We start from the raw sequence: 64,366 nt of genomic DNA on the forward strand, positions 1-64,366 counted from the left end.
GCGCATGGAAGCCAGCCTGAACTTTACACTCAAATCAGTATAGCTATGGATATTCGTTTTAGACCGCAAATTGGTTATCATCTAAGTGAAACTGAAATTCGTGACAGTGACTTGAATGATTCAGATATGTGATTCCATGTTGGACGATGCACATGCAAGCAAAGATGAAGAACAACCAGTTATCTCTCAAAGCGAAGCCGCATTCATGTTCGAGCGGTTAGAGCATCGACCAGAGGTCAATACGTATAACACAACATGTGTTCAACAGCCATGTACGTAAATTGTCCATGTACGTAAATTGTATCATTTTGAATATACTAGAGCTAGTGTAACGTACTTTTGTCATTGACTTAACAAGTTTGTTCTTCCATCTCGACTGACAACTTCACATTGAATTGTTCGACAAGAAAGTGGATACTGGTATTTCTACATTTCGGCTACAGGTATCCACACCACCAAAAAGCGTCCCTGCTGCTCCTCAGGTTCCACTAACAGTAGGGATCATAGTTGCAGCGCATGCGCAACACTAGCTGAGTCAGTTGCATTTGTGGGTGTGGTCAATATTCAATTATGTTCGGATAATCGAGGTTCTACTGTATAAGTTTCACGATCTCAGGGAAAATTACAAGGAATTTTGTTATAATGATATTCATACACAAGTGTCATCGCATTGGAATGTTTATCACGTGCGTGGGTGGAAAACATCTGCAATTACTAGTGGGGGTGGAGCTTCGGTCGTGTAAAACCCTGAAAAACTATTTGTTGTAAGCTACCTAGTAGTTAATTAAAGGCCTTAACTAAGACTATTAGATAGTAGAGAACTTGTTTCCTGCTGCGCAAGACAGAGTGCAACCAAACAAGAATGTTAGGAGGAGATCTCGGGGACAATTCAGGTAAATCTTACCATGTTGTTTGTGTAGACCATGATTACCTATGAATCTGCTTTTGCGCACAGGATTTCATCAGTATATGATATGTACATCAGGATTCCAAGAAAAGATAGGATCTAACTAAGCTGGAACAAAATTAATGATAATTAAGGAAATTTCATGTTAATTGGTCACATGATCTTTTTTTTCATTAAGGAAACTTAAATTATTATGACAAAACAAAAATAATGTGCAATTACTATGTTTAATATTGAATACTTTTTGATATAATTATGTGACGTTGGCTGTTCTTGATTCTGGACGTGCCTTAATACACCTGAGATAATAATCGACGGTACAATTCAATAATAATACATTCTAAGTTGTATTATAGTACAAGGTATAATAATTATGGTCAGTTGATCATTAATCCAACTGCAGCCGGTATTTTATCGAGCAATGTATTTAAGCGATTTATTGCAATGATGTATTACATGATCAATGCCACTCTGCACATGAATATATATCCAGCAATAGGTAGGCCATTCATCAAGGGATGTAATCATTATTTATCTAGCGATAGTTACAAATTTATCCAGCAATACATGTAGACTAATTCTATCCAGGGATATATAATTCTATACATCCAGCAACGGTTATTCGTCGAGCAATGATCGCCCCAAGACTGCATGCGCCTTTCTCTTTCCTGTTATGGAGCTCCGAGATCACGCCTCAAGTTCAAAGCCGGAAGTACAGACACACATATAATCAAGAGTAGTCGGCTGAGATATACGTTGAGATATACGTGTAAGTCTAGTTGACAAGAACTACATCACGTAGGCCCTGGCAAATTATGCTCCTGCCGCACTGCCCCAAAGTCAGCCTATTATGCGAACCCATTATGCCCCACATTGACGTCCTTTTTTCAGCAGTAGTAGTAGCCAAAAAATTATATCTTTTGTTGTATTGTACATTGTAACATAACTGAAGATTCAACATAATCTTCTAGACGTGAAAGAGTCATTTAAAAGAGAAAAAACACGTTCAGCAACAGTAGAGGACCGTTGTATTTGTACCAAATTGACCAAATTCAAAATTTTAACCCTATTATGGACCTAACCCCAAATTATGCCGGCATAATTTGCCACGGCCTAACTAGTACATGGGAAAGTCCCCCAGGTCAAGTGCAGAATATGAGATACAGTGCAGAATATGAGCATTATGGTGCATATTGCACATAGCAACAGCATAGCAACGGGATATAATGTTTATTAGAATTGGCCGAGAGCTAGGCCCGTACAATGCATGTGAGTCTTTGTACCATTATCTGTGCATGCATTATCTTTGTGTGTTTCTGTTTGTGACCTCCCGTCAAGCAGCCCATCTTGACTGTGTTTGCGTGGTATCAAGCTCTGCCATACTGCTCACCCATAATCATCCAGGGGCTCAGCATGATTGGGCACTTAGAGTGAGGCTGAGGCTCAGAGCGCTAGTGGCCGTGGGGGGCTCCAAATCGCTAGCGTTTTAGGGCCCAGAGGTCACAAAATCGGGAGGAGCCAGCACTTAGCGGCTGGGATTATGTATAACATCTTGCACTCTCACTTTATAGTATGCAAAATAATACAATATTAAGAGGTGTCTGCACACGTCTGAAACTATAATTATGATGTAGGAACATAATAATTATTTATAGCAGTATATACATGTTCATTTGTACAAAAAGGGTTCATTTGTTCCACATTCAATGGGGATTTGCATAAACATATGGATCTTCTCCTTTCAATATCTGCTCAGCAGAATGACGTCCAGATATTACCTTTAGTAAACGAACTCTTCTCAATTTGGATGTTACCTATGAACAGTTTGGGAACATTTTACGACTGCTTCCTTGCGAAAACATTACATGACATGATACAGTGCGTATGATGACTGTGTTACTGGTTCCCTCCAAGAAACCTCACATTATTATCACGTGACTCGACCCTCGACCACCTACAGCTAATTTGAAGTCTGCTAAGCGGGTAAGGATTACTACTAACACCACATAATAATTATTATGAAATAACACAGCTTTTTAGTCACGACATCAAGGCTAAATCACAGGCAAACGGAAACTCAAAGAGTAAGTATATTGATTGTTGTTAAAAACGATTGATGCCACGGCAGAGCCTTGCAGCAGCTACCAATAGCTAGCGTTCTATAGTGCAGAACTAACTACTAAGTAGAGTAGCAACACTCGGTGAACAAGTTTGCTGCGTACTTTTCAGAAAAGGCTGCAATGACATTCTAAGTACGCAAACCAGGCATAACTCGAGAACAAAGCATTATTTTGCAAATCCACAAATTAAAATCCAAGAAAACATGACTAGAAGCCTATAGAAACTCTTACTTGCACTTGATTGATCCTTGAGCAGCTGTAGCAGTCTACACACACAAACACACTGCCGTATACCACGCTTGCGCATGCGCACCGAGGCATAATAAACATAGCCCTTCTATGAAGTCGTGGGAGGTCAAAGCTTGCGGTGTGTCTAAAATACTGCAAACGTTTAGGAACGTGCAGATTATCTACCGTATTACTGGAATGTTTTGCAAACATCAAACATTTGCGCACTTTGCGATGGTTGATCAATTCGCAACGCAAAACCTATACACATGATCCTTGCCAGCAAAGGGTCAAATTTTCTGTTGATTTAGCTCATTCGCAAAGATTTTTCACCAGCAAAATATTCTAGTAATACGGTATAGCTTGAAGCCATTCTATATAGCACTTAGATACATAATCACCAAGTCAAGCAATGCCCTTTGCTTCACCAGAGAAGTTGACATAGAGTAATTCAAGCTAAACTCAACAAAAAATAAACAGAGTAAAGACAACGGACTTAGAGCTAGTCAGTGGTGTAAACTTATTTCTCCAGAGTACCTCCCAGCCCCTGAGTGATCGCTAGTGGATAGGAGACAGTTAAATACAACCTCAACCGCGAAAATATTTGCGAGCACGAAATATAACGCAGAGTGTTTCAACCTACACAAGGATCATTCCCTTCCTATGTATGTACATAACATGTATGCAACTGGTTGTGAACATAACAATCTACCTTTAATTCATTCAATAGAACATCCTCATCACACTCCAACAGTACTTCCCCATTTACTCTCTCGGCCATGAATGCTTCTTGGTAAGCTTTCAGACCCATTAATTCCAGCAGTTTTAGTACCTGAGAGTAGATGTTAGATCAATGAACTACTAGATCAATGAACTAAAGGGTGCATGTATAGTGCAAGCTGCAGCCAAATTAAGGTTTCTGGTACATTTGCGTAGTAGTCTGCGTTTGTTTTGATTCTGTTGCACGCCAGCAAAGCAATCAGTGCAAGCAAAACAATCATTGTTTTGGTGCAGGTGCAATCAAGCTTGTTGACTTACACAAACCGCTACTTGCAATTAAGAGATTGCTACATGTACATGCTTGTGAGTGTAAACAATGGAACCATAAAACCGCAGCGTAGTACATGCGTAGGCGGAAACAGGCCTTTGCTAAATCAGCGATCTATCAAACGGAACAGAAACTTTATTTTGGCACATGTACCTGCATGTAGTCCAACGAGTTCAGAAACTGACGATTTTCTTCACATACACTCTCAGGTATCGAGGCTTGCGACTGCATAGGTGACCTGCCCACCGATTTGACGGGGGATAGATGTTCTACTGTAGCCAGTTTTTGAAGTGGTGCAGCAGGTCTACAGTGTTAATATCTATGCACGTGAATTGATCTGCTTCTAGTATACCGTAGAAACTGGATTATTAGCGCTTACTCGACTATAAGGGTATCTTTATTTGAAGCGCATGCTCAACTGCAGGCTTTTTATACTCAAATTGAAGCGTTTTTCCAATTATGCGAAGGTTATTAGTGAAATTTTAGAATTGATTCAGCTAATTTTATTTATATCTATGTAGTTAGCTTGTACAGTGCATGATAGCTATATAGCTGGTGATATCCATCTGTAAGGACTCCCTGGGCATGCTGTTACCTCGTTTGATCATGTTGAGACATGGATGAGGTCCTAGTTCCTGGTCAATATGAATGTTTAATATGAATTTAAATGATCTGTAAAATGAACTGTAACATAATAGTATGATATAGATCCAGTTGGGTTGCCTGCTTGCCCTTGCTTGCTCACTTTCTAGCCAGCTCTCATCACAGAGACATCCGGTTGCTGGGTGAGGCTCGAAATGACTGCATTATAGGCGCATTCTCGAATATAAGCGTAGAGAACTCACCCTAAAAGCGCATGCGCTAATAATCCAGTTTCTACGGTAGGCTCAAAACAATGTGTACCAGCCATAAAACATCAGGCACTCACATGACATCATAAATGCCCCCACCCAGGGCCTGTTCAGTGACGGTCTCATCACTGCCAATAGAGGTTGAGCCTATAGGGGTGTAGACTAGGGGTCCCTTCTTCTGATCACTTAATGACCTCACTTGTTCACAAAGACCAGTCAGAATGCCTTGCATAGAGAGCACTTTCGTTGCTGTACATAAGTAATGACAAACAGCACTGGTGATGATGGAACCGCTTACAGATTTCCAACAAGTGCTTTTTTAGTTCAACAGTATCCTCCAATGCTCTTCCAGTTCGTGACTCAAGCCTTTTCATGTCAGCTCTGGCAGACGTGATTTGACGGGAAACTTGAGTACTGTTTTCTTCAGTTTTCAACTGCTTTAGAGTTTCTTCAATTGTCCTTAAACGTTGATCCTTTTAGGTGTTTAGACTTATGCACACATGACATTGTATGTGTGTCATTGTATGTGTGTGTGTACGTGTGCATTTGAAGCGACACTCACCATTTTGGAATCAGATGCATCAGTAGAAACGGAGTCCAAAGAAGGTTCCATCTGGTAAATAGCTTCAATCGTTGACTTAGTTGGACTACTAATGCTACCATTTGCAGCATTCCTTTGTTCGTGAATGTTGTAGTATATTGCTGGAGGCTTTACAATGTCAATCCCTGAGAAGCAAGTGAAGCAACAGTATGATGCTATACATACATCTATAGTGTTGACTAGAAAACTAAATTTATTGTCGCACACACATCATGTGTTACCTGACAATGCATTGTCCTCTCTCATCACCGCAATACTGTACACGTTGCTGGAGGCGTTGTACTGTGTGACCTTGCCTGGGTTATAGTGCTCTAAGAGTGTGCGTGTGTCAGAATACAGCTGCTCCGTGTCCTCTGGACGCTTGTAATTAAGCACTTGGAGCTGCAAAACAATTTAAGCATTGCTGGAGTACAGTATGAAGGTGATTGAACAAGCAAATCGCAATCTATATCATTATAAGTGTCAAAATAGAACCAGTTATAATAACTGCATCACTAAATTTTCATGAGACAAAAAATTACCTCAATATCCAAATCGAGGGGTATATCAAACATAGGGGCATCTGTGAAGTCATCTACTTCAGTGTTAGTAGCGATAAGCGAGGTCTCAATGTTGCTCTCGGTGAGAGACACTACAGCTGTTACGAGGTGTTTCGGTAACTCTGACGCAGTATCCGAATGAACAAACAGCATTGCCTGACAAGGAATTGCATTGGGCATGTGCTCAACAATATCTGACAAGAAGAAGCGAACATCATACGGCCGTGTGCTGAATTTACCTGGGGATGAGAGATACACATGAACAACATGTTTTTTATCAACTGACTAATTCTACACCATCTTGCTTCTCAAAAACATGTACATGTAGTGTTAACTCTACAGAAATTGAGCGTTACTGTAGAGTGCAAAATTTCAAAACACTTAAAATTCGTGGCCTCTAAAAACATTTCGTTGAATACATTTTGTGGGTTGACTTGCTTGCTGGCAGCACTTCCGGGCCACACCTTTAATCTTTGCACGTTTTATAGCAGATACCGTACAGTGGAAAATGTTTGCGGGTCCACTATTTGGCCTTAGCAGAATTTTTTTGTGGAATATAATATTTGCGGTTCAATGCCAGAAAACCACACCCACCAATAGCTTTGCATATGAAATACCAGTGAATGGGAGTTTATCTCGGTTCGTTAACTGCTCTACCCTCGAATAACGCGACATTTTGCAATTCACGAAAATTTCCAGCTATATATACGGTATAACTATGTACAATTTTCGTGGAATTAACTTTCGTGTAGGATATATTGCTAACCCACGAAAACTGCGAAAATTTCGGTATTTTTTGATACGTAGAGCACATTACAGAAGGACCCAGTCACTTTGTACAGAAAAAGTTTGCTAGACTTAGACTAACACATGCTAGGCGTTTTGTTTTTGCAGTAGCGAGTCTTATTGGGGTTCTTAGAAGAGAGAGCTTACTACCAGGCCTATAGCTAGCTAGCTAGCTAGCTGTAGCTTTTCACTTTTATTGACTTGTGCTTGGTAAAAATGCACTGTCAGCTCAATTAGCACTCGCCCGCAGACCCACTTAGCAGTTTTGCATATAAGGTCATGCTTTGCAAACTTGCACGAGATTCGATTCCCGAGGTAAGACGCTCCATCTGTAATGTGCTCCTGGTACCGCCTACTATAGAGGTTACAACTGAAGTTTTACAGCTCGCATTTTTTTGTGTCGCCCTCTGCACCTAGGTATCTATCTATACATCTACATGCATGTACAAGCCAAAAAAATTGCGTATGACGTACTATACCACCGCTGTTTGCTAGTGGTGCCAAAAGTAGACCCATGCTTGGGGTTTTGGGAGAGAGATGTTATTATAACTGAATCTTATTATACATTCTTACACACAGTAATTTTAGCGTTTTCAGATCTTTCTCTGTTTTTAGGGTACTAATTTTGGTGGATTTGTAGCAAATTCATTATTACCACTCACAAGTATGAGTTTTAAGAAAGTTTGAAGTCAGATACAGATGAAAAAAGGGCTAGCTTGTTAGCATACATTACATTATACCAAAGTACATAAAAAAAGATAATTTAAGATAATATTATTCATTTTAATCGCGTTTTATTATTAGCGAATGCTTGTTTAGAGTTAATTACAAATTTGCTAAAATTAGTTACCCATTTATAATAGTAACAATAAGGTACGTAGTACCGTACCCTCGCGAAAATACGCCCACCCTTTTCTGCAAGAAGTCTAGGCTTATTAGGGGACTGGGCGTTTAATCGCGAACGGTAGGTTTTCATTCGAATATACGCCCACCCGCGGCCTCAAATCGAGGTTTTTATTTAATGTATTTTCATTTTAATACATAGTGTGAACATTTCATTGACAACAACAATGTTATAAACTAATGCTGAGTATGATTAAAGCATGACAAGAGAATGAACATGAAGAAGTGGACTCTTGACTCTATTCGTTGCTTGTCACTTGTGTCGATGTCAGATGTAGCAGAAACTTCCCAAAGGATGGTAGGTCATACTCTTACAGAGCAGCTATCTATCAGGTACTTTGTTTCAGAAAACCAAGGCAAGGTTACCAGCAAAATTGGCCTGTGTGATAATTTCTTGGACTTTGTGTTTTCTTTTCTCTGAAAGAAGAAAATTGATTCTTCCAGGATCTGTAGTTCAGTGTATAATTTTAATATCTAAGAAGAAAAGACTTGTGTACATGTTATCTTATATATGGTAGTGTTTTGTGGCTTACCAGGCCCTCAAGAAAAATATGATTCTGCCAGGAGGATTTGTGTCCAAAGAGATCAATTTCACAAATGGCTACTGCACTGCTAGCTAGCTGTTTTAACTGAGTCTTGTAGCTCACAAAAAGCTAGCGCTTTAGTGCAAGGCTAATTCATTATGTTGAATAGAAAGTTTGTACGGACAGATGATGCTATGAAAGATTCTGAAGAGACTGCAACAGCCTTCAATGTGAGTCAAACTAGCCATAACTCGAGAAAGAAGCTTTAGTTTGCTAATCCACGAATCAAAATCCAAGAGAACGTGGCTAGAAGCCTATAGAAGCTGTTAGCTTTCGTCGCATTGCAACCGTTCAGCAGTTACAGCTAGAACACGCACGCACGCGCGCGCACACACACACACACACACAGTCAGCTTTACCGTATCCCTCGTGCGGCCGCCTCGAGGCATAATAAGTGAGCAGTCTTCTCCCACACATTACATACAAAATCATGTTTCCTACGACTCATTTAATTTCCATGTATCTTACATTCAGTATCATTTGGGTCTTTCCCCCCTCGTAAAAGCAGGGGATAATTATATTTATTACACATCATTACACACTCACAGAGTTTAAAATATCAAAACTTCTATCGGCTATCACAATCTAACAAGCTCGGTGAGATACTTGTCACTTACACGCCCCCCCCCCCCCTCCAACTTGAAAGGGTTTAATACATCAAAAGATAATTGCTAAACATGTTACAGAACAGAACCATTATATAGAAAAAGACACCAACATTGTACTTACAGACCAGAATAATACTTTACAAACATTGTCATTGCTGTGAAACTTAAACTTGGATATTCAATAACTTGTAGCGCCCTTCCAGCTGTTCTTGCATTTTCTGTCCGGCCGGGGATCGTTAAATCAGTTTGTGTTGCTGTGCCATTTTCTAGTTTCATGTCTTCTTGTGCTCGAGTAGGACCAACATGACTTTGACCATCAAGTGAGAGGAGCAGTCTGTTCCAGTAAAAACACTGTACTTTTCAGGTCTCTCCAAATATAGGGATAAGAAGCCACCTCTTCTCTCTTCGTAAGATTATACTCTTGCTTTTAGGAGTCCTGTACTGTAAAATAAGACGCCTTTATCTTGTCCGGAGCGCTTGGAACATCTTAAAACTCGGCAGCTAGCTATATAAACAGAGTTCAGCTGTACTCCAAAATGGTAGACAAGTTGATTTTCACATGACTGTGACGTCACATGAAAACGCTCTATAATGGCTAGATCTACTAAAATAGCAAGCTTCGCTCCTTCTGACTCTTGTAGCTAACAAAAAGCTAGCGCTTTTAAATTAGTGCAAGGCTAACTTATAAGTTGAATAGAAAGTTTGTGCGAACAGATGATGCTGCGAAAATTCTAAAGAGACTGCAACAGCCTTCAATGTGAGTCAAACTAGCCATAACTCGAGAAAGAAGATTTAGTTTGCTAATGCACGAATCAAAATCCAACAGAACGTGGCTAGAAGCCTATAGAAGCGCAACCATTGAGCAGTTACAGCTGGAACAGACACACAGACACACACAGTCAGCTTTACCGTATCCCTCGTGCGGCTACGCCTCGAGGCATAATTATTAGCATCCATATGAGTACACTCAGATATCACAAAAAACAGACAAACTAGAGCACCAGAGCACTGGAGTACACACTACAGGATCAATAGAAAGGGACAGGGTGGCAGTGGAGAATCAAACCTTGAAATCATCAGTGGAGGGCTATAGAGCAATGCTTTTCTGGTGCTACTGGAGAATTTTTAGACATTGATAAGAAAGTGAGTTTACACGATATGAACAAAACCGTCCTTTCCAGGATACACTTGCATGACACGTGCAATAGGCCATTCTAAAAAGGTTGCAATGGCACTCCAAGTATGCATAACTCGAGAACGAAGCATTATTTTGCAAATCCACGAATGAAAACATGACTAGAAACCTATACTTGCACTCCATTGATCGTTGAGTACCTGTAGCAGTCTACACACACACACAAACACACTACCGTATACCTCGCTTGCACATGCGCACCGCGTACCGAGGCATAATCATCACTTTTCAATCCTCTGTAACTTCTCTATACTACACTTCCTGTTCTTTTTACATGAAAGTTAATGAAATTTCAAACTGTCTGCTTGAGATAGCCACCACTAGAAAAGGAGCACTTTCAACAGAAAAACCTGTCAGATAAGAGTGAAAGTAGGCTGCAAACTTAGCTTTTACTTGTTTTATAGAAGATGGCATGCACTCTCTATAAAAAAAAAAGAATACCGTAAGACCTCGATTTAAGGCGACCCTCCAAATATGCAACACCCAGGAGCTTCAGCAATTTTCTGACCTCTAAAAGTAGCGACAGCTGCGTTGACAATTATTTTTTAATGTCGCGTTCTAAATAGAGGTAAATGTAGCCACTCCCTAGCCTCGATTGTAGCCCACTGGAAAATCAAGTGTTTTTAAGCAGCCTGAAATCGAGGCAAGTAGACTCTGTAAAGTTACCTCCAATTAGATGCGACCCTCTAAATATGCGACACCAGGACTTCAATATAATTTGTCAATCTCCAAAAGAAGCGATCTCTGGCTTTGTAATTATTGAAAAGTGTCGTTTTAAATCGAGATCTTACGGTAGTAACGTTTTAAGCTTACATAAGTTGGAGAAATCAAATTAGTGACCTTAAAAGACAAAGCTAATTGTAACCCACTGCCTTTCACTATAATTATGGTTGTGTTCTATGGTTTCCGCCAAGGAGTGGCTTCAAAATTAATGTTGCATGGAATAACTAACGTTGGAATAATTATACCTATTACGTATAATTTTTTATACAGGGTAAAAGAAATAGCTTCTACAAATCTAATTACTATTTCTGTGATGGATATACAAGAACATGAAATCGTATGAACATTCGACTATAAAAATGATAAAAATACATCATTTCGAAGCTAAATTAATGCATGCATATAATTATAGGTTTTCGATATGTAATTAGTTTCTGTTGTCTAGGCTAATACTGTATTGTGTGCATACATTGCAAATACTGACGGCCGAATGGTTCAGCTTACACGGAATTGCCCATGCTACAGTACACGAGCTTAATACACTCCATAGTATCAGGGCACATCGTGGTACAGATAACAATGATCCGAGTAAATTTGAATTCCAAATTCCATGAAAAATGCTAACAATTACTATACTAGTACTATGGTCCACAGACTGGCACAAAAATTGTGGCTTAAGGTTTCTTTGGACCACGGTAAAATTTCTTATAATGATCACTACCTATCTTATAAAGTTTCTTATAATGATCATAATGATCACTACCTATCATAAAGTTTATCGACATGAAATAACGGAGTGTACATGTATATAAGCTATACATACGTACAGTATGTACGTGCTAATGCATGTTAAACGTTAGTCTTGGTAATACTCATGTAGACATACGTGCTAGTACGACAAAAACAAAACATTCACTCTTAACATAGGGAGGTATGATAAACACACACAATAATAATGAAAACAAAACACAATTCAAACCGCTAAGTGCTTGCTAACATCTTTCATTGTACGTATAAAAATGACATAAGCGGGTACTTTTCGGGGGAAATATACGTGGTTCAGCAATAATAATTATTATTATTTAGATATTTCGTGGATAATATTTTCGTGGTTGCTGATTGCACTGTAGGTAAAGGTAGTCAAGGTCGCTTCATCCGTGGGTAAATATTCGTGTGGCGAGAGCTTCAACACGAATATTTTCCCCCCGAAAATTACCGGTATTCGGTATTTAGATCAAACGCGTTATCAGCCATACATGTACAGAGCACTTCACAATTACAAACAAGGAATGTGATTAAGGTTAGGTATTGTGGTCACTCGTGAATATTCATGAGTTTTACTCTGTCAGCTTTTTCTCTTTTGCAGGGTTCAAAGAAGTCTGCTGTGCTTACGAATGTAAATTCTATTGCTATTGTAAAAATGTAATGATTATAAAGATGCATGAATGAGACAAGAGGGCATCAAAACCGCAACTAACCTTAATCACATATGGACTATTTTTTACGTCAATTTATAAGAGCAGTAAGTAGCAAGCTTTATCGGTATCTATATGTAGCTAAGTACCTTCCAGTAGGCTCGCAAGCCACTCCCTTTTCTCTGATTGGACGGGGGCGGGAGAAAAGGGACTGGTGACTCTGGGCTACAGCTTCTGTCTCTACCAGAATTTGGGTAGAGATTATTCATTGATTTTTCCACGTGTTCCAAAAATTGCGTGAGGTTAAGTAGAATTGCGTAGCCTGCAAAAGTGATCACGGGCTTCTACAGTTTGAGAATGGATGCTAGTGCTAGAAAAGAGAAGATGATGGAGTAATAACGACATCAGGCATTCAGCTAGGATATAGTCATCTAAGACACCAGCAGAGATTAGCTGTGTTTCTGTTTTACGTGATGAGAACTGGCAGCCGAAAATCAGTGTGTTATTGGTTGCCTAAAGCTTTTTATTAACCTGTACAATACAAGACAGATAATGGCAGAGGGCAGCAGTTGAATTGAGAGTAGTCAGACTTGTACAAGCTGTCTTAAATCGCTGCCACTCCTCGATTCAAAGAAGGACTGCCAAGATTTCTACGTTCATCAGCTGTTCCATGCTAATCCACAAGTTGTGGCACAACAGACACTGGTACAAGGATCTATAATATCAAAAGGCTGGCTAGATAGATCTGTATACTTGTCTTCTGTGTACATATGTACTTGTCTTTAGCTTTTGACGCATCAGAATAAATTGGATAATTTGCACGTGACATTAATATTTAATAGCATTCCTGATTTACACAAGCTGTAGCCCAGAGTCACCAGTCCCTGTTCTCCCGCCCCCGTCCAATCAGAGAAAAGGGAGTGGCTTGCGAGTCTAACCTTCCAGAGGGCCAGACGAAGAGATATCCGTTGTAAAAGTTCTTACGCGAGAGAAAAAGCTAAGAGTATACGGTAAGTATCTAAAAATACACATGAACAGAGAGCTAGCAACAATTTCTCTTCGTCTGGCCCTGCCCCTACCTTTCTTTATCCACGCTAAAAATTAAACTCCAGTACAACTTGCCTGCTAACGAAATGATATTCATACTCCACAATAATATTTATATATATATATTATACCTAATTCTGCATAATTCCTGAAACGTGACATACAAATAGGTTTTGTGAGACGCGATGCAGTATTAGTTGACTCGCGCTAAAGCAATAACCAGTACATGTATGCAATGCAATCCACATGCATACACACCTACACAACTCTCCGGTAACTCTTTTTTCTTCCCGGTAGCAAGGTTATACACTTTGAGAGTCTTGGTGTTCAGCCGTTTCTTGATTCCTTTGATCAAAAGCACTTCACCACTCTCAATAGTAGAGCTGGCACCAGATCCTCTCCAAGCTGCTCCAGTTCTCACTGCACATGGCATACTCTTGGCTGCCAGAAGTTCCGACACTTTCTCGAATACAAAGCCATTCTGAAATGCAATTTTTGTTAGAAACGTGTTAAGCACGGGATAAGTAGATGCTATACAATACCATAATTATACTTGTGGAGAAAGCCTATAACGTTGGGTACTTACTAGTGCTTGGTCTCTTTTTTGATTTGGATCGTACATAATGCCAAACTCGAGGGCTGAGTTCAAAGGGATTTTGTAGATAGCTCCACCTCCATCAAGCATGTGCACCACCTGCAGGAGGAAGATACATGTGTACATGCATGTATGACATTATGAATATCCCCATGAACCAGAAAAGTCTAAGGTTAAGTAGTTCTACTGACCAGTTGCAAGCTACATTTGTATACTATCAGTGTTTGCTAGCAGAGGAGGTTGGCCACGCGTTATCAATCATGTGACATTCCTAAGGTCTCTGCTCACGTTACCATAGATATCGAATAACTGTAATAAAAAAGTTTTGCTGACTTGTAACACCGGACTAGCTGTACCTGTTGTCTGACTGGAACAAGATTATAGCTAGACTATAGGGTAGAGTATAGTTTAGCAGTGCTGTATATGCAGCTTGCATTGTACTGGCTGGTAAGAATCTAGTAAACACTGTATGCACTGATAACTCGCCAGAATAGAGGGGATCGGTGGGGATCGGGTTGATTAATGAAAGTTTTATATCAAGAAAAGCCAGAGAGGCACATAAAGTTTGCCTTCAGCCTCTAATGACCGTGCAACACCAGCTAGAAGTTTACGTAGAACTCATTATCAATTTTTGTGCCAGCTCAGCAAAAAAAGTGGTGCACGTGATCGTGTCCAACCTCCTCTGGTTTGCTAGTGTGATAAACTATGCTCTCAATCATACATGTGGTATATTTCTGATTAGTGGCCAATTTAAGTGATCACTACAATTTAAGTCAACTCATTACGGTACACGAATATAGAAGGCAGTACGGTGTACAGTTGTGAATCAAAAATACTATTACACAGGCATGCTGCACAAGTACTTTATGTAGTCTTTACTTTACCTTCATACGTTTTGTAGTTACCGTAACAAAATTTCTATGAACCACAAAGTAAGTGACCGTGTATTATTATGCATCGGTGCGCATGTGCAAGCAAGGTATACGGTATAGTGTGTTTGTGTGTGTGTAGACTGCAAGGATGAAGTGCAAGTAAGAGTTTCTATAGGCTTAATTCTAGTCATGTTTTCTTTGATGGTTCTCAAGGTATGCCTATAGTTTTGCGTTCTTGGAATGCCATTGCAGCCTTTTCAATACAACTTGCAACTTAGTAAAGTCGTCAGCCTGGTACCCATATATTCTTCAACAATTCATACATGTATGATGCGTACATCATACATTCACTCACTCACTTTAGTATGCTTGACAAAGTGAATGTTGAAGGTGTCTCCTTCTGACACAGAAGTTCGATCCGAATGACCGTAAAAACCTTTACAAACACGTATTTTAAGAGGAAATTTGTCTTGGTGTTTGTTGACAAAACTAGATGGATTAAGCTCTTCCGAGTCAATAATGAAGTCCTATGATAATATTGGACATATAGCATGTAACTCAAATAACAGACAAGAATAAGAAAACTTACACTGATCGGAATTCGTTTTTGCTTCTTTGGCACTACGAGCTCATCCCAGTCCAATTGAGGCTGAAGAATCACAGCTAGCACACATGCATATACATGTACATGCATGTACAATTGTTTGCAGTCCATCTGTCCTAGGTATACTTTTTCGACTGTACTGTCACAAACGCACAATACATGTAGCATACTTAATACCTTTGATGGTGTAGGAGGGATAAAGCCACAGAAAGATAACTACCCAATCACTACAATGTTTTACATGGAAGCAGTAGCCTTGAACATAAAAGCAGTAGCCTAGTTTACACGCAAAAGTGTATAATAAGTCCATGACTATAATTATGACCTTGTATATACATGTAAAGACCTACATGTTTATCTACATGTAAGTATTGTCATTGTAAGATAAAAGTCATAATAATTATGGCGTAGTAGTTACGTACATGCAAGCAGTACTGCATTCAATAATCAACCGCCGTTTGCTTACCGCATGAATTACTCATTATTGCTGATGTCAGCTATTACTAGAGGTCAAGATCGTTTTTTGGCTGATTATTCCAGTATTTACCGGAACCACAGTTTTGCTGAATTAACTTACTAAATTAACTTACTGGGGGTTTGGGAGGGAGGGGTGGTGGAGTTGTCGTACCCAGTGCGATGCTACGGGAACGTACTTTCAGTGGACCTAGATAATTTTTACGGCACTGATCACCCCCCATACTATACATACAATCTAGCACAGTTGACTATTATCACTGAATACATGTACATGTACAGTGTGTCACAACAAGCATGGCTAAGTGGTATTAGCTTACTCTACAGAGCATAATTGTATACATAGAAACAGAATCAACACGTATACTAACCATCTGAACGTTGCTGTGGTATTGATGGTAATGGGCCTGTTTTCTCAAACAGAGAGCCTGTTTTTCGAAAAGGTGGACGTGTTGCAGGAGGTGTATCTGTGATACAAAATAGTGTCATACATGGGATAATTTCTCCTGCAAATATTATTTTAAAAGTACATGTGTAGCAATTAATGTACGACGCATGTGCACAATTAGTTATCATTTCAAATACCCATGTATTCTCACAAACACGACATAATTATAAATGTATAATATTTGAGGTACGTACAAGCTTAATCAGCGAAAACAGCGAACATTTATACCCTCGAATTAATTATACCCGCTATATGGTAGGTAGTCAAATCTGATTAGTGCTGCCAACATTTCGGCAAGAGTAATGGAATCATGCAGTGCAATAAGGATCAGACGTTTCTCCCAAAAATACGTTTTGTTCGCGAGACTACAACAATAGACTATACAACAATAATATTATATAAGGTACGTAGCACACCTAACTATCACACTTACTTAGGTTATACAAAAATCTGCTAACTTACGGCTGCCTTCAGGAATTGGAATTGGAGCTCTTTTCAATACCGAGGGAATTATGGGCTTTCCAGATGTATCCATATCTATTTCAGTGTAAGCTTCACAATCACTGTCCCCGCTCATCACAATCTACATAGCAATATAAAAATAATAGCGTCTATACACGATTATTAAGATTAACATAGAGAAAAGTTTTTCCTACGTAAAAAATGGCTAAATGGCACCAAAGGTTTTGCGAGCATCAATGAGAACGTTCGAGAGCTAATGGCTTCAAAAAAATAAGATCGCAAAAACTGAGGTCAGTATTATTTTGTACATCACAATACTCGGAAAAATTAAAATTGCGAAGTAATTTTCCAGTTTCTCTTGATTTGGCTCACTCACAAAGCTTTTTCACAAAACATTGTGCCGTATTAATACTGGATTTCAAATCTGTAGTTAATCAATTGGGAATGCCAATGTACAAGCCTGGTTGCATCTTTATTTTTTAAAAACTAAAATCGCATGCGTATGCTCTCTCTACGTACTTGTGAGTCTTTCGTTTGCGACCTATGCGAAAAACTTGCCATTCCAAATAAACTTGCATTTGAAACCAGGTCCAGATACGCAGTGTCGCGTCGTATACCTATACCGTACCATGGTGTACGTAAATCTATTCAGTATTTTTAATATAGATCTACTTTCACTATCTTGCATAAAACACCAGCTAGACTACTGGGCTCCTTCTCATTCTATTGGTTACCTCACTTACCTGTTACAGTGTAGCCTCGCTGATTTCTTTTTACTGTATAGTTCTGTAGAGACGGTATATACGTACGTACATATCTGCATAATTATAGTACCGCCTATAATACCTGCTAGGGTCTGTATAATAGTCGAGTCAGCTCTGTCGGGCTGGAGACCACTCCCTTTTTATGCCAAAACCACTACAGATCTTTGCGCCTGCGCGATTCTATCTACACCCCCACATGTGAGGTGCCAAACTCATGTGAGTTTGTAGAGATTACATAGTAGGTCTATATATTGGTTGTCCACATCGAGTCGAAGTGTAATCAGCATCAGCAGTATAAAGCACAACCGCCTAAATCAAGTGTTCCTGTATAGAACCGTAAGTTGCTAGATCTAGATCTTTACGTATCATACATAAAGATCTACATTGTATTTTGATGCAACAAGATAATTTTTGAAATTGTTACTTGTGGTATTAACGGTACACCCTCAGTTTGTAAGCAAGAATGTGTGAAAACCAGTGTAAGTCAGTTTCAGCATTATATTTATGCTGACACTGATTTAATAATTATCGTGTAAAGTACCCAATTAAAATACTTCGTATACTACTCAGAATAGCGACGTAGATTCTATTGAGCAAAAATAATTTGATTGTCGGATTAATCCTCTAAATACGAAACTTATTACCACCCGCTATAAAGATCTATTACAACTACGATACAACTGCTAGCGGTTTGTTTACAAAAGATATTGTCGTGTCTATCGATATCTCTGATGCAACATTGCATGCAGGGTGTGTACTCGCCGTAGACATAATTATTAGGCCAAGCAAAGTTTATTGTATATATCATCAGGTTGGATCTGACAAATTGGAACGGGTAAACATTCAACAAGAATGTGCACTTAGCTTTGCAACGGATCTGTACTTTTGCAGCTCATTATACAATAATAATATTATGGAATAGTAGCTAGCTATTATCAATTAATGCACAATGCATGCAGGTCGAGCTGCAGGTAAGCTCACTGCACTGTCTACAACACATGGACTTTGTACCACTAGTCAAATGTCAAAATCTTGCACAGTCAGCAATAAAATTTGAAGAACGATAGGTTGAAGATCACACAGACAATGATGAGCAATTGGCATTATGTCAGCTAACATCTTTTTTTGCTTACTATATACTGTAGGTGCATTATTAGTAGTAGTTGCTTAAAATTTCCACCCCACCCGTTATACGGTTTATACAATGCGACTGCTGGCGATTTTTTTACAGTCGTGTCTATATCTCTGGTGCAACATGCGTAACATTATACACAGGGTGTGTTACCGCCGTAGACATAATAGAGAGTTCGCTTACTATAATTATACCTATTGTAGGTAAGGTGTGGTTCGATCTGTGAACATAACGTGTGAACATTGTTTTCAGTAAACGGTAGGGATAGACAAGAGCTTCCAAATTAAAAGTGTTATCTCCAGTCAAAGGAACAAAGAAGAGCTGAGCAGGCAGTGGCGTAGGCAGAGGGGGGCTGACGGGGCTAGAGCCCCCCTTATTAAGCTCCAGAAACTCAAACTCAGCTTGAATCATCCTGTCAACCTATGTTAGTATACTACGCTAGTTTATGTTTTTTAAAGTACAGATAACCGGATATCATTCAACGATGGATGTCATTGGCTGATAATTTAATTAATAAAAGCACCGCGGGTACGTGCTGTTGCCTCGGTGATGTGTCAAAGCTAACATAAAGCTACTATAGCTATTGCTAATACATGCACACATGATAATAACAAGGGCGTACATAAAGCTACTATAGCTATTGCTAATAATTATATGCACACATAATAATAACAAGGGCGTATAAAGAGAAGAGAGCATGCAACTACAATCTAAGGTATTACAATTGGACGAGGGCGTATGTCATTGCACGTGCACTTTATACTCTAGACTAGCCTCATTACCAGGAGTGCATGAATATTCATGCACTCCTGTCATTACCTATGTGGGAATATCCTGCTGACTCATCAGTAATAATTATGATGCATACACAGTATACGTATACATCTGGTTAATAAGCGCACATCAACTAATAGGCGCATACTGGTTAGCAGCCTTGATAGAAGGTGCATGGTTTTCTGCACGGTTCTGCCCAACAACTGGTCTCCACACTTCTTCTCATAAATGTTAAATCTCTTTCACTATCCAGTGGCGTAGCCAGGATTTGGGGAAGGGCAGGGCTCAAATCCGTTGAGCAGGCGCTGAATAGCTTGGAATTTTACATAAAAAAAAGATCATCACTTTTCATCAGCAGTAAGCATGCGCAGTAGATGGCCCTGCCTACATTTCCATTGAATGACATCATTCTAGTAACTACGCATGCAGTACAGGGCAGAATAGATTGACAGATCAAGGTGATTCAAGCTGAGTTGGAGTTGATGAAGCACAAAAGGGGGGGGCTCTAGCCCCGTCAGCCCCCCTCTGCCTACGCCACTGCTATCGGTAGCTGTGTTACTGCTGTCAGATACAGCTCAATATAATAATAACGTTCAACCAGAGATAAAGGAAGGAAAGGATTGGCAACGGATTGGCAACGGTTGAAAAAATGTGATTATCCGTGATGCGCTACGTCATCGACTTTTTTTAATCTTTTGTAGCCTCCATTTATAGCTAAAAAAACATGCTTATGAAAATCATAATCAAGAATTTATGCAGCCTAATCGATCAACTTAAAAGGGGCACAAACTAATATAGACACTTTCTCGTCTTTTACAGCCTCCATTTTAGCATTTTGGTAAAAACATACAGGAAATGTATGCAGCCCAGTTCGTCAACATAGACACAAATAAGCAGGATCCGTAGGCAAAACATCATAATTATGGCTACGGCAGTGCTTCTTAAAAGGGGGCACAGACCAATAATAACTAGTTTTCAAGCTCTAGAGACAATCAATTCTTCCACGCTTGGACTTCACTTTAAATAATGCACAGGACACGTGTAGCCTTCTATACGCAATTCTATGGTCTCATGAGACTAATAGCTGACTAAAAGTAATATTATTTCATTTCGCGGGCGTTGTGCCAGGAAATAATGCGCATCAAGGATGGTTGAGAGGAAATCAATATGAAATCAATGTGAAATGATCACGTGAGTTACTCCCGTTGCCAATCCCTCTATTACTCTATCTCTGGTTCGGCTAACTTCGTTTTATATCTATGAGCTAGCTAGCTGCCTTGTACAGTGCATAGAGGACTGCACTCATCGTTAAACATCTAAGGGCCTCGAGAGACTTGCCAATACTGACCTCCAGATGTGTGCCCCTTCAGGCTTGCACAGTTGCACAGTTGCAGCCCCTTGTTTCTTTGTTTCTTTTATGCAAGTTATCCTGTGAGTCTGTGCCTGTAAGGCTCCCAATTGAGATGGACAAAGGAGCCTGCAAAGGAGCCTGCAAAGAGGCTTTGCTAAGTATGTACATGTATGTACATGTATGTAGGCTCCTCTATGCACTGGGCCACGCCCAACTATGCAGATGACGTCGCTAATAAGAGGTGTAGTTTCCGGTCAACCCAATTCCGGCGCTTCACGCCTTTTTTATTTATGAAAGCACCCCCGAACATTGCTTGTAGGCTAACGCATAAATTCGGGTTTTTTCGCATTGGTAATTGGAAGTCTTCACCAAGCAATTCTCCGTACCATCACAAGGGGGGGGGGGGCAGCCTTGAATTTTCCTCGTTTGTCTTGGCCACAGATGACAAGAGGGCCTTACTATATGGTTTAAGATTGCTTTTGCATTGTGGGTTCCACTGTTCACTCAACCAAAGCAAATTAAGCCTTGGCTCAGCTTTTCTGTATATATGCTCGATCAGAGGCCGCACTCAAATAGGTGCCTCCCTTGCTAGCAAAATGAAACATTTAGTAGCCGGCCGCTCTCAAATAGTAGCCTCAGTGAACTTTGGCTCTAGTATATCTGCATGTGGCAACCAAAACATTATTAATACAAGCAGCTTGCTACAGGTAGCAGCTTGTTAGTGCTTCATAAAGACTTTCTCATGGCAGAGTTCTATAGTTTATGCAGGTGAAAGTAACAAACTAAAGGTTGTTGAATTATAATTATATAGCTATAGCTAATAAATGCCGCTCTTGAACAGTACCCTCTCTCGAATTGTAGCCTCCTCTTCCAGCAAAATGAATCATTTAGTAGCCGCGGCTCCGGTAGTTCCCAAGTCCACATTCATGTAAATGCTTCATCTCAGCATCTAATGTCTGAAGAAAGTTTCCAATTAAAGACAGCACTGTTACTTCCAGTTGTTGACAAGCATGCACGCCACGTTGCTTAGCACACACAATGAATATCATACAAGATTTGTGAGGGTACTCTTAATTTTCCGAATCACTTCGAGGGTGAACTTGCCCATCCAATAGCTGAGATAATTTATGGCAGAGACATTTCACTGGACCATGATCATGCTATCACTTTGTCTATTGAGAGTCCATTCCTCCCACACGCAAATCCCCCATTCAGTGGATGCCTTGGTGCTAGTAGGTATAGCTGATGCTCTCAGTGAAGACTCTTGCTCATCAGAAACAGGGAATGCAAACTGTTCAGCCATCGCAATACAGCTTAAATCTAGCTATAGTTCAAATGGTTTCAAACCTGTTTTTCAGCATGCACATGGTGGGTCTCGTGAGGTGTGTCCCGTGATCAGCAATAAAACAGCAATAACGAGTGTTGCAAGCTGCGCTGTGCTAATGGCTCTCGCCATGTTATGCTTTCGCTCTAAGTGTTATAGTAGGGGCCGGTTTTAGGTTTTCTATAATGCATTAAAATTTGATCTATCTATAAAAATATAACTGAGAAAAAAAGAAACTGAGAATTAGAATTAGAAAACACTTGTGTACATGCATCTCTATTGAATAAGCTTTTTTTTCTACAATGATTAAAATTTAGACCTGTGTACATATGCATCTATTGTATATGTATTTTGTGGCTTACCAGGACGATCAAGAAAGATGAAAATTGATTCTGCGGACAAAATGGATTGTCTCACACGTGGGAATGAGCGCGCATGCGCAATTTTAGATCCACTGAAAAAAGGGGTGTGTCTGCAAGAGGTCAAGTTCACAAAATTAATGGCTATTATAATTATAGCTAGCTGCTCTTTCTGACTCTTGTTGCTACTAAAAAGCTAGCGCTTTAGTGCAAGGCTAACTCCAATAGAAACTTTGTGCGAAGAAATTATGCTAAAAAGATTCTGAGGAGACTGCTTCAATGTGTGTAAAACTAGCCAACTCGAGAAAGAAGCTTTAGTTTGCTAATCCACAAATCAAAATCCAAAAGAACATGGCTAGAAACCTATAGAAGCTGTTAGTTTTCGTCACATTGCAACCGTACGCGTTGAGCAGTTACAGCTGGAACAGACACACAGACATGCAAACTGATACACACACGATCAGCTTTACTGTATCCCTCGTGCGGCTACGCCTCGAGGCATAATAAGTGTTCAGACAACACCACACCATGTAGGTTATTACTCATGCATGCACGAGGGATGCAACTCGAGCCCGAGGGAAAGAGTTATAAAATTATAATAATTATTATTAGCAGCACAGCACGAGGACATGACGTAATATTTTCAAGCATCATTCCTTAAGATTGCAGGATTCTACCAGACTGCATTAGGATTCGCCACGTGTCAATGCACTCCAGTTTGCAATGCATGCAAACTAACAGGGTGGTTGGTGGTGCTTTAGGTTGCATCATCCCACATCATATTAATTAGCTATTAAAAGTAGATTGAATTCTGGGTATGAATAATTATTATTTGCATCGTTATACAAAGCCTCGATCCAGTATAGAATATTAATGACATCATTATTTTATAGTGTAGCTGCATTCGAAATAATTGTGTGGTAGGATTACCATTGGCAAAAACACTAACAAAATGATACTTCCTTACAGAATGGACCACGATCATGGAAAGTCTCCCTTTAAGCATTGTGATATGGGAAAAGCACAACATCACGATACACACCACAGTAATGTGCGTGTGCTCTCAAAGCCAGTGAGATCTGAACATATCACCAGCAATTCTTCCCAGATTCAGCTAAACAATGAATCGCTGACTTGCCAACAAAGATGTGATAAAAAAAGCCAAAATACAAGTCGTCCAAACACACATTCATTTCGCAGTGAGTTCAGTGCAAGCACTCCAACGTTGAACAAGATTGATCGCAATGATATCAGACCTAGTGTATTGTTTAGCAACCCACAGAGTCACATTGACGTTAACTACCCCACTAGTTTGATGAAATGTTCACTTGAAGATATTATACATGTACGTGAACATGTGCCAATACCAGTCCAAATACCAACTATTCCTGCAGCAAGTTTGCAAGTAGTCAAGTCAAGCGAACTTGAGAACATCAGCAGTCACAGTAACAAAGTGAGAAATTCTGCTCCAGATGCTTTTCCCCTTCAATCTCAATATGGTATAACAAATTATCACTCGAAATCTGCAGTACCAGTTAACCTAAAATTGAACACTTCACCACAGCCAATGACCAAGAAGAAATTTAGCACTCAGTTATCATTGAATGAAAACTCGTCCAGAAAATGGTCAAACACCGGAATACAATCTTTAGAATCACAGTCTCAATCAATTAGCTCAATGCGAGGATTTACTGTAAACTTGCCATCAAGGAAACAGTCTTCAGTATCTTCGGAAGAGAATGTAGATATCGATGAATTGTCTTACAATGGGGAAGAAATAGACAGTCCTTTTGTGAGTGCTGCATTCGATGATGCAATCTCTACTCCTTCAAATTGTGCTACAGAACCTGTACAATTTACCAAGTTGAAGTCATATCCAAAACTGCTGTCAACATTCATTTCGAATACTCCCACACTTCCTTGTAAGGTTAGGATCATCAAGGGAACACTTTATCCTTCAAATGCGGTAGCAATCTCTAGTGGTCATGACCTGGAAATCCATTTCATCAAGCACAGTAAAGCCTTTTCCGTGCAAGATGCTAGTGGAAATTTTTTTGTAATTCCATTTAATTCCTCGATCAAAGTGTCGGTCATATATAATCCATCCAATCCTGTAAAGTTCGTACAATACCGTAAAGAATTCAAGTTCAGATCAGCAGGTGACATCATGAAATTGAAAACCATTCCTCTTGTTGTAGCTGCTACAAAAGCGTATACTGGAGAAACCATAAAATCGAGTGTTAACAAAAGACAGATACTAGTGATCAAAGGAATCAAGACAAGCTCGACCAAAGGATACCAACTAATGGCAAAGACACTGAGTGGTGCCAAGAAACTTTTATCAGCTGAATGCATTGGGAACTTTTCAACAGCTCCAACTTTGATTTGCATGTCGCTGAAAGAATTTTTGAAGTGTAAAATCACACTGCCACAACAGGTTTTTTTGGATTATCCAGCAAGTTCCCAGAAAATTAAAAATCTTCCTTCTGTCATTACCATTATGGAGCGAACCAATGGCTCGTCAATAATTGCAACTTGCCCTTCTCTAGCAAATGAATCCAAAGTGCTTGAAATTCCTTTTTCGTCTTCATTGGTAGTACAAGAAATAGAGAATGCCAAAACCAATTATACAACCGACTGTCTTTACGAATCATTTGATGCCTGTACAGTTGCACATTGCTCAGAATCACCACAGAGAGTGTGTCATCATGATATTCAAAACACATTCTACAAGTGCTTGAGTAGCACACATCGATCACTAGGTTGGGAAATTTCCAACCCAGAAGCCTTAAATACAAAACAACACCCCGTTAAGTTTGAAAACACAGATTTGACTCAAAAACAATTGCCACAAGCTGATACACCGATATGTGGTAAGAGTAGTAGCGAAGACAATACAAAGAGGTGTAATCCATCCGTTCTAAACAGTTACCATAGCTGTGACTTTGTACATGAAAGTGATACACGACAAATCACTGCAAACATTGGGTCAAGTGTCACAGCTCTTCATGCGGAGCCGATGGAGCAAACTTTCTCTGGGGACTCAACCAAGGCAACTATAATGGAAGTTAAGAAAGTAATGAGTTGCAAAAAGAAGAGTGTTCCTCCTTCACCCATCAATGAAACTTACACAAAGATGGAGGACAATGAAGACAAATGGGCCAACAACACTGTAATGGGAATTCCAGAAATCAACAATCATGATGATGACACCACAATGAATGTAGTTGTAAGCAATGTGGAGAAAGTATCTTCTGAATCAAATGAAAGTAGGTCCACACCTGTCACTCTTAAAAAAAGCGAACATTCAAGGAATCAAGAAGGCTCATTGAATGTTTCAAACAGCAAATCTGCAACTGGATACTTTGGCACCAGGTTGAGCAAAGCGAAAACAAGAATTGGCCAATTCCTACACACCAGTAGTCGAATCGTTTCAAGAAATTCACCTATGCCTAAACTGATCACTGCTACCAGTGAATTTAATCCTGAACATGAAGCAGAAGTGCCGCCTAAACAAACATTGGCAGCTAGTACAGCAGTACAAAAAGACTCAGAGAAGACGTCACCTGTACCTTCAATGGCACTTCCACTTAAAGCTCAGAAAACTATTAATGTGTCCAAACAGGATGTAATCAACAACTCACCTGAAAACTATAGTCGTTGTTCTATGCAAAGAGACTTGAAGGATGTTGTGGATTCAAATGATCACCATGTTCTGGGTACTATTTCAACTGTTGCCCCAGCCACCACCGCAAAAGTCCCCACTAGAGACCAACACCAAAAACCCCCTCTGGCACCTAAACCAGAAAATTACATAAAGAAAACGAAGCAAGCTACACCGAACTTAGTACTAGGCAGCAAACTTCAACATAAAGATTCGAAACCAGCTAACCAAGACCTAGCAAAAGTCCCCACTAGAGACCAACACCAAAAACCCCCTCTGGCACCTAAACCAGAAAATTACATAAAGAAAACGAAGCAAGCTACACCGAACTTAGTACTAGGCAGCAAACTTCAACATAAAGATTCGAAACCAGCTAACCAAGACCTAGTTAACAGTTCAACAAAACTTTCAATGCCAAGCACACATAAAGATAACAATACCAGTATCAACTGGAATGAATCATCAGGTGAAACAGAAGATTTGGATGCTATTGTAGACAGCATTGCCAACTGGTGTCTACAGATAGAAGATGAAGTTAACCAACTCTCACATGGACTACAATGAATATGCACGGCATAACTTCTATTAGTGGCTGTTATTATTATTGAAAAATGTTTCTAAATATATAATTTTGTAAAAATAAATTGCAGGTCTATATTGATCTTTACCAGCAATAATAATTATTATAATTATATAAGTTTAATTTGCTCAGCAAACAGAACATTCAACACAGGACATAATTATTTTAGACACATAACTGCTTAGCAACCTAGCAACAGAGAGGTTGCATGATTACGTAATCTTGATTTGACATCATGTCAGCTACACAATATTGTCCGGTTATAACTCGCTGAAGTCGCAGACGGTGCAACCTAGATTTAACTTCCAGTTCATTCTGCAGTATGTCCTCATCACAGTCGCTGAGAATGTCGCCATTGATGTGCTGTTGGCGAAAAGTGTCCACATACTGCTGAAGGTTCATAACTTCCAGCAACTTCAGTACCTGAGAAAATAAGAACATTCCCATGACATGCAGTGAATAATTACAATTATACATACAGTGAAACCCAGAGCTATGGCACAAATTGAGAACACTGTATGCACTGATAACTCGCCAGAATAGAGGGGATCGGGTTGGTTAACGAAAGTTTTATATCAAAAGAAGCCAGAGAGGCACATAAAGTTTGCCTTCAGTCTCTAATGACCGTGCAACATCAGCTAGAAGTTTACATAGAACTCATTGTCAATTTTTGTGTCAGCTCAGCCAAAAAAAGTGGTGCACGTGATCGTGTCCAACCTCCTCTGATGTATACATGATTTGTACTCAGTACCAGAGTAGGAATGCCAGGTCAATAGGGTCAAAATGATTAAATGAACTCTTGTCTGGGTTCTTGACCTTTGATGCATACAGCAGCTAACGCTTCTTGATTGTTTATTCAAGCTTACTATACCCAAGGGTATATAAAAAGAGAGAGGGCAGCAAAAACTAAAGGGGGCGGTGGAAAAGTACCGTAACATCAATCAGTAATAGATTTTTGTGTACAGTATGTAGTATATCCGGTCTGTGGCTTTAGTTTTTGCTCGCATGTAGGGTTGATAGTCAGTTGCATGCCCTCTCTCTTTTTATACGACCTTGCTATACCTAGATCTTCCCAGTGCAGCAAACTAGTACATCAAAATTTATACCCTAGCCGCAGAAGGTATAATCTTGTGGTTTCGAAGAATGCAATAAAAGGTCAAAGGTTGCAGCTAAGCTCAACCGATTTCTGTAGTGATTATAAAGCGGATCAAGCTAGTGGTGGTGTATAAACCCAGGGGTGCGAGGGTGAACTCAGTTTTACATGTACAAGATAAGGCCACATGCATGGTGTTTTAAATGAATGACCCTGGCATTCCTCCTCTGACTCAGTACAGTAGACATAATAAATTATAATTTGTACAATTTCTATTCCAACACTCGAATTCAGGAAAATAATGGCAAAGGAAAGAAAGTACAGGCTGTACAATGTATGTGTAATCTCTCTCCCTTTTCAACTGTAAGATAAACGACTAGTTACATACATATGTACATCAATTTGATTCTGAAAGTAAACTAACATCTAAAACTACCAATGGGTTGCTTAGAAGCCAAACATCACCTGATGTGATGTTAACCACACATATCGTTACTTATAAACAGGAGATATGAATACCACTATATACAGTAACATGATAGCACTGCCAAGAATGCAAAAATATCAGACCACAGGAAACATGCTATGAATTATCACCCGACTCTATGGGCTGTACTGCAACACCCCAAAATAATGGTTGTGGTAGCTATTGTCTAGTGCATTAGGTTGATTAACATGACCTAAAATGTAACAATAAGAAACAAGAATATCATGTGCAAAAGTTGTCTCTGTCGCATGAAAGCCTCATTCACCTTTTATGTACATACATGTACGACACATAACTCAACATGTAGCCTTTGCTAAAATTCCTACCACAGCATTTTGAACCTACATGTACATGTATCACAGACTGCACTGTACAAAGGTATTTACAGGACATTACGTAACACAAGTACAGGTTTCGCCACAATTGCACATGATTCTTGTCACATGCTATAAGATGACCTCTATATAGTATACTAAACAGGGTCCAGGGCTGCATCCAGGATTTTGGATCAAGGGGGGCGAATTGGGCGATTTAAAAATGTAGAAGGGGCAAAGTCATCAGAATTATAGCAGTGCAAATGAATCTGCCAGATCCTAGGGGGGGGGGGATTACCCCCCTCAATGCAGCCCTGGGGTCTCTTTGTGTACACATAGTGATCAATACTCGTATACCTACATGTACATGTTTATATACTGTAGCACATCACAACAGCATCGGCCAACCCTCTCCCCAGCATGAAAAGCTTTTGTTATGCAGTTATGCAGTGAAGCAGTAAGTCCCCTGAATCTAAACTAACAATCAATAGTTTTACCTGTGAATTATCCATAGCTTTTAGGAAGAGTTTATTCCTCTCCATAGCTTCAGGTGATGTAGGTGTTGCCTGTTGGTCTGTTGTGCTTTGCACGCTGCCATCAGCTGAGTTACCAGCACTGGAGCCACCTTCTGAGAAAAGAAAAGTACAGCACTATTACAGAACCAGCCAACAAGTTGTACTACCCTAACCCACGTTAAACAACACAACCATGCAAAGACATCCATCTGTTTGATCAAAGGGTATATGCAAAACCCTGAGTATACCACCTGTACACTTTTATACTCTGCCTGTGTTCTCAAACCCACATCATACGAGCAACTACATGTGTTCTAGGCCACAACAAAGTGAAACCATTAAAATCAATGCCTAAGGATTTTATATTATAGCAAAACTAATGTGCACACCTGATATGGTGGAAAAAGAACTGCCTTTCTCCACCAGACAAGATTCCAGGTCTTTGGTCATTTGGTCCAAATCATCCATTATGTTGGTGAACATGAGGCTATCTGGCCGGGCAGGAGCACTGACTTGTCTGTGCACATGCTCACCAACAGAGAATCCATTTGATAAACGGGCCTCTTTCTTGCGAGCCTCCACAATACCACCGTCACTCCCTGCTGAGGAAACAGTGACAGATAGTAAATTACACAATATCAATAATAATTTCAAAAAAGTGGAGTTGTTGGCAACTCATCACCCACAATGGTACATGTACATATAAATATACAAGCAGCACTATAGCTTATAAAAAATTATACCAGTAGGTCTTTCTGAAGCAGTGCCCCTTCTAGAAGTAACACACGCTCCACCGCTCCCTGTGCTGCCAAAAGAACTCATGTCAGGAATAGTGGAGTCTGGAGCTGAGCTTGACAACGAAGATACTGCAAGGAAACAACATACACATGTTCTTATGACATCTACACAAAAATGTACTGTATACATGTAAAAGTTCTCAAGAGAACACAGACATTGCACCTACAGTTACGTGAAGAGTTACAAATGGCGATTATGGTTCAATACCCAAACCTAATACATGTATATGGGTACATCACCCTCCACATGTGTGCTTGATGCAGTAGTCGTACACACCTTGTTCACTTGCTTGAGCAGGTCCTCTCTTACTCTCATCGGGCACGGCAGCCCTGGTTGTGCGAGGGTGAGAATCCACATAACTGTAACCAGTGGAACGCCTGGGAGGATTACTGGCCTGCATGCATAAAGACACCAATGTAAGTGATGTTTTACAGGTGACTTATATACACATGCACATCCAAATGACTATTACACTCGCAGCTAGTGGTGACACATACATTTACATGTACCATGAGTACAGTGTACGTGCTAAGTAAACCTCCCCAATATACTGCACTGTATTAATAATACGCTACACAAACAGCTGCTGTATAAACATGCAACACCATTATGAAGCCATTATGAAGCCATTATATGTATCACTTGCATCTGTTTTGACTCTTGGTGGAGGAAGAGGTGGTCTCCAGGTGGAATCAGCTGGTGAGACATCTCGTGAAGATTTTCTTTCCACGACTCCACTTCCACTGTCACCAGGAGAGTTTGTGTCCGGAGGATAATATACACTCTCTATAGGCACAGGATAACTAGTCTTTTTCACTGCACGTGGATGTTGGTAGTGACTCTCAGTCAAGGTGGGGTTGTGTTCCAGCATAGGAGGTTTATGAACATCAACCCCATTTCGCTCTTGGCCGAAACAAACGTTTGTATAAAACTGGGACTGAGTGTGTTGGTTGCTGTTTTCCTTGACATATGTACGCACATTGGCAGGGTTGAAGTGTTCGTAAATGAAAGACGTGTCTTCATATAGTCTTTGGGTTTCGTCCTCATCGACGTTATCTTCAACGCGAACAAGGATATCAAGTTCAATAGGAATTTCCAACAAGCGTGCATTCTCAGGATCTTGATCGTGAATACTCGTCGCAACAAGTGAGGTTTCCACACTACTGTGGAGCATTTTGACTACAGTAGGTACTCCAAGCTTTGAATTTGAACCAGTTCTTTGATGCGTTCCAACTTTTCTTGTTGCATTGTCAGTTGGTGTGCTAAATAGAACAGCTTTGGATGGGAAACAATCGGGCATATGTTTGAGTATTTCGGGCAGATAGAGGCACACATCACGAGGCTTGGTTGAGAAATTTCCAGTGCAATTGGAACTAAGCACCTTATCTTTTCCTGTTGTCAAGCTGAAAACTTTCAAACTCTGTTTCCCAAGAATTTTGTTTCGCACTTTTCGAACGATCAACAGCTCATTAGCAGAGATAGAAGAATCAGAAGTAGACCCCTGATATCCCTTTCTTGCCCACAGAAGTGTAGGTAAAGTGGCCATTTGCAGCACATCAGATACCTTGTCGAACTTGTACCCAGTCATTGCTTCGTTAATGTTGTTGTGTGGATTGTAGAGAATCGCAAATGGAATTGCAGAATTAAGTGGTACATTGAACCGAGAGCCATTCTCATACTCAATAGCTATGATGGTAGTGTACTTGAGAAAGTGAACGTTGAATTGATCGCCATCAGACAAAGAGGATTCTTCGTCACTGCCACAAAACCCTTTACATACACGAACTCGAGTAGGAAATTCCTGGTGGTGCTTGCTAAGAAACACGGGAAGTGATATTTTCTCACTGGGAGCTGGAACTGGATCTCTGATATCTCTGTAATCCTTGACCAGAATAGTTGGTTGATCAGAAGTTGGCACAGGTTTCGAATCTAAGCTTTCCATTCGTTGCATTATCGATACCGGGACTGATCGGTTAAGTGGCAAATACTCTCTATCCATCTGTAGCTGTATAAAGATATTAAAGGCATGACGGAACAAAGTCTAGTCATAATCATATATATTAAAATACATAGAATCTATGTAACGATGCTCTCAGGGGATAGTGTTACCGCATGTCAATGTACATTGTAGAAGAGACTATTAATTAACTATGATTGTTTTAAAACGATGTGTAGAGGATCTACTATATATTGCATAGGACATTTAATACACTAGCTAGATAGATTTACATAGACTCTACCTGACAAATTTTGACTGGCTCTAAAAGAACTTGCTCTTGGAATTAATTCTTGTGCAATTTCCTCGCGTATCTCTTGGCAAAATTTATATACCATCGAACTACCAAGTTTACTACAGCTAAGCTAGCCGGCTGCACTATACTACTATTGAATCACCTGATAATTATGATGGGTGTGCTGCAGGTGTGACAGGTGCAAGATGGTTCGATAAAGATTAATTATTATTATTACGGATCCGTCTAGGAAATTTACTGGACTGCAGCGCATGCGCTGAGTAGTGTTGAGATACGCCCCGTTTTTATAGAAGACGTCGAACATGGCGAAGCAATGCTCAATGTACTACCCATTATTCTGCCTTCTTTCAATTTTCCAAAGCTCTCATCAACAAAGTGGAAGTTCTCTTGGACTTGGTAGTGGAAGTGGAAGTGACCTAATTACAACTACACAACCATCCACAGAAGGTGTTTAAAAGCTCATACATAACTGTATAATTATACTTGTAGATCATAAATGCATTAATTTTGACATAGCGGTATATTTCGAGGGAATAAATGTTGATTAAGCATGTACCACGAATGTTTATACCTCATAATTATCGCATGCCAGGGGCAGATCCAGGACTTTTGGTAGGGGGGGGGGAGGGGGAAACAATACCGTTTTCTAAAAAAGGTGAACTGTTTTTCATTCTTGGATCTGTTTTCTGCATTGACTCATCAAGACTTCTTAGTCATGCTCAGTATCAAACTGGGTGTGGTCATGATAATGTCACCTAGCTACATCGTGATCCAGTGCATGCAGTGAGTGAGTTAATAGCTAGCTAGCTGATAGATCACTATAATAGATGAAGGTTCTTAGGAGGAAGGGGGGGTGAGCCCCCTATTCCATACCCCTGGATCCGCTCCTGCATGCATGCATGCTGCAAAAATTTTATTCACGAAACCTTTCTATTAGCGGAGACTGCATGTACAGCGGTTAATTTTCAAATTTTTGTATGAACTGCCCAATTATATTCGTACACTAACAGTGAAGTTGTGTATTGTAGTCATATAATTTCGTAGTTCGTATGATGCTCTACAATACGACATTTTCCACCCTACGAAATAACCCGCTATAATTCAACAATCAATAAATTTAATTTCCTGTTCATAATAATGTATAGTAAATGCATTTGGCCACGGAGCCTCTCAGATTTCTACTGCTGTTGTTGACTCAATTCTGACCACCCATGTATACCACCCTTGAGTAATATGCTTTCACAAAATTAATATCAAAAAGTGTACACGTGAATGATGCTGTGACGAATTGACATCCTCCTCTCCATGCATGCTTGTTTCCTTAGTTTTTTCCCAGGCAAATAATTATTTGGAGGTATAATTATTACCATGCAACAAGGAACTCTAACTGGATGGTCACTGTCTCAAAGAAAACAATTTATATAGCTAACACCTCCATCATAGCTAGATCTGAAGATACACCTTATAAGACGAGCAATGAAATCGGCCTCATTGACAGAAAGTATAGACGTTTATTTGATGAGTATAGCTATTTAGACTGAGGAGCACCATTAATGTATATTTATGAAAACCTTAATTGCAGTCACCCTAATTATGACATAGTATTTATTATTCACACTATAGTTTTATCACTTCTCCGGCTCGTTAAATAACGCTTGGTGCTCGAAGATTGCTCGAAATGGGATCATGATTCCGAAGCTATCTTCTTTGACCTCGAGCACCAAGCATAAACGAGTTAATTGGAGGAGTATAGCTGCTGTGAGTATAACGAGTGCTGCAAGCTGCGCTGTGCTAATTCCTCTCGCCATGTTATGCAATATTATTAAGTGTTGTAGAATAAATCTATAATGAGTTTCACATTAAAATTTGCATTTGAATTGTATGTATAACTGAGGATTACATGATATTGTATTATGGATCATGTAAGTGTTTTGTGGCTTATATACCAGGACCTCAAGAAAGATGAACATTGATTCTGTCTGGATCTGGATTGTCTCACTCGTGGGGATGAGCGCGCATGCATGTCCACAGGAATAGGGGGCGTGTCTGCAAAGAGTTCAAGTTCACCTATACTGCTTTAGCAGCTCTTTTCTGATCTTGTAGTTGTAGCTAATGAAGAGCTAGCGCTTTAGTGCAAGGCTAACTCGAATAAAAACTTTGTGCGAACTAATGATGCTACGAAAGATTCTGAAGAGAACTGCAACAGTCTTCAATTCGAGAAAGAATCTTTAGTTTGCTAATCCACGAAAAGAGAACGTGGCTAGAAACATATAGAAGTTGTTAGTTTTCGCCGCATTGCAACCGTTGAGCAGTACATTACAGCTGGAACACACACACACACACAGTCAGCTTTACCGTATTCCTCGTGCGGCTACGCCTCGAGGCATAATAACCAGATATAATAATACATTACCGGCCGTTGAGTTGTGATTGCTAGGATAAGTGCCAACCGTATGCTTGACATTAATTAATAATTATTTATACTCAACATTTATTTTTATCTGTTAGTAGTTACTATACATGTACGTAGCTATAATCCATTGTATCAAACAGGACCTCTTTTGACTGATGGACAGGACTTCTTGTCATTCCTTAACATTGAGGAAATTGACAATGGAGACCTGAGTGAACTAGGACACACATTGGATGGATGCTCATCACCAGTGTACATGAATGAAGGAATTCCTTACGGCTCTCGCACAGAAACAATTCTGAGGGTAGGGGTGTATTTGATGTAGTTTTACCGTACTAATTATTTTTAGTTGCCAGAAAGCTTGACAACATGCACGTCTTCACGTCTTGTCAAATTTTTAGGCCATGCATAATTATAAAGTGATATTAGCAATTAAAATTTTTTTAGGTTTGTTCAAATGGAGTAATATCATTTGGAAGACCGTTTACTTGGTGGTATCCCAACGTGTTTCCATCTCGTTATTTTGGGGTGAGGGAATCAAACGTTGTTGCTGTATTCTGGAACGACCATGATAATCGGCTTTCTGGAAGCCGCATAATTTATAAAACCTACAACCCGAATCAGGGTACAGCAGCTTCAGCAAAGTTAGAACTAGTCAGTCACTTTGTTTCGAGGAAAACCAAAAGTGATTTCTCGGGGATATGGATGTTGGTTGCTCACTGGATAGATGTACCTCCATACCCTTTTGGCTCATACTACTATCAGGTGATTATTGGTGCACAAGTACATACTAGCTTTATAATAGTTGCCTCATGCTCTACCCTATTTCAGCGCTATTATGGAGTGAGTGCAATGAGAAATTCTTATCAAGCTATAATTGTTACGGACGGTTTCAAGACCTACACTGTATTTAACTATAACTGTGACATGATTGAGTGGTCTGGCAGCTATCGCTATTCTGTTGTAGGCTACAATATCAATTCAAAGTCTGCCCGATCAATAGATTTTCCGTCCTACACAAATCATCCATTGAGTGGTTACCGAGAGATCAATATGGTTGCATGTAATAATACGGAGTATGGAGTAAGCTGGTCAAACTTAGTTTATCAAATTGGAGCAGCCACAGACTTGACACAAAGGGCACGAGCTGAATGTCTAAGCCGAGCTACCAAGGACATTCGATCTTTCCGTGGAAAACAACAATCTTACGATCGTCCATGCCCATGTTCTTTTTGGCAGGCAATATTCGATAGTCGCTACAGATATGCTTCGTATTATCTAGCACAGATTACTGGAGATTCTAGTTTTTATAATTCTCTATGCTATGTGCAAAGATTCAAGCCTAGCTCTCCTAACATTGGGGTTCAACTTTGCTGCTACAGCTATGATTTCAGGTTAGTAACTAAATAATGTGACATTACTTAATTAATCCTTTACCCTACGAAGCAATTTTGGAGCATTGTTGGACTCCTCGTTCGGATACTACGGAAGCTCTTTACTAAGATACAATCCATTCTGGGATCAAGCAAGTTATTTGAAAAATGACTATCCTTTCCGAGAATACTGCTGCTTCGATGGTGATATCTGTAAATCATACACCAGTCTTCGTCCAGCAGATTCTTGTTCTACATATGTAGCTCCTAGAAGAGGTATACCTATTACCTTAATTTTGTAAATCTAAGATGAATGCTATTATATCCGATGCAGCTTGGTGCTGGGGAGATCCGCATATAACAAACCTTGATGGTGGTGTCTTTACTTTTAATGGATGGGGAGAGTACACTCTATTAGATATAAACACAGCTAATACATCATTTGTTCTGCAAGGACGAACCCACCCTGTGGGAAACAGTACTGCAACACAGTTGGTCGCAATAGCCTTTGGATTATCTAAGTATTCACCAGTGGAGGTATAATTATATAAAACTCAAGTTGTTTATACATACCATGCATAATAGGGGAGTTATTACAATAGCTGTACCCAATAGTAATTATGCTTAATTGCCTGCATGTGGCTGGCGACAATAATAATGGTAAATATGCTGCACCAAACACATTCTGAACTAACCCTTCCGTTAATGATTGTGTACAAATTCAAATATTGTAGCATACCTTCACTTATTCAACTTCCACACTTCCGTTAATGTTAGACCAAATAATTGTATTGCATGTTACAAGAATTGAATTCAACGTATACACAAAAGTAGATGCTTTGTTACAAAATCGCACCAAAAAGCCAGTTATACAAATTTATTGCACACTCAAATCCAAAGTTACAAATTTGTACGTTTTTTCCTTCTACTTCATTACATTCAGTGTTCTATTTTTATACTTACGCCTATAACTTTACCTTCTTCAATAATTCAGCGTCACCCTCGATTCTTAAATCATAAATGAAACATTTAGAACACGTTACTACTGTTTGTTATTAAAACATGCCCACATGCAGTGAGTATTACTTTGTACCGTAATTATTGTAATTCACACAGGTTCGTCTTCCTGGTGAAAATGATACAGAACCGCTTCTGGTATTCTTTGAGGGGAGAGATATCCTAGCTAATGTCTCAAATACGAACGACACATTTGAACATATAAATGCAACTATAACTCGGAGCTCACCTACATCCCTAGTTGCAAGCTTTCCAAATGGTATTGGAATGATAGTCAACGCTAGTGCAATGCTGGGCTTTACCTTGATTGTTCCCGAAGAGTTTAGAAGCATGGGATCTGGACTGAGTGGGAATTTCAATGGGGATGCAACAGATGATGTTGCCTTCAAAAATGGAACAATTTTGACTCCACCAGTGGATGATAGAATTCTACATGAAGTCGGCCAATCATGTATGACCACATGATACATTATTAATTTTTAAGTATACTCATGGTCACATCAAAGGATTATGGTACTATTTTATTTCAAGTACAGCAGGGTGAAGTGGTCGTAGGGTGATATCAATACTTCTGTCATCCACAATAATTTTTTGTATTTCCTGGTACAATAACAATAGCCTCAGCGCTAGTAGATTTAGCACTACTGCAGGCTAGCTTGTTTCACCAGCTAGCAAAACTCATTGTTTCAGGTACCATGGCATAACACGGTCACCCTGTTATAACAGTACGTCTGTCGACCCTTCCTGTTACACTTAAACCCACGTACTCTACCTATACCTACTACGAGGACCATGGCACCTTATCGAGCTTCACAATTTTACATTGCCAAGCAGCAGACAACATTAATTTTTTGTATACATGCAGAGACAATAATAGTTACATTATATATACTTATGCATTCGTATTTTCTTGTATTACAGGGATAATCGAACAGGAGGACTCTCTGTTCACATATCCTGAAGAGTCAACTACTGCAGATTACCAGTTTCCGAATCACATGCCAGTGTTTCTAACAGATGTTCTAGCGGCTGCTCCGCCAGATGTACTTGATGCATGTGGAGATAACAATGACTGTATTTTTGATGCTATTCAGACAGGTGATATCAATATTGGAATTCAAACTATGTCATCTAATCAACAGAATTTAGTCGAGCAAGAGCAAGGAGGTAAGAAAGTAAGAGCTATGAAAAGTTATGCATTAATAATTATTATTCTTGCAGCAAATACCCCACCGGTTATTCTAGGACCTCGTATTTTACAAATAAGATTCGGTGAAACGGCTGAGCTACACTTTAATGTCACTGACAACAATATCTCTACTATTAATGTATATGTTGCGGGAGGTGTACCTGAAAATGCAACCTTGACACCTTTTCCTGGGAATGACTATATAGACTATGTTTTCAAGTGGCTGATAACAGAGGAAACAAGTGCACACCTAGTATTTGTTGCTGAGGATGAGATGGAGGCTCGATCTGTGCTAAATGTTCAAGTCCAAATATGTGCATGCTTGTATGGAAACTGTACAACAAATGGAGTTATCGGATTAAGTGCAAACATTGTTATGCTCAATTGTGAATGTCCAGAAGGTGAGAGGAAATACTGCATTAATATTGTTTTAGGGCAACATGTTAATATTTCCCTGTTAAATCAACTCGTTTTGTAGGCAGGGAAGGTCTGTTTTGTGAAGAAGACATTAATGGGTGTGCTCAGACTACATGCTTCGAAGGAGTAGAGTGCGTGGACATACCAGCTCCAGGAGTTGGAGCTGAATGCGGGCCGTGTCCGAATGGCTACTTTGGTGACGGGGGTAAATGTGCAGGTACGTATGTAGTGCCACTGTTCAGCGCTACAAAATACTGCTTTCCCAATGTAGACATTGATGAATGTATAAATGGGACTGAAAACTGTGCGGACATTTGTGTTAACACTGAGGGTGGCTTTCAATGTGATTGTAATCCAGGATATCGGTTGTTGAATGCAACTCACTGCAAAGGTAACATGCATTGTCAAACAAGTTGACGTAATTGTTCTTTAAACAATCATTTCTACAGATGTTGATGAGTGCTCTATTCGAAATGGAGGCTGCCATCAAATTTGTACTAATAATAATGGTGGATTTAACTGTAGCTGCACTGATGGATATGAATTATCAAGTGACAGAACATCATGCACAGGTTAGCTTCGATTAATGCATGGTTCTGGCATTAATCAGTTGTCTATCGTGCAGATTCACTTATTTTAACAATGTGCCCACAATCTGTTTCAATACAGTTTCACCAGATTCAATGTGCAGCGATCTAAACAATTGTGACCAAGTTTGCGTAAATGTATCGGACGTGGGACAGTGCAGTTGTATGCCTGGTTATGAGCTACGTGCAAATGGACGAACATGTGAAAGTACGTAGAGGTTTTAGGGTGATAGATTAGGTATAGCCATTATTTTATACAGTAGACTCTCGTTAATCTGGCCACCACCCTCGGGACAGTTCAGCTTGGCTGGAATAGCGAGTTGGTCGCATTATTTGAAAATAGCCGCGGCTTAATTAAAAACGACCCTACCTCAAATCTAATGACTAATTTTGCGGCTCTGTCTCAAGGATAATTAATGAATCATTTGTCTACTTATGTGTAATCCAATGCCAAACTACACCCAAAACGTTATATCCCTCCGAAAGAAACGTTAATTACATTAAAATGTTTGATGCAGCCAGTAGTGAGTGGCGAGTTTTGTGCAGTAAACATAATCATAATTATGCCTCGGTGCGCATGCGCAAGCAAGGTATACGGTGGTGTGTTTGTGTGTCTGTGTGTGTGTGTGTAGACTGTTTCAAGGATCAATGAAGTGCAAGTAAGAGTTTCTATAGGCTTCTAGTCATGTTTTCTTGGCTTGGTATTTGTGGATTTGCAAAATAAAGCTTCGTTCTCGAGTTATGCCTAGTTTTGCTTACTTGGAATGCCATTGCAGCCTTTTCAGAAGAGTCTGTAGCAAAACTTGTTCACCGAGTGTTGCTACTCTACTTAGTAGTTAGCTCTGCACTAGAACGCTAGCTATTGGTAGCTGCAAGAGTGAGAAGAGAGCTGCAAGGCTCTGCTGACTTGCAGCCATTAATTTTAGACTTGAACTTTTGGCATCGATCGTTATAACAACAATCATCGTCGATCATTACCCACTCTTTGAGTTTCCCTGTGATTCTGGATTTTGCATGCAGCAAAATCAAAAATGTTCATCATGATAATTATAATCAATGTGTGTATAAAAGCTAGCTATTAGTAGCTTTATGTTATGTAGCTTTGGCACCTCCACCGAGGCATCAGCACCCGCGGTGCTTTCATTATTATAGCAGTCAATGCCAAACCTATAATGACCGGTATAACAAGGTGGACGTACTTCAGAGAGCCGGAATAGCGAGAGTCTACTGGTAATAGTAATTAGGCCCTGACAAACTATATTCCTCCCTCCATTCTTCAATTCTTAATTAAAAACTAATCCGGCTCTCTGAATCACAGCATAGATAGAGCAGAGAGGGATTGGAAACGGAAGTGATTCACGTGATGTTTTACAATATGAAGTTTATGTAGTGGCTCTGGGACCATCCGTGTATCTCCTCATAACTCCCCGCAAAAGCCCGGGAAACTTATTATGTTCAATGCATGCATCTCAGAGCTACCCCCAATACTGAATCACATGTCCCCTGATAGTAGGTACCAATTGGAAACGAAGAAAATATATTCTCGATTGTCGTGAAGTAACTAGAGGTACACAGAGCGCTTTTTCATGTTGTGTTCCTATAATTATAGTTAAGGCTGTGCAACTAAAATAGTGTCCAGTGTCCCAAATGGCCTCAAGTATGAGATGAAAGTTGGTGTTTAGCAGTAGAACTGCTCGTGGACTTCTTACAGAGAGCAAACAATTCGCATAAATTATTTATGTTAGCCCTCACGTTAAAAAGTAAGCCTCGATTAAAACCACGGAGATACACGGATGGTACTTCGAGGGCACTTCCGTTTCCAATCCCTCTCTACTCTATCTATGATCACAGACACCATGCATGCAGACACCTCGATAAAATATTAATACCGGCCATTTCGTTTGGCACGGATTGCTAGCTAGATCAGTAGTTGCCCTGCAATATGCTGTGAAATGTGGATACCTCGCTATTCTGTGCACTGGTTATGCGCGTTGGAAACTCGCTGAAAAACAGCAGTATTGAGAAACACCCACTAAAATAATTGGGAAAAGTAATTAAGGTATAAGATGGTGGCCGCTTATAGACGAAGCGCTTCAGTGGAAAGAGTTACCGTATAGCCGGTAATTTTCGGGGAACAAAATATTTGTGGTTCAGCAATATTAATTTTCGTGGATAGTATTTTCGTGGTTGCTGATTGCATTGCAGGTAAAGATAGTCAAGGTTGCTTCATTCGTGGGTAAAATATTCATGGTCAGAGCTTCGATCAACCACAAATATTATTTTTGTCTCCCCCGAAAATTACCCGCTACAGTAGAACCTCGATTATCCGGCCCTCCATTATCCGGAACCTCGATTATCCGGCTTGGCAGTTTTCTTTTTATCAGATTAGAAAATGGGCGTGACCCTCAAATGCTCTCAAATGCGCATGCGCGGTGCAGCTGTTACCATGGAGACATGCCAGCTTATCTTCTGCGCATGCGCAGACCACCATGCGGCACTGCTGTTTATCAATAAAGTGGGTGGATCAAGGCGTGGTTTATCTATTCGATTATCTGGCATATTCACTTATCCGGCCTGCTTCAGGAACCAAGGTGTCCGGATAATCGAGGTTCTACTGTATACGGTAATTGGATTCAGAGCATCAGGATTTTGCTAATTATAGTGGACTGTATGTATAATATAGATAACTAAGAAAATTATTATACTGTTAGTTGAACTCTAGCTTGGTTTAACCTATAAAGCTCTACAATAGAAAACTTCCACCATAATTTATGAAAACAACTCGCTCTATACGGTACGGTACCTTGATCTTACTAATTATTCCCAGTGCATTTATCGCCTTAGGGCGTATCTGAGGCTGCATGAGCTGATAAAATTAATGCCATACCGATACACTGTCATACAGATGTAAACGAGTGCAAAGAGTCACCTTGTGACCCTGATAATGGAGTATGCACCGATAACCTAGGCAGCTTCAGTTGCAGTTGTGGCAAAGGGTTTACTGAAAATGGAATACAGTGCCAAGGTCAGTGTATGTAGTAAAAATTGACCGATGTCTACATCTAAATACAAATAGATATGAATGAATGTGTTGAAGCTGCACTAGGAGGCTCCGATTTGTGTGAAACTGATACGACCATGAGGTACTGCATCAACACAGTGGGAGGATACATGTGTATATGCCCCGATGGTGTAGAGCAAAGGGGGGACACTTGTGTCAACCTAGGTATGGACAAACTGATCATGATTCTGCAATTCAATATCTTCATGCATGTAATTTATCGGTAGATCTAGAGCCTAAAGCACCGCCCGGATACGAGGAGTACATCATTGCCATAAAACTTGATGAATATTCTCTATTTAGGGTAGGTTTATTATATAGCTGGCAGCTTAAAGTCAAAGTTGTATGTCTGTGTTTTTTAGTTTACAGTAACAATTGAGGATGCATTCAGAACATTAACTGCTCAAGCAATCAACAAGTACTGTGAATCAAATGTTTGCATATTCAGTAAAAACGACCGTGCCAAGTATGTGAAATAATTATGTATAGTGGTGTGCATAATTATTGTTTCTGTATTAATTATTATAGGCGGCAAGTGGAACTAGTCACAGAAGATGCTGTCTTCATCACAGATATAGCCACAAATGATGATGGTCAAGTGACGTTCTACGTTTACGTTGAAACTGAAAATGGCATACTTTCTGGAATCACACTTCTCAATGCCATCAATGTAAGTTCTTCATACCTATGGTTGGAATGAGAAGTTTGTGCGATTTTTAGCTTGTACACAAAGAAATTGGTTAATAATTGTCAGGTCACACTGATCCCTTGCATACTTTACTTAATTTGCAGAACTTTAGAAACGAGTATGCTGATGGAGGATTTTCACTTTCAGCCAACTTGTTAGTACATGTACCAACCGTCCCTCCATCAATAACTATTCCAACATTGTCTGCGGAGCAGAGAGTAATAATAGCTGTGGTGGTTAGTATTTTTGTCGCAATTATCGGAGTTGCAGTAGTTATCGTCATCGTCTGGTGGTAAGTGTTAGTGATCAATAATTATAGCACCTGATGATCTAATTTTGCACAGCTTTGTGATATCCAAGAAGAAAAAGTCAGCAGTTTTGGTGGAAGAAGAAGAACTACGAAAGTTTCCGCTAAAAAGTAACAAGATTCAACCTGACACTAGCACAAGCTTTTAACCGAGCTATAATTATTATCGTGTTTAGAAAAGTGTAGCAAATAATAATTTACGTTGTATTATTATAGAGTTCTATAAATTCCCAAATTCTTGATATACATGGTTTGTAACAGACTAACGTACAGCAGATTAAGTTGTGTTCTCACTTATTGCACAAAATGTATAATAACTATTTTCTATGATACCTATGCAGCAAAGTTTTATAAGTATGGAAAGTTGGCTGATTTTATAATTATAGTCACTACGGTTCGATTGTGAATGATACTTGGTCTCCAGCTCCAATATTATATCAAACAATTGGATTGGATTAGCACCTACACAAAATTAATTAGTGAATTTTATACTACAGAAAAAAAACTTACAGGTAAAGCTCCGTTGATTGTCAAGCGAACAAGTACTGCTGGTCACCCTGTTGCTAGGGGTGGGCCCGATAATGGCAATATCGATGGTAACGTTCTGTCCAGACACAGCAACTTCATTTATTAGGTGAATTGAGCATTGGCGACTTGTCTCTGTATGTACGTATTGAGAAACAATAAGAATATGGTGTACCGTACGTATACAAGCAGTCATACGTACCTGATCGTACTCTTCTTGCAACAACTGCATTTAAACCACCACTACTTACAGATATGGTGACTGTACGGGGGCGAATTCCAGCTAAACCACTGAATATGGCGACCCCAGGAATACCTACAAGAATTATAGAGATGCTGAAATAATCTAGTTTGTTGGTTGCCGTCTAGTACCGCTGACTGAACACTCGGCTGAGTCAAGTGGAGCGTTGGCAGTGAATTCAATTCCAACACGATTGCCAACAACGTCGGGGGTGTCTCCAGTAAATTGCACAATTATTTCTGTTACTGCATACGCAACATTTTTAGTTTAGTTAACACACAAATTAATTTCACTTATAGTCACAACAAGGATCAGAACCATCCAATGTTCCATTGTCTAAGCATCTTCACACAACAGTATTGGAGAGTACATAACCAGGATTGCAGCTATAGAGAGCAACTGCCCCAGGCTGCATATCGCCAGTGTCAACAACTCCATTCATAATAAATAGCAATGGACAATTTCTACCTGAAATTTGAACACGAATATATAACGGAGTTTAAAGATAATTATAATCACCCTCGATCCAGACGATAGCATAGGATGAATTTTCTTGGATATTCACTCTGTAATCTGGGGACTTCAGATATAAGTACACGTACTTCCCGTCTTGGATTCACCAGGTTATCATCATCAGGAACAGTGATGTTTTTGTAAAAGAGTTGTTGAGTGTGTCCTCCAATAATTAGTTTCAGAGAGCAAAACCACACCCAAAACGTTATATCCCGCCGTAATAAAATTAATGTAAAATTACATAGACTGGCCAGTATACGGAAAAGCGAGTGGCCGCATTTCAGGGCGAGTTTTGTGCAGTAAACATCTAGCTGCTAGCAATCAGTGCCAAACTATATGGCCAATATAATTATAGAGGTGCATGGCCGTACTTGAGAGCCGGAATAGCAAGAGTCTGCTGTTTTAGCTCTGCACTAGAACGCTAGCTGCATAAGTGAGAAAATTAAAAGTTGCAAACCATAATTACGGACTTGGCATCTTTTTTACATGGTTGACGACTTCCTACATGCAAATTTAGTTTTTTAAAAATTATGTGCACAGAGTATTCATTATGCCTCGTTGTGCATGCACGGTAGTGTGTTTGTGTATCTGTGTAGACTGCTACAGCTGCTCAAGGATCAATCAAGTGCAAGTAAGAGTTTATATAGGCTTCTAGTCATGTTTTCTTGGATTTTGATTCATAGATTTTCAAAATAATGCTTCGTTCTCGAGTTATGCCTAGTTTTGCTTACTTGGAATGCTATTGCAGCCTTTTCACGTAAGCAAAACTTGCTTACCTGGTGTTGCTACTCTACTGTAGTATAATTATTAGCTCTGAACTATAACGCTAGCTATTGGTAGCTGCAAGATTGAGAAGAGAGCTGCATGCAAGGCTCTGCTGATGCCATTACTGATTTTAGAGGGACTAGAACTTCTGGCATCGATCGTTTTAACAACAATCGTAGTCGATCGTGGGTACTCTTTGAGTTTCCCTGTGATTCTGAATTCTGCCTGCATGCAGCAAAATAAAAAAATGTTCGTCATGACTGTGTATCAGATGTATGCAGAGAATAACGTGACTTCCTGTATCTGTCACAAGCTTGGAATTTGCACACTGACCAATCCAAGCGTGGGTGATGTAATCTATCAACCCATCCAAGTGTGGGTGATGTAATCTACTTTCTTGATAGATTACATCACCCACACTTGGATTAGTCAGTGTGCAATATCAAAGCTTGTGACAGATACAGGAAGTCACGTTACTCTCCGCATACATCTGATGTACAGTATGCCTACGGTTCGATACTCTTGGTATAGCTATAGTAGCTTTATGTTATGTAGCTTTGGCACCTCCACCAAGGTATATATATCAGCATCCGCGGTACTTTCTTTTTAATAGTTGGAAGTGCTAGTACTGCATGTCGTTTAATTCATTGCCTGCTGCACTGGTATTTAGCATCTGTGGTGCTTTGATTTTGTTTGATTGGATAGAATAATTCACATACAATCGTGGGCAGATAGCTACGCTCAGGGGAGAATGTACAGACCTTTGATGTGAAGCCAAACTGTGAATTGAACAACTCCAGGACCACGATTCTCAGTACGAGCACAAACTTCAAAGGATGCTCCTTCTACAACACTGTAAGGACCCTCTTCTAAGTAAGCATAAACCATTGGCTTATATCTGCGGATGAAAATAATCCAAAACTGAACAGACAGTTATTTTGCAACGTACATTCGTCATCTTGCACCCACACGACAGAATGAGAGTAATAGTCAGGTACCATCACTCTGTAGTCTGCAGATTTGAGTACAAACTTCTCCATGGATTCACTAGCTTGTCATCTGGTATGGTGACCGTCTTGTACTGTCTCTGTTCAGCATGTCCTTCAACAGTGAATGTGAGACTGTACCAAATGTCCAATTCTGTGCAATTTCACATATAATTAATTCACACTCAAAATTAAATTATATATCTACACGTAGCAATAAAGTGCATACTTTCAATATGAATCCACACAGTGAATGTCAACTTTTCAGGACGATTGACAGCAACGACACATGCTTCAAAACAACTTCCTTCTACTGCACTGTAGTGATAATCTTCCAGGTGAGTGTTTCATAATCTAAAATAATTACAAAATGAATCGTGAGTGACAGATCATAATTATACGTATGTATTATAATAACCTTCATTATCCTCTACCCAAATGATTGCATGGGTGTAATTTTCAGGTATAACACTCTGTAGTCATTTGACTTTAGTTTCTCATACACTGATCTCCATGGATTAACAAGATCATCGTCGGGAATGGTGATGGTTTTGTACTGTCTCTGTATGCCATTAGCTTTCAAGTATGAATGTCAGTTTGCACCAAACGTCTAGTTCTGTACCAAATTTAACAAAATTAATTATTACTTAATTAGTCAGGTTTTGATATTATACCTTTTATGTGAATCCAGAAATCAAACGTCAACTCTTCGGGGCTGTGATTGATAGCAACAACACAAACCTCAAAACGTCCTCCTTCTACAACACTATATAGTGGTAATCTTCCAGGTGCACATAAGCCAATGGCTCAATTGCTGTTAACAATACAATCATCATTATTATGTTGAAACTAGAAAGTCTGTACCTTCATTATCCTCAATCCACACCACTGCATGAGTGTAATTCTCAGGTACAGCCACTCTGTAGTCGGCAGACTTTAGCTTCAAGTACACTGATCTCCATGGGATTAACAAGATCATCGTCGGGAATGGTGATGTTCTTGTAAATATTGAATTCAGTGTTACCAAGGAGCATGAATGTTAGCTCACACCAGAGATCAAGTTCTACGAGAAAAAAAATGCATCTTTCCACTTGTAATAGCAATGACTATTCAGTCTATTAAGTTATCAATAGTATTATTATAATGAAAGTTTTGATGAGCAAATAATAATTATTATTAGTATGAAGCTCAGTGGGGGTGGGTGAACGCTTCATGCCTGCATGCTACTGGTACAGAAAACCTATAAGTATGCATGCATCTATAGAACTAGATAGCACTATTTACGTGGCGATAAACACTTATAATTATGCATTAATGTGCAGCATAATCATGGGCTGTTACAGTACCATTGCAGTTGCCAATACAAAGTCATTAAAAAAAGCTGGGGGTAGGTATAAAGGCACAAAAGAATGTGTTTTAGACTTATGCCAATTCGCCACGTAATTCACATTTTGGATACGATACGAATGATAATTATTTATGTTATGCAGTATTTACCACATGCAGTGGATTCTTGTAATTCCGGCTCTTTGGTTTCACTTTGTGTAGTCACCTCGATATAACAGCTGTTTCGTTTGGCACGAGTTAATTCCTAGCTAAAAAAATCGCCCTCAAATACACCCACCTTGCACACAATACAGACGGATAGGTGTATATATAGAGTTTGGCAAAAATCACTTAAATAAAGAGCATGTGATGCTTCATTTACTATTCTCGGGACAGAAACGCTATAAACTCGACATTGTTGACTTCGCTTGACAGATTGTTACCGTATATATCGGACACTTCTAATTACCCCGGACACTCTTTTGGGCAAATTTTCGTTGTTCTAATACAACGGACACTCCAGTGCTTTAATATTACGGACAATATAATTATACCTTAAAAAGTTGAGTTACATTCATAGACGGCAAGTAAGACTTAGAAGATAGCTTTAGCTAGTTTTAGATATAGCTAGTGCAACTATTCAGTCGCACACTGTTCTATTAAACATAGTTAGCTCGCATGCAGCTGCTTGCTTGTTCTAATTATTCCAGACACTTCGCATTCTCTATAAAAATCTGTTCCAATTATACCCGGACAATTTCCAAAATAATTATTTTTGCTGTCCGATAAAAGATATGCTGTAGGTGTTACACTCTTCTTAGACTTAGTCCTCTGTGTGTTGTGTTGTTAGGTCTAGTTTTAGTAATAGGAGCTCTAACTCTCTCAACAACATCTGTAAAGGCAAAGTTGATTCAGCAAATATGCTAGGCATTCGGTTGTCGGACCTCCTACGATTAGAAATCAATAGTATAATTGTGTAATAAGGGATTAATAGCACCGATATTGTACTCTTAACCTTAATTACTACAATTATTATATATACACGTACGTATGACTGTAATTGTACAGGCCTCGAATAAAAGCCATTAACTAGCAAATTTAAAGCACTATACGGTAGTTAATTGAGTAAAATAGAAGCTACATAAGTACGAAAGGCATATAATTATTGTACTCTTACCCTCACTACATTATTATTACCGTATAGCGGGTAATTTTCGGGGGACAAAATATTCGTGGTTCAGCAATATTGAGACATTTCGTGGATAATATTTTCGTGGTTGCTGCTTGGATTGTAGGTAAAGGTAGGCAAGGTCGCTTCATTCATGGGTAAAATATTCGTGGTCACACCTCCAACCACGAAAACCACGAATATTTTAACCCCACGAAAATTACCAGCTATACGGTATTATACATATAATACGTATAGCTAGAAATTTCTGCAGCCCAAACATTCTGGGAATAGCTGTAAAATTTTTGACAGCCCATTCAGTGGACTCCTGTGTCTTTTTGGGAACAATAGTGTAACAAGCTGTTCTTTGCTCTTGCTTTGTTTAAAAACGACCTTACCTCGAATCTAATTTGCGGTTCTTTTAATTGTCTCGAGGATAATTATAATGAATAATTTGATCTGCTCTCTATATACGTGTAATCTGCCAAACCACACCCAAAACATCCGGCTGTAATGAAAACCTAGTTTGGGGTATATACATGTAGCCAGCATTGGCCAGTGTACGGTATAGCGAGTGGCCGTACTTCGGGGTGAGTTATGTGCAGTAAACATCTAGCTATAGCAATCCATGCCAAACCAAATGGCCGATATATCGAGGTGGCTGTACTTTAGAGGGCCGGAATAGCGAGAGTCTACTGTACCGCATTTGTTTTAAGTTGAATAATTCGCCCATAATATTATAGTACTGCTTTTCGTACATATTTCTGGGGGTGCTATATTTAGGCCATACCAAATTGATCTTATGTACGTTTCACGGACATTATTTTAATAGACCAAGGGAGGCAGGCCAAAAAAGTTATCATAAACACACCACTTGTTACTACGTCCTAAATAGAGGTCAAACCATAGCCTCGATTCCACTCCAGGCCACTAGAAATGTACGCGGCCTGTAATCGAGGATAGTAGAGTATCAGTAACCTGTGACCGGCCCTCTAAATATGCGACACCAGGGCTTCAACATAATTTTTCAGCCTCTAAAAGAACCGACCCTCTAGCTGGCTTCGTAATAATTTTTTAAGTGTGTCGAAAATTAAGTTATGTCAATATTAATTGAGCTGCAGTATTTTTTCTTATCTGGCACAACCTAGCGTACCTAGACATAGATTTTACTTGAATGATCATTTACCGGTAGGGTACTTCTTCATCCTTCTGAATTTCACTCGGCCTCCACACTGCACTGTGTGTACATCCGTCCTTGAATCCAACACCTGTACTGTACCAGATCTGCAGAGCTGCCACTTCCCTCAGGGATCCCTGAGTGAAGTGCAAGTGCGGCCTGGGTGGCCTGGGATCGAGGCTTAGAGCAGCCCATGCACAAAAGAAGGGCGGCTAATTTATGAGACTAGGACTCTACTTAGATTTTCCTCACTGTTTTAGTTTTTTGTTTCTAATATCTGAGCAGACCGAGAGCCTAGGGCAGAATGTTCCTTAAATCATTCAGAATAAAGTCTAATAGTGCTGTAAAGGGTTCAGTAAGGTGAGACCTGGCTTCTGAATAGGGCATTCTGCAGATTTGATTTGTACGTTATTTTCTAGGAAGCAACTGAAAAGAGAAGTTTCAGAGCAGTATCCCTTACTACCTGGGGAGGTATTGGACACAGTCTTGCCATCAAAAGCGGGCTTACACTGTGTGAAGTACGAGAGCGGGAAGAATGACACTGTGTCAGTGTACTATGTTATGGACAACAATCCAATCTTCTTTGTGCATAATGGAAAACTGTTTCCGACCGGTAAGCCAAATATACAGGGCTAGGACAGGGTCTATATCAAGAATGGCTAGAAGTTACATGTACAAAATGTTAAACCCTGTAATCTGTGGAATTGTTGTTTCTTTTATATATGTATACACATAAATATATAATGTAAAATAATTATATATATATATACACCTGTACGGACCTTTAATATAGTTTCATTTGCTACTCATTCTAGTGTACACTTTGTGGAGTCACCCTCAACTCGTCAAATGTGTTGCAACCAGTGCCTTTGTTGTGAAAAAACTAATGGATGGAGCTGGTATGTTCTAGCTGTTACTTCAGTTACTTGTAAATCATTAAAGCTATGCTAATTTTTTAGACCTAATGCTACCTGGTGTTTGTACTGAAAAGGATGGTGGGTTCTCTCTTTCTGGTATTACTGTAGGCCAGCCTCTAGCAGTCAACGTAGTGGGAAACAGGTACATTGTAAAAGATTAAACTCCACCTACAATCATGGTTTCATCTAGTGGGGGGATGGGGTGAACCTTCCCCCCCAAAAATGTTGTAGAATAATGACATCGTACTACATGTCATCATGCACATTAGCAATTATAAGGTAGATCTGCTGTGATGTGTTAGGTTAAGCATGATGTAATCAACAAAAGTGGGAGTAGCCAAACATTTTGCGACGCACTTACGTACGCCCAAATCTCCCCCCCCCCCCCCCCCCAATTTTTTTATCCTAGATGAAACCCTGACAATATGCTAGATTCATAGGCTGCATACTATACATAATTCCCACTATTGTGTGTAGGTGTGCGGTTGCTGTGGGCGTTTCACTCATCTCCAGTGAACAAATTGTATCTAGTCGAATGAGGGGCAAAGCACTAGAAGTGTTGCACATTTATGGGGATCACTTATGGTAATTATAAATAACGTACATGTCGCTGTTCTATTTATACCGTGTACGTCTATGTCTGCATTACATTTTACAATTTGATACATGTAGGTCCGCAGGCACTAAGCAAGAGCTACCTGTTACTCCCTACATCATGGAGGTGAGAGTTAATGAAAAACTTGGAGAGAAGTATACCCCAAAAATGGGGCGGAGTGACTGTGGTGTTTCTGAATCAGCTGAAGAGATAGTAACAGCGACAGGTTTACCAGTATGTACCATAGGGAATGATCAAGAGGTAAGTATAATTATTTTGAGTGAGTACGGTAGTATTTGTTGACAAGGTTTTTTAAGACAGAGATACATGCACGTATGAGTATTAAAGTATTAGAGCTACAATGTAGTTTGGAGCCAGATACGTACATGCATATACATGCATGTACGTTCTACTGTACATGTACATACGTACAGTAAAACCTCACTAATCCGAATCAGGGTTTCATACAGGATTTTTAGCCAAGGGGGGGAAATGACGACGGCCGTACGCCGTTGAAAATTTGAGGGTCTGAGGGGCAGCCCCCGGAGAAAATGTGGCAGTCATTTGGAGGTTTTTGTGTTTAAAACTATTAGTCTAGTTTTAACTGTTCTTACTGCATTGTACACCTTCAACTCACCTGAAAAAAACATTTTGTTTAGCAAAGCAGAAAGGTACTCAAATTGACCTCTAGTGTGTGTACAGAGCCTATGGCCCCATTATGTACATACACTGCTTATGTTGTAAGGTTTAAATTTCAAAGGGTATCATATAATAATAATTGTATAGATCTACACTGCAGTCATGCATTTTGTACGGTGGCCCTGGAGGTCGCGTCATGCGCCAATGGTGCAAGGCCAATGTTTGTAACCTTTGACCTCCAGCTATGCGCCAATATCCAAACGCCATACGCGGACTGCCAATGTGTGTGACCTTTGACCTCTTGGCAAGCGCCAATGTCTAATGTCCCATGTGCCAATCGCCACTCTGACCGAGGTGGAATATTAATTTTTGATGCCTGGTGTCTAATAATGCAGCTGCTTCATCAGGGACATCAAACTCCTCTATGGCCCATAGTATGGGCATCACTTATCCATTTCAATCCAACTTATACATATTATAATAATTTTCAGCCTAGTGTGATAATACATAAATGAAGGTAAGAACTGGGTTAACCAAGAACTGTGACAATGGCCATAGCAAGTGACTACAACAAATAATCCAATGGCTGCTTGTACGATCTTGTTCTGTAGATTGTAAATCCAACCAGTCAGTTCCAGGAGTTGATAAAGGTCATCTGATCTGCAGGTACTCAGGGTGGGCATCCACCTAGTCAATGGATTCTGCACAAAATGGAGATACTTCCCCCACACGTACAGCAAAGTACAACAGACATTTTTTGACAACTAAACAATGCTGTACAGCATACATCCGGCCTGTCGATAGCATCTACTATACTTTTACATCCACGTAACTCTCTGTGAATAATTATACATAGTAAACCCACCTGTAGATTTTAAGAACCACATGTGAATGTACGTACCTCAATCGCAACTTGTACTTTGAAGAAAAAGTACAACTTGTACTCTAACTTGACAGGGAGGAGAGTACAAATATATAGCTGCTTCCTACGTTATGCCTATGGTTGTCATAAACCTAGGGACCATTAACTTACACAGTGGGCTAAAGACAGTCTCAGCTCAGAGCGCAGTCTTTAACTTTATAATAATAGATCACACGTGGGTCAAAGTTCATGATACATTGGCAATCGGCTAATGGCGTTTGGACATTGGCGCATATCTTGAGGTCAAAGGTCAAGACACATTGGCGCATCTGGAGGTCAAAGGTCACAACATTGGCGATGCATCATTGGTGCATGACGCGACCTCCAGGGCCACCGTAATTTTGTGTATGTATAATCTCCTGTCTGAACTTTTGAACTATACCATGTGCTAGATTGGATATACATGTATGCACTCCTGATGTATGTAAGAGGCTTTTTCTCAACTGATTTGACTGATACACAGAGAATAATCATTATAAATAGTTACATGTAGATCGATCTGAATGACTGTACAATTTGATATGACATCATTAATTTTTCATATTTCCAGGGGGGGGAATTTTGGCTAGGGGTGCAGGGAAATCCCAGGGTGCCCCCTCTGTATGAAACCCTGCAAATACAGCTGGACCAGACCCCATCCGAATACATGAAATTTCTAGATTAACGAATGTCATTAATTGATTTGAATATCACACTTGTGTACATGCATGTATTAGTACTGTGGCCAGATGGGAAGCTATCATAGTCTTTTATCTCAACTTTCTCTCCAATACAGTGAGTCTTGCGTTTTCTTTGCATGCAGTGTTCATTGTATTGTGCGAGGTATTGAGCAGTTTAATAATAAAATCAAGTTAGAGTGTGCATGCGCAGTAGTCTATTCTACTGACAGCCCTTCCTCTTTTTCACTTTTCCATTTTGTCTGGATTTGCGAGGTTTTACTGTAACTAGTATATACATATACAGTTATATGCAGTTGAATTATGCAATTTTAACATTAATTTTGCCTGTTTTTTAACTAGAGTAGTGAAGAATTGGTGAAAGTGAAGATTGATGACAAGACGACTACCTATTCAGATTCTGCAGTGACTGTAGAAGACTTTCCTGGTGACACTGGAGAGGCATCTGGAGGTATGCATGGACTTTACAAGTTCCATGCCGTAATTGTCAATGCATACACATTGTAATGACAGTATAACATTCACTTACGTAGGTCTATTACTTAATGAAGCTAGTATTGTTGACGAGACGTCTTATGATTCTGAACCAGAGATAGACATGGATGAACTGTTGCTGGAATGTTTTCTAAAAACAATAAAGTCAGTAGTGAAACCCGAGGATCTCCCTTTATTGACCAGCACACTGTATGGCTCGTACATGAGACAAAGCTGGTAAGTCAGAGACAAAGCTGGTAAGTCAGTGTAGAGTATGTTTGTAGTGGTGACTCAATTCGTACATGTACCCTGTTGGTGGTTACAGTCCAAGCGATTTGATTCTTGAAATCAAAAAATCGTCTTATAAAAAGGTACGCTTATCTGTTGGACTACCATTAATTAATGTATTATTACTAAGGCCACTAACTTTTAACGTAGGTATCCAAGTTCCTTTCTAGCTTGGTCAGTAAGGGAGTCATAGAGATCAGTAGTGAAGATGGAGCTGATTCAGTCACCAGCATCAACAGTGATCATGAACTGTAAGTTTAATAAATGGTCCTGAAGATCTGATAAATGATTGTTACTGTCTGTATTACTGTCTGCATATAATTATAGACTGCATAATTTTCGACCTGTATTGACAAAAGGTTCCAGACCCAAAACAAAAGAAGCAGTCGTAACTAGAGCAAACGTGAGCCATTAGTTTCACGAAAAATTAATGCATATTGTATACCGGTAACATAATGCGATTTGCCTCTAAGTTTTGACGTGCTTTTTCAGACCATCACGGTGGAAGAGGTGTGGTCTCCTTTCCAGTCAGTGTCACCACTCTTCTCCCCCCAAGGTGTTTATAAAAGCTCCACGGTGTCATCCTCTGATGTTAGAGAAATAGTTACCAAGTATGTCAAAAACAACCAACTTGTAAGCCAGGACAATACACAGTGAGTATAAATTATAAAGTCATAAAATAACCCCCCAAATTAGCTATTTTAGTGCCCTTTTCGTTTGCATTTCGATCTTCTTCATGTATACAATCATGTATGTTATACCCAGGATTGTGGGTGTTAATGTTAATCCAGTTTTATCAAGAGCTCTCAAACTGAAAGTTAACATCACTTCTCTGAGCTGGAAGCAACTATTTTCTGAGTGAGTATTATTTACATGTAGATATCATCTTATCTTTATCAACAGGGTATTTAATCAAATGAGGCCTTCTTTTATCATTCGTCAGGGGAGTAGAGAAACTCTTGTGAAGTAAGCTCTCTTTGCTTAGGTTAGCCTATTATTTTTTTTACTGTTTTCTTTCAGGAATAACCTTCCCAAAGTGAAATTAACAGTTTGTCGTCGTGCCAATAAAACAGTAACTTTAGTGGACAACCTTGATACGTACGGCATCCCTGCCACTGAGTTTTCTCAGAAAATACAGAGACAAGCAGCTTGTCACTCAGCAGGTGGAGTTTTTCATCTTATAGTTACATGTACATGTTAATCAGTGTAATGTGTTTCCAGTGCAAACAGCTGCTGGAGCGTCCGGTTCACAAGTGTTGATCCAAGGGAACCAAGTGAAGACAATTGTCAGGATACTTGAAGGTATAATTGTGTACTCCGAATGATTTAAGTACTGTGTGGACACGAAAAGTGAGGCAGAAATCTAATTGGTTAGAGTACAACATATGTACGTACTAGGAACGCAGTTACAGTATGATTACCAGAGAGAGGAGGTATGACATGTACGAGTCGCAGAAAATGTTTGAGGCCCACACTCCTTATTATCTCCATGTCAAAGTTCAATTGCTTGTTATGTGCCAAACAAAAGCACTGGGCTATTTATTATAGCTGCCAAGAGTTAGCTTCCAAGAATCTGATTTGTGCACGTGAGTGATGTAATCTATTAAGAAGTAGATTACATCACCTACACTTGAATTGGTCAGTTTGCAAATTCCAAGCCCATGACAGATACAGGAAGTCACGTTACTCTCCGCATACATCTGATATACAGTATGCCTACTTTCGATCAGAGGAGGTTCGACACGGTCAAAAGGTCATTATAATGAATTAGTCACATGCTCTATGTTTCTAATGGAGATTCAATCTGATGCTGATCATCGATGTACCCCAGATTTTTCATCATTTTGATCAGTTCTCTTGATTCTTCAGACAAAATAATAACAATCAATCCGATGTACCCCTCAGGTATATCAGTAGGAAGCGAGAAATTCTATTGAGCTCTACACCACGCCCATTTTCACCAACGCTTTGGAAATGCATGAAGTATAGCAGTGTTTACAAGCATTAGTAGCCTTCAAAGATGTTGCTTAGACTTAGCCTTACATGTAGTTCTTTTACATCAAAAAAAGTTTCTTAAAACTATTAATGTGCTTTCAAACGATTAAATTGCGTTTTGCGTGACGCATTGTATTCAAAGGTCAGGAATGCAATATGCACTGGGTCCAAAGGTCAGGAATGCAGTACGCAATAATTTTCTAGTGTCATTATATCCTTGACCCTGTCGAACCTCCTCTGACGTTCGATACTCTCTCTCTCTCTTGACATTAGCTATTACACTTATCAATTCAGCTTCAGAATCTTCAGGAGGGATGTCTAGAGTTACCATGAGTATCACTTCGTTTGATGTGCTATTGAACTTTGACCTGGATATAATAAGGAATGTGAGCCTTAAACACTTCCTGCAACTCGCAGATGTCGTACCTCATGCATGATATGATATGATTTTAGTACAAAGGTTTCATTTTGAACTGCCATTAAATGCTGTGCATGCACTGAATATAATGATAGTCTCTATGATCTCTAAAGGATATGGACTTCCAGTGAGACTAATGGAATCTCAAGATAATGTTAAACCCTCCAAGAATGCAAAAAGGAAAGGGAAAGGTAGCCAGAATTAATTTGAATTATGCTGTAGCCAGACAGTGCTGCCTGTTCCTTATTCATTCGTAAGAAATGGAATTCATAAAATCAGTATTAAGTTGTGGACCATTATTGTATACATGATTTACTATTTGTATTACATGAAAGCACCGCAGGTACTGATATATACTAGCTGTATAACATAAGCACCACTATAATTTTGGCGCCAGCTGGGCTGAACACCATTTTGGGGTTCTAAAGACTCAGAAGTGGGATTAATTTTTGGGGCGCATTACGATATATAATTATAGAGTTCTATAACTTCTAAGTAAGTTATATCAACAAATGTTGATACGCAAGAGTCTCCAACAGCCTTCAAAGTAAGCAAAACTAGCCATAACTCGAGAACGAAGCATTATTTTGCAATACCACAAATTGTAATACAATAAAATGTGACTAGAAGCCTATAGAAACTCTTACTTTCACTTAATTTATCACTGCACAAGGAGCTGTAGAACTCTATGCACATATGTATACCGTACCTACGCTGCGCATGCGCAACCGAGGCATAAATATTATTGAGGGGAATTGTATCTATTCTTGATTCACATTATTAAATGATACGGCACCTTCAGTCAAATCAAATTGCAACAAGTATGCATAAACGCTCGATAATTTGTGCAGATATACTATCACTTCTGTGTAAGAAACATTTTTTTACTTAACATGGCTAACAACGATTCGCGTGGGTGTTGACCACACGCCCCAGTCGGGTCTGCTATTTTGCACGCTTGGCAATACTTACCGATTGCTGAGGCAAAATTATATAGCAGTGACATGATAATTGCTGCTCTAAGCCACACCCTATTCAGTAAAGTCCAGGGAACACTACAGTCCGTCTAGCTGGAGGGGGGGGGGCTACAGCCCCAAAGCCCCGGCCCCCCTGGTGTCCCAAATCCCAAGGGATTGAGGGACACTATAACCTAAATAACAAATGCACATAAAGTCTTTATAGATTCCAAAACCTATTGGCTACTATATGCACTAGCTAAAGCATTGGCATCTCTGTGTCTCATCTGTATGTAGTCTCTATATATTCAAGTCAACCCTGTTCCAAAGTCAACCCTATTCCACTCAGTTTAATGGACGGTTTTAGTTCCACCCACACAACGGAAACATCCAGCTCCTTCTCCAGCTTTGCAGCAAACAAGCCCATGCAGCAAGAAACGAGCGGTTCGTACTACTCTCGTAACAATATTTTAATAAGGCCACTCCAAGTGATACTCTGGTTTCTGGTCCACCGCCCGCATCAGATTTAGATTTAGATTCGTGGACTAAAGCTTCTTTCTCGAGTTATGGCTAGTTTGACTCACATTGAAGGCTGTTGCAGTCTCTTCAGAACCTTTCATAGCATCGCACAAACTTTCTATTCAACATATGAGTTAGCCTTGCACTAAAGTGCTAGCTTTTTGTTAGCTACAATACTCAGAAAATATCTGTTAAAACACTAGCTAGCAGTAGCCATTTGTAAAATTGATCTCTGGACACACCCTTTAATTATTCCTGTGGATGTGTAACGCTTTGGCCTAACTCTTTGACAGTTGAACAAACATTTAGCACGACTGATCATATTGCATCACACCATGCCATTAATAGTATTCACAAAGACAGGAAGTAAATAGCTAACAATACCATTAATAGCATAACATATGGTTCTCAGTCTCTACATATCCCCCGGGCGAGCCACTGAAGCCTGACCCCGCAACCACTTGCCAACTTGTTTTTTAGGGGAGTTACTTCTTAAAGGTTTGGGTGACTTCACATTATTTTGACTCGGTCGGTCTTTGCGATACTGGCGAATTCACCAGTGAATTGGTCGATTTTCGTGAGGCCTTCGGTTTATCGGGCGGCCAAAACTTGTCGGAGATCTCACCCAGGCACTTTCGTAGTCGATCAAGGGCGACGAGTATTGGTTCTTGTTGTGGCTTGTCGACTCTTTTTATCCTCGCTGTGTTCGCAGTCAGCTCGGTATGGCAGTCAGCTCGGTATGGTCCGAAGTAAGGTCTATTTAACTTTCGAGCCTCTCCTATTTTCTCAGATGGTTTGAACAGGAAAACCCTCTCTCCGACAGCAAGGGTTGTCAGCTCCTTGTCACGGTCATAGTACGTTTTCTGGGTCTTCTGGGCCTTGCCAATACACTGTTTAGCTAATTCTCAAGCATTCGCCATTTTCTGTGCCAGTCCAGTGCCATACGCTCGGGTTTTGGTAGGGCACAAGATAGCATCCGTCGGCAGTCTAGGGTCTCTGCCATAGAGTAGAAAAAATGGAGATTTCTTAGTAGACTGTTGTTGACTGGCTCGATACGCGAATAACACAAATGGTAGGTGCCGATTCCCACCTTAGTCTTGGCAAGCATGGCAGTTAAAGTACAATTAAACCTTTCGACCAACCCATCCGTCTGTGGGTGGTAGGCAGAGGTGTTGACCTTGTGAAATCCTAGCAACAACTCGACCTCTCGTAGCAGTGCAGACAGAAACGCTTTTCCTCGGTCAGAGAGGACTTCTGAGGGAACTCCATGCCTGCTCACAATGTGCTCCACCAAGAGAGTGGCAATAGTAGCTGCTGTTTGATCGGGTACGGCAAACACTTCTGGCCACTTAGTAAGATAGTCCATAAATACCACTGCATACTGGTTTCCGCCATGAGAACGAGGAAATTGGATGACATCAACACCAATCCGATCAAATGGGTCATTCACAGGAATTGGAGTCAGTAGAGCTTGAGTCTGTCGTCCCATACCACGTGTGGTACAGACCAAACATCCCCTCGTCCAATGCCCGAGGTCACTCCGCATTCCAATCCACCAGTAGTGGCGTCGTAACTCGCTAAATACATTGGCATCACCCAAATATCCTCCGAATCGCCCTCCATGGGCTTGTTTAAACAATCTTTGTCTCAGTGATATCGGAGGGATCACCCTCAATGTACCATTCGATTCAACATAATTATGGTACAACACATCGACTTCCAGCATGTACTGGGTCTGAGTTAACAGTAATGTCTTGGTCGTCGTCGGGTAGTATCCCCGTTTCCAGGTACTCGATGATGGCAGTCAATGAATTATCCGCTCTGTAACTCGGCCAATTCCAACGCATCACCTTCGTCGGGTATAATTGTGGAGATAATTCCATACGGGCTGTGGTCCGGGGATTCATCGTTACCCACTGGGCATCTGGATAAGGCATCTGCGTTCCCATTAGTATGTCCAGCACGATGCAAAATGTGGATGTCCAACCCTTGTATGGCCATTCCCCACCTGGCCAACTTCCCAGAGGGTTGAGGAGTGTTCAGTAGGGACTTCAGGGCTTCATGATCAGTATACACTTCAGACGGATGGCCATACAGGTAGGGTCTAAAGTGTTTCGCCGCCCATACAACTCCAAGACCCTCTAGTTCTGTGATACCGTAGTTTTTTCGTGAGGTTGTAGAGTTCGGCTAGCATAGGCAATCGGCCTTACAGAGCCATCGGTCTGTTTCTGTGCTAGGACGGCTCCCAGTCCAGTAATTGAGGCGTCAGTTTCCAACAAAAACTTCTCCTCGAAATTTGGGTAGGCCAATACGGGAGAAGTGGACAGTAAAATCTGCTGGCACTCCGGGGTCCACACGTATTGGGCGTCTTTCTTAGTCAGTGAATGGAGGGGACCAGCAACTTTAGAAAAGTTTGGTATAAAACGTCAGTATTATGAGGCCAAACCCAAGAAGGAACAAAGCGACTTCACAGTAGCTGGTGTAGGTGTACTGCAATCAGTTTACGTGGGTCTGCTTGTACACCTCCTTCTGAGACTATGGCCGAGGTACTCCACTTCCAGTTGGGCAAACTTGCACTTCTTCGGCTTGAGTCGTAGGCCAGCATGTCGGAGTCGGTCGAAGACTTCGATTATATTTTTCTGATGTTCCTCCAGGTCTCTTCCAAGTATGATTATGTCGTCGAGGTACACCAAACAGTTCTTTCCCACCAATCCGCTCAAAACTATTTCCATTAGGGTGGCAGGGGCGTTGACCAGGCCAAAAGGCATCTTTTGGAATTCGTACAGACCAGAGTAAGTGGTAAATGCTGTCTTCTCTTGCGACTCGCAGTCCATTTGGACCTGCCAGTATCCAGAAGCAAGGTCCAAAGTAGTGAAATAGCGACTTCCACCCAAAATGTCCAGAGTGTCATCAATTCGAGGGAGAGGGAATTCGTCCAATTTAGTCACTTGGTTCAACTTCCTATAGTCAACACAGAATCGAAGGTCTCCGTCCTTCTTACGGACAAGTACAATGGGACTAGCCCAAGGGCTCGATGATGGCAGGATTACACCTTGTTCGAGCATGTTGTTCACCATTTCTCGCACCGGCTTTCTGAGGGCAAATGGTGTTCTCCTAACCGGCTGCCGAACGGGTGGGTGTTCACCGGTGTTGATACGATGTGCGACAACATTAGTAGTTCAAGTTCACTGGAATCTAAAGCGACTCGTATGAGAGTAGTAACTGGGTCAACTCCTGCGTTCTTATCGGTCCCACATGTTCCAATTCCAATTGTAGCTGGGTTAATAACCGTTTTCTTCGTTCGGTGGCTTCTTCTGCCGACAAAGCACTCACTGCTGCACCTCTATACTCGTGCTCCTTGGGCATGTCATCTGATGTGATTTCTGTCACGGACTGCAGCCCTCCCAGTCTCGTTCCTTTTATTAATTTGATTGGTTCTCTCCCCGTATTCGCAACGATGATAATTAGGTGCCGGTCACTTCCCAATTGGAATGCTCCATCTTCAACGTGGAGGTCCGAATCGTTCAGGTGAACAGTAAAAGGTCCTCTGACACAGGACCATCCATTACAGCTCTGACCATTTTCTTGTGTCCTGATGGTATCCTAGCTGCTACCAACAGTCTAACAGTCACATTACCAGCATCGATATTGGGTAGGGTGTTTGTTTCCTCTGTAGTCGGTTCTTTTTCCAGCAATTTCGTATCGATCGGTAACTCTAGGTAGTCGCTGGCCGAATCAATCTTGTTCGCTTCTCCTTGTGATAGGGGGTCTCTGGCTGGTGAGGAAACCAACCAATTCTTCCCCGCAAGTACATCTTCCTGTTTGATCGGCAACTCTGGTTGGGACACGTGGCCGTTGGACTGTGTACTTTTTGTCTGCTTCCAGTAACAGCAGAGAAGTCACTTCCTCCGTGTTTGTTTCCTCGATAGTCGGTTCAATCTCGAGTAGGCCTGCTTCCAGCAAAGGTAGAGAAGTTACCTTCTCTCCTTGTGATTGTGGATTACTGGAACACAACCAATCCTTCCCGGTGACGATCCCTTCTGGTTTAGCAACAATAAGATAATTATATTCCCAGCTTGGGTTGGAGATCCGTGCCTAATAGCACCTGGTGTGGGGCATCCTTCTGCACCAGTACATTGGCTCGCTCTTTATTCCCTCCTTGGGAGAAACTGAACTGAGCCTGTGATGTAATCTCCAGTCTATGGCCTCCATAATTCCTCAAGCTTACGGTGGGTTCCGAAAATATTTTCATTGTCTCTTGTTTCCATTCCTCTATCGATGAATACGATTGGAGGTCATTCCTCAACACTTGCATGGCGAAAGAAAGCGATATAATCGTTACTGGCAAGCCTGTGTCAATCAAGGCTTCAGTATTGACTTCGTTCACCCCCAACATGGCTATTACTGTAGGCCCTAAGATTGTTTCGGCGTTTTTTCCTTGTGAGGTCACGTGGTTCATTGTAGATATTTTGTAAAAGTCTTTAACCACCTCTTCAGTAGCCAGTTTGATCTCGGCTGCATGTAGTTCTCTCTTCAGTTCGGTCACCTTCTCCTGAAGTGATTGATCTCCACTCCTCACATTGGATATGGTCCTTCCAGAGGCTTCCTTGTCTTTTTTTGGTTGTCATGGGTAGGAGCACTGCCTGCTTAGGTGGCCAGTCATACCACAATTGTAACAGGTTCGATTTTCCCCAGATGGAGGGAGTTTAGTTGGTGGTTGAGTGGAGCGTGGGATGAAAGTTCTGGTATCAGCAGGCTTCGGATATGGGGTTACCGCCTTCTTTTTGGCTGCATAACAGCTGATCCAATGTCCCTTCGGCTCCTACAATTTTCCCTTTTAGTTCAGGGCGTAAGCCAGTAATAAACTGGTTAGCGAGCACTGATTGTCCCATTTTTTCCGCTTCCGGTCCACCTCGATTCACACCCGCATAAGCCCTAGCAAACAGCCTTCTTAAGTCTTGCGCGAACTCGTCCGCAGTTCTTTATGACCCTGTCTCCGTTCGTGGAACAGCTGGCTCTGAACTGCCGGTAGCGTGACGGGTGTAAAGCGCTTCCCCAGTTGTAGTCACTTCTTTGTTCTGGTGTGCAGGATCGGTAAAATGAATATGCTGCCCCTCGAAGCCTGGTTGTCAGATTTACCAATTTGCAATGGTTGTCCCATCTTCTCAGGTGCATTAAGGACTGGGACCTTCAATTATTGCTGAATTTGCAAATTATAAGCCCCGCCCACACGGTCGCCATGGTTCCGCCCACGCATTCATTACTTCAACGTACCACTCCCTTTTCATTTTGCAGTAATTCAGCTAGTTTAGAGAAGTGACTTAGTCGGCGTTTAAAACACCCTCTAGTAAAGCTTGCGAGGCAATAGATGACTTCCATAAGCCTTCCTTAGCTGATTTATCCTTGTACTTTGTCAAAAAATTGTTGACCGTGTCCCTGGGAAGCCTACTATCCAAGATGAGACTGCTACATCAAACAACTTTCTGTTATTTCTCCCTTGCAAAGACCAGGAGGGCTAAGCGCTAGAGTGAGTTGTTAGCTTAGATAGAACTAAGTATAATGAGCAGCAGCAATAGCTAGTAGACTTAGTGTTTAAACGCCGATTTTTCAATAGAAAAGTGAAATAGTGCTTCGACAAAACGGACCACCCCCACTGATCAATTAGTGGGCGGGGCTTCATTTTAATATTTTCCTAGAGAATGGAGGCCAGTGTTTCATTTCATCATAAAAGTTTTACACAGATTAATATACACAGTAAACAGCAGCAGGTTGAAGTGCCTCTTATAAATGTCTTTT

The 64,366-nt window shown here is 40.2% G+C and overlaps 5 protein-coding genes and 3 long non-coding RNA genes across 16 annotated transcripts; 4 read left to right on the top strand and 4 right to left on the bottom strand.

The window, feature by feature from the left end:
- The first annotated feature begins 713 nt into the window (after nucleotides 1–713).
- LOC135338311 (uncharacterized) lies at nucleotides 714–1,175 on the top strand. Its single transcript, XR_010395480.1, has 2 exons — nucleotides 714–893; nucleotides 956–1,175. It is a non-coding gene; the product is annotated as an uncharacterized LOC135338311 (long non-coding RNA).
- A 1,284-nt stretch (nucleotides 1,176–2,459) lies between these two features.
- Nucleotides 2,460–17,882, bottom strand: LOC135338305 (uncharacterized). The gene is made up of 16 exons (XM_064534394.1): nucleotides 17,754–17,882; nucleotides 17,011–17,131; nucleotides 16,472–16,567; nucleotides 16,217–16,290; nucleotides 15,612–15,671; nucleotides 15,382–15,549; nucleotides 14,142–14,249; nucleotides 13,814–14,036; nucleotides 6,277–6,533; nucleotides 5,977–6,136; nucleotides 5,717–5,880; nucleotides 5,453–5,627; nucleotides 5,232–5,403; nucleotides 4,457–4,607; nucleotides 3,968–4,087; nucleotides 2,460–2,721 (listed from the first exon to the last, which is right to left on the bottom strand). The coding sequence occupies exons 2-16, from the start codon at nucleotides 17,123–17,125 to the stop codon at nucleotides 2,611–2,613; spliced, it is 2,154 nt and encodes a 717-aa protein (XP_064390464.1). The 5' UTR covers nucleotides 17,126–17,131; nucleotides 17,754–17,882; the 3' UTR covers nucleotides 2,460–2,610.
- On the bottom strand, nucleotides 7,964–13,807 carry LOC135338316 (uncharacterized). Its single transcript, XR_010395481.1, has 2 exons — nucleotides 13,447–13,807; nucleotides 7,964–12,657 (listed from the first exon to the last, which is right to left on the bottom strand). It is a non-coding gene; the product is annotated as an uncharacterized LOC135338316 (long non-coding RNA).
- Nucleotides 17,883–17,971: 89 nt separating the features above from the next.
- LOC135342278 (uncharacterized) lies at nucleotides 17,972–26,942 on the top strand. The gene is made up of 2 exons (XM_064538977.1): nucleotides 17,972–18,110; nucleotides 23,684–26,942. The coding sequence occupies exon 2, from the start codon at nucleotides 23,685–23,687 to the stop codon at nucleotides 26,940–26,942; it is 3,258 nt and encodes a 1,085-aa protein (XP_064395047.1). The 5' UTR covers nucleotides 17,972–18,110; nucleotide 23,684.
- A 48-nt stretch (nucleotides 26,943–26,990) lies between these two features.
- On the bottom strand, nucleotides 26,991–32,578 carry LOC135342288 (uncharacterized). 3 transcript variants are annotated; one of them, XM_064538998.1, is made up of 7 exons: nucleotides 32,406–32,578; nucleotides 30,812–32,170; nucleotides 30,442–30,559; nucleotides 30,111–30,233; nucleotides 29,757–29,969; nucleotides 29,350–29,477; nucleotides 26,991–27,381 (listed from the first exon to the last, which is right to left on the bottom strand). In XM_064538998.1, the coding sequence occupies exons 2-7, from the start codon at nucleotides 32,162–32,164 to the stop codon at nucleotides 27,148–27,150; spliced, it is 2,169 nt and encodes a 722-aa protein (XP_064395068.1). In that variant the 5' UTR covers nucleotides 32,165–32,170; nucleotides 32,406–32,578; the 3' UTR covers nucleotides 26,991–27,147. The 3 variants fall into 3 exon arrangements, with proteins under 3 accessions (XP_064395068.1, XP_064395077.1, XP_064395059.1); XM_064539007.1 differs by having other exon boundaries at nucleotides 29,350–29,480; nucleotides 29,757–29,966; nucleotides 32,406–32,577; XM_064538989.1 differs by having other exon boundaries at nucleotides 29,350–29,480; nucleotides 32,406–32,576.
- Nucleotides 32,579–32,664: 86 nt separating this feature from the next.
- LOC135342269 (mucin-like protein) lies at nucleotides 32,665–43,801 on the top strand. The gene is made up of 20 exons (XM_064538966.1): nucleotides 32,665–32,864; nucleotides 34,971–35,134; nucleotides 35,278–35,595; nucleotides 35,662–36,224; nucleotides 36,277–36,479; nucleotides 36,538–36,740; nucleotides 37,320–37,671; nucleotides 38,142–38,387; nucleotides 38,442–38,810; nucleotides 38,888–39,043; nucleotides 39,098–39,217; nucleotides 39,276–39,398; nucleotides 39,496–39,621; nucleotides 42,319–42,438; nucleotides 42,490–42,639; nucleotides 42,702–42,778; nucleotides 42,837–42,940; nucleotides 43,003–43,144; nucleotides 43,267–43,454; nucleotides 43,507–43,801. The coding sequence occupies exons 1-20, from the start codon at nucleotides 32,720–32,722 to the stop codon at nucleotides 43,616–43,618; spliced, it is 3,981 nt and encodes a 1,326-aa protein (XP_064395036.1). The 5' UTR covers nucleotides 32,665–32,719; the 3' UTR covers nucleotides 43,619–43,801.
- LOC135342322 (uncharacterized) lies at nucleotides 42,878–50,363 on the bottom strand. 6 transcript variants are annotated; one of them, XR_010396842.1, is made up of 11 exons: nucleotides 50,180–50,363; nucleotides 47,364–47,562; nucleotides 47,174–47,313; nucleotides 46,918–47,115; nucleotides 46,729–46,853; nucleotides 46,463–46,653; nucleotides 44,755–46,411; nucleotides 44,367–44,703; nucleotides 44,197–44,310; nucleotides 43,980–44,129; nucleotides 42,878–43,159 (listed from the first exon to the last, which is right to left on the bottom strand). It is a non-coding gene; the product is annotated as an uncharacterized LOC135342322 (long non-coding RNA). The 6 variants fall into 6 exon arrangements; XR_010396839.1 differs by lacking the exon at nucleotides 42,878–43,159 and adding an exon at nucleotides 43,789–43,931; XR_010396829.1 differs by lacking the exon at nucleotides 42,878–43,159 and adding an exon at nucleotides 47,997–48,064 and having other exon boundaries at nucleotides 43,989–44,129.
- A 1-nt stretch (nucleotide 50,364) lies between these two features.
- LOC135342308 (eukaryotic translation initiation factor 2D-like) lies at nucleotides 50,365–57,388 on the top strand. 2 transcript variants are annotated; one of them, XM_064539014.1, is made up of 17 exons: nucleotides 50,365–50,530; nucleotides 50,590–50,783; nucleotides 50,986–51,069; nucleotides 51,130–51,229; nucleotides 51,565–51,672; nucleotides 51,760–51,943; nucleotides 54,263–54,371; nucleotides 54,454–54,631; nucleotides 54,720–54,765; nucleotides 54,833–54,933; nucleotides 55,010–55,085; nucleotides 55,175–55,335; nucleotides 55,448–55,540; nucleotides 55,586–55,648; nucleotides 55,703–55,845; nucleotides 55,904–55,984; nucleotides 57,209–57,380. In XM_064539014.1, exons 1-17 carry the CDS (start codon nucleotides 50,475–50,477, stop codon nucleotides 57,298–57,300), a joined length of 1,869 nt encoding a protein of 622 aa, XP_064395084.1. In that variant the 5' UTR covers nucleotides 50,365–50,474; the 3' UTR covers nucleotides 57,301–57,380. The 2 variants fall into 2 exon arrangements, with proteins under 2 accessions (XP_064395084.1, XP_064395090.1); XM_064539020.1 differs by lacking the exons at nucleotides 50,365–50,530; nucleotides 51,130–51,229 and having other exon boundaries at nucleotides 50,642–50,783; nucleotides 57,209–57,388.
- Nucleotides 57,389–64,366: the final 6,978 nt, after the last annotated feature.

This window comes from Halichondria panicea, chromosome 1 (genome assembly GCF_963675165.1).
Source record: "Halichondria panicea chromosome 1, odHalPani1.1, whole genome shotgun sequence".
Lineage (NCBI taxonomy): Eukaryota > Metazoa > Porifera > Demospongiae > Suberitida > Halichondriidae > Halichondria > Halichondria panicea.

What these genes read in the sequence shown, in the direction of transcription:
- LOC135342308 (XM_064539014.1), top strand. Translation starts at nt 50,475, where the DNA reads ATGTTCCTTAAATCATTCAGAATAAAGTCTAATAGTGCTGTAAAGGGT. An exon ending in GCTGTAAAGGGTTCAGTAAG is followed by an intron (nt 50,531 to 50,589) that starts GTGAGACCTGGC and finishes GTTATTTTCTAG; the next exon opens with GAAGCAACTGAAAAGAGAAG. An exon ending in ATCAACAGTGATCATGAACT is followed by an intron (nt 54,934 to 55,009) that starts GTAAGTTTAATA and finishes ATATAATTATAG; the next exon opens with ACTGCATAATTTTCGACCTG.
- LOC135338305 (XM_064534394.1), bottom strand. Translation starts at nt 17,125, where the DNA reads ATGAGCGGGGACAGTGATTGTGAAGCTTACACTGAAATAGATATGGAT. An exon ending in AAAAAAGAGACCAAGCACTA is followed by an intron (nt 14,037 to 14,141) that starts GTAAGTACCCAA and finishes ATTGCATTTCAG; the next exon opens with AATGGCTTTGTATTCGAGAA. An exon ending in ACTCGTTGGACTACATGCAG is followed by an intron (nt 4,088 to 4,456) that starts GTACATGTGCCA and finishes ATCTACTCTCAG; the next exon opens with GTACTAAAACTGCTGGAATT.
- LOC135342269 (XM_064538966.1), top strand. Translation starts at nt 32,720, where the DNA reads ATGGCGAAGCAATGCTCAATGTACTACCCATTATTCTGCCTTCTTTCA. An exon ending in GCACAGAAACAATTCTGAGG is followed by an intron (nt 35,135 to 35,277) that starts GTAGGGGTGTAT and finishes AAATTTTTTTAG; the next exon opens with GTTTGTTCAAATGGAGTAAT. An exon ending in CAATTGTGAATGTCCAGAAG is followed by an intron (nt 38,811 to 38,887) that starts GTGAGAGGAAAT and finishes CTCGTTTTGTAG; the next exon opens with GCAGGGAAGGTCTGTTTTGT.
- LOC135342278 (XM_064538977.1), top strand. Translation starts at nt 23,685, where the DNA reads ATGGACCACGATCATGGAAAGTCTCCCTTTAAGCATTGTGATATGGGA.
- LOC135342288 (XM_064538989.1), bottom strand. Translation starts at nt 32,164, where the DNA reads ATGGATAGAGAGTATTTGCCACTTAACCGATCAGTCCCGGTATCGATA. An exon ending in TGCTCAAGCAAGTGAACAAG is followed by an intron (nt 30,234 to 30,441) that starts GTGTGTACGACT and finishes GTTTCCTTGCAG; the next exon opens with TATCTTCGTTGTCAAGCTCA. An exon ending in TGCTTCAGAAAGACCTACTG is followed by an intron (nt 29,970 to 30,110) that starts GTATAATTTTTT and finishes CTGTTTCCTCAG; the next exon opens with CAGGGAGTGACGGTGGTATT.